Source organism: Amblyomma americanum, chromosome 11 (genome assembly GCF_052857255.1).
Source record: "Amblyomma americanum isolate KBUSLIRL-KWMA chromosome 11, ASM5285725v1, whole genome shotgun sequence".
NCBI lineage: Eukaryota > Metazoa > Arthropoda > Arachnida > Ixodida > Ixodidae > Amblyomma > Amblyomma americanum.
In genome coordinates, this window is record NC_135507.1 from 26,836,624 (window position 1) to 26,908,712 (window position 72,089).

Here is a 72,089-nt window from a genome sequence, read left to right on the forward strand (position 1 = left end):
TAAACTTCAATGCCTTTTCGTCGAATTTAGCAGAACCAAAACTTTTGCTGCCCCACGAGTAATATCCCACTCGAACTGCGAGCGAGAGGAGGCAGCAAGCTTTATAAGTACGGTGCTGTGATGCGAACTATCCAGAAGATTTCAAGGAGAGGATTAGAATCAGCATTCCAGGGTCGGGTATAGTGATGTGGTAGGTACTTTCGGATGTAAGAAGGCTAGTCTCAGGGAACCGAAGCGTGTGAAACAGTTCATGTTTGTTATAATTAATGAGATTCAATGAGCACTAAACATATAGAACAACACTTACAAAACGGATTGATAATAGGTCTCACCCATTCACGATGATTATCATTACGAATCGCACTTAAACAGAGAACAATAAGAGTTCAACTGAAGGAACAAGTAACAAACTCTAGTGCATAACAATTTCGGATTTTGTTCAAAGCTCCAGTTTTTTTTCAATATGTTTTAACAGACTATAAAAGTAAAGGTCTAGTAAAATCAGGTGATTGTAGTACAGAAGCACACCAATGCATTTTATTACATCATTCTCGTATTTATATATCGCATTCCTAGCCCAAAAATATTAAAAAGCCACTGCGGCGCTTTGCATCATATTATGAAACGCAAAGCTCTGTTTCACTGATAAAGTTATCAACCTATCTCGAGATATGCGTCCAGCTCTTGTATGAAAATCTGCCGCGCGCAAGACATTTGTGCATCCCTCTTCTACCCGCCGAGACTAGCGTCCGCAATCCCCCCTCACCTACACCGCGCTCTGGTGCTCTTTGCAGTCTTGCGTGCGCGGCATTTGCAGGCGATTAGGAAGACAGTTTCGAAACACCATGTTTCCTAGGAAAGCACGACTGTTTCTTGCTGCTAAGTTAAGCTACGCCTCAGTAACGCTGTATGCGCGGCAAAGCACGCTTTACAGGAAAAACTCGTTTCATCATCTAACTTGTGCTTCTGGAGAATCAAAGAAGAAACAAGCGAGCCTCCACATTTCTTGCAGTCCCCCACTGCGTAGAAAAAAAAAAAAGAGCGCCACGACTCCGTTCACGAGAGCACCCACTCCAACTATCCTGGTTCGGTGTTTGTTGCGGGCCAAGCTCAACTGAACGATATTCTCATTAGCTATCAGGTGAACTCGGTGTATCGTGAGTGAATCGGCTATCCCCGTAGAATAAAACCGACGGAAAATATCAAAATAGAAAATGCTAACTCATGCGAAAGAAGGCTCGGTCTGTGCAAGGAAACAAAACATTTGCTTGAGAATGTCTTGAAGCTAAGGATGGGTTGTAGGAAAGGTCAGAGAAAATCAAACTAGCAAAATATCGATTTTTTTAAAGCGATAGAATTAGAAGCCCCATGGGGCCGAAATGCGTCGTCGGTCATAAGGTTAGCCCATTGGATGGATGAAGGTGACGTCACAAGACGGGAGCCCTCCTACTGGCTAGATGGAAATGGCGTCAACAGTTGAGAGCACTCCCATTGGCTGCACAGAAGTGACGTCACCAGACCACAAAGAATGTCACTACTGATAATCGCATTAACCGCTGCTTATAGCATCACATTTCCAACAAAATGTTATTAGGTGTTCACGTGAATTCTTTTGAGTGCATATCGCATTCACTGACCGGCGTGAATATCAGCAACAAAACACTTTACTTCGAATCGCTCCACTGGTATTGCGAAGTGCAGTTATGCACATTTGTCGTAATGGCATAAGTGAAAGCATATTCCGGGCAAATGATACATTGGGAGCACTAGGCGGCGTTTAATGCGACATCTTGATAACGTTAACCTTTCGAAATTGTCCGCATATTGTAGAAAACTGAGAATTCGTGGTGTTCATTATTGTACGTGACAAGTAAGGATTCCAAACAAAAAGAAACAAACCAAAACAAACAAACCGGCTGCAACGACTACAAGAATGCAAAACCAGCCCGGCAAAATAGGTTCTTCAGTGAATTGCTGCAATCGCGGCACGCCGTACCAGTACTGCCATAGAAATAGTGGAGTGCAAAAATAACCGAACATTGATTGTAGAGGAAAAAAAACTCGCGCACGAAAGAAATAAAAAAAAGTCAGTTCTTGACTAAGCATTTTCCCTTGAGAATCCCAGTCGATATAAAAGCGACTTTGCAGTAGAGAGTCACTAATGTGGAAAGCAAAGCATTTCTCGCGAAGACGTTGAGGATAAATGAAAAAGAAATTCGCCAAACTCAAGAATATCAATAGCATAAAAAGGCGACCGGAGAGATGACGCCAAGAGACGAAGATGAAGTCGCCACGCAAGGCGGGCGCGAATCATCTCAGGCGCGACCTCGTTCACAAATCACCGAGGCGGCCCATAAACGGTTCCGGTCGAGGAAAGCGGAAGCAACTTCCGGACCCCGGTTCCGGCACCAACACCCGCGTCTAAATTCAGACGAAAAGAAGAAGACCTGCCACAGGAGGTGGGGGGAGGAGTTGCAAGGACGAGGGGGGTGGGGAGGAGAGGTGCAAAGTCAGTGCGCTATCACGGGGACTTAGGTGGTGAGGGAGACATACTCGGCTTTTTGCGAGGCGCGCTTCTTTTGCATCCTGAGCCTGCCGTCGTTGAGAACAACATATATCGTTCGTGCACTGGTCCTGAGAAACCTTTCACGCGAAAGAATTCGTTTCGGAAGCGTTCAGAGACAGAATCTTCAAATAAAAACAAAAACAAAAAAGTGTTAGTGGCGTCTTGTCTCGGGACCCATAATCGAAGGCTTTTCAAGACAGCTCACCATGACTTATTTACTCGACTGACGATGTCCCTGAGTGAATTGAAGCGGGACTGCTTAGACTCAGTGCTATTGTCATTACGATGATGAGCGGCGCGCACCTCAAGTTCTGGTCAAGGGGCAAATTTTCGCAGTTCCTAGTGCTTCCCTAATAGCTGGCTTGTCAGACGCTCGGCAAGTCAAGCTTATTCTAGCATTGCATGAGCCCTCACATAAAAAACATTCTTTTTAATCGTTCTCCACATAGAAGTAAACACAAAACAAGACAAACATCAGAGCGTAACCACGTATGGAAGCGCCAGTGTCTCTGGAAAAGTTTGTCCCTTCAAGAACTCCAGACAACCGCCGAGTTAAATGTTTGAAATGTTCTTCCAGCGTGAAAACTTATCGCGGCTAAGGGAACCTTGCCTTCTGGCTGTCTAGAACGAACATCTCAGCAGTCGAACTATAAAAGCCCTGCACGGCACAATCTTTTCTCTGTAAGCATTTTTCTGAACCTTTTCTCGGCGCTCGCAACTCAGGTTACGGCTGCTTGCTTCAAGACAGTTTAAGCTGATGGTCAGCAGCTGCCTCAGAAGCGCAGCGGCTCGGAAAATTTAAAGGAAAGTGACCGAGTACGGTGAACTAAACCGCCTGGCTTTGCGCTTTAAAATGAAAGACTCATGGTGGTTGCTTTATTAGATAAGAGAAAGGCTGCTTGAGAACATCAGTGCCAAATAATAGTGGGAGTGGGGGGCGGTTGCAATTACGAAGTGCTCAGCAATGTTGTGACTGCCTCTTCTCTAAAGCTGGCTGGATAACGAGAATTTCTGCCTATCTCGGCGTATTTAGTTCTTTTTCCTTCACAGAGGATATGCCGTTATGATCAAAATACGCAGTGTCGACATTAAAAAAAAAATAAGTAGAAAGCACGTCGACGGAAGGATGGTACACAAGCGCGAAACAAAAACCAACAATTCCGGAGTATTTAGTTTAATGCCCGGTAGCTACAAATGATTTTCGCGTACAGTTAAATATTTTAGTGACTTCTGTTAAATATTACCAAAAGAATACTAAATTTTGCCAGAATGCGAGTGTACGGTATCAGCAAATACCGGCTGATTGTTTAGAAAATTATTTAAGAGAGTTTTCGCAGCGTAAATTTCATGGGTTACAAGTTTTAATCAGGTCTGCACTCTTATTAACAATGGCTAATATTGTGTGTGTTATTTGTGAAGTAGTACATAACAATTGTTTTCTATATGTTACCGCAGTGTTGCCGTCTTTGGCACTCTTTCTTGCAGTGTGCGGTTGTGTTATGTTAGTTATTTTGTATTTATTACTCTTTTCAACGATTAGAGCAACGAATTCCGTTTCGTTTAATAATTTTTTGCCATGCGATGTACAGACAGTGATGCCATGCACAGAGAACCCAGGGTTTAGACAAACTGCTCAGCGAATACCATGGCTGGACCTCTTTGTTAGCCGACAAACTAGCACCGTTTTTGAAGCTTTAACATTGAAAATCACAGGAAAAATAAGAAAAGCAAAAGAAAAGAAAGCTCAGCAAAATAAATTATTTTTTTTTCTAAAAGAACGTTACCATCTGGGCGCTGTTCTTTGGGAAACGGTGCCAGTTCCTGTTAGTTCAGACAGCGAGTTAACGAAATCTCCGAAGTCGCAACCAGTGCCTCTCTGTCCGCTGTTACCTACCTTTACTGTGGCCCTTAGTACTTCGAATCACTAAACTACGTCACATACAAGTTCATACGCATTTAGTCCAGAGTTCGATGAAAACTCGTCTGGTGAGGAAACGAGGTCACTATGAAAAACCAAACACTCGCCAAGAAAAGAGAGAACAATAGGGAAAAAAAAAGACGTTTCGGGACCATTACGAGTCCCTTGTTCACATATGAAAACGAAAAACGGAACGGCCGTGTTTATACGAATGAAGGTCGCTGGCGCATGAGTGAAGGTCGCATGCTCATTACAGCGACCTTCACTCGTACAAACACAGCCGTTCGGTTTTTGGGTTTCATATGTGGACAAGGGACTCGTAATGGTCCTGAAACGTCATTTGTTTTACCCTATTGTTCTTACTTTTCTTGGCGACTGTTAGGTTTTTCATGATGACTTTACGAGTCAAATCACGAGTCAAATCAATTAAATTTCGGGTAACAGTTTGCGCGCTATACCAAAAAAAAAAAAAAACGCGAATGCTACGGCACGGGCAGAGCAAAAGCGAACAAGACTATTACGAATCCTTTCTTCCGGAAAACGATTTTTGAACGAAACTGGTTGCTTACTATTGCTACTGCAACTGTAAATAATAAGGTAAGCTCTCCTTATCAATATTCAAGCAGATATCTGCATACACTGCTGTTTTCAAACAATATTTTCAAGTGCCCCCTTACCCCCCCCCCTCCTCGCATCACTATTACGCCCTTCTCTCCTCCTTTGACACGGGTAAGACAACAATTAGAGACATTGCAGACTTTCACCATAGCGCGAGCTTATCGTGAACCGCGGACCACTGCAAATGCGCGGATGGTCCCAACAAGGCACGTGTACTTACAGCTGGCGGGTTCGTGGCGCCATCTGTCGACCTCGGCGCGATCTGCGCATGCGTACTCTCTGCTCGCGGTACGCGGTATTAGCGGTGGCGGTATACGCTATGCTAAAATTCTAATAGACCGAATAGCGTAGTCTTCGTGTTTTACCGAGAACTTATGTTCAATTACAGAAGCAATTAGGGGATTTCGCGATAGATGTTACGCACACATAGCAGCGAGATTTTATCGCCTTATGAGCCCCACGGATGCCCTCGACTTAGCAGCTGGAGCTAATCTGCGCCGCGCAAGAAGGTTATCGTTCCGAAGTGATCGGAGACGTTATCACCAACCACGAACGAAGTATAAAGAATGAAACTGACGTTTTGGAGCACATTTATTCTTTGATTCAATCCCATCAAAGACAGAACTGACCTTTACGAGCACATACGGGTTCTTTGAGCCCAACTTTCTACCTGGTCACTGACTGGAATCTTGTTTAAACTATAATACCACACCACGCGTATATTTGTCGAACTCTTGACTGGGACATTCGACAGAGAAGAATGCACTTAAGGTTTAATGCAGTCTCATATTGTAGTTCGGAACGTCATTGTTCACATCTGCCGACAAAGCGCAAGGTCAGAACACTGCCCTCAAGCCTCGACAGACAGGATCTACCTCTAAAGACCACGCGGGATTCGCCATCATAGTGCAGACATTCCAATATTTTTTTTGTCAATCAGTATCTAGCGCTCATTGTGACAGTCTCTTGCACAGCGGAAATCTCTGAAATGATTCATCGCTTGACAGCAAAACACTCTCTCATACTTATCCTGATCAGAAAGACGCTATTTTAAAGAAAGGAGCTTTGTTTTCGTGTAACGATCCAGACTCTATAGAAACAGTTGCTCTCGCCTTGATCTCTGAAAGGCTTAACCAAACTCGCTCAAGTCAAGGATTTGTTGCCAGGGAACACAGCCAACCAATGGCGCCTTCCTCTCGCTTCTAGCGAGTGAGCCACCCACCAAAAACGAACAGACAGAGAAACGGACGACGCACCAGCCGGCCAGCGAGCTGGACTGCAGGAACACCCCCCCCCCCTCCGAAAAAAAAAGAAAAAAATCCGCGAAACGACCCCAAGAAACCGATCGAGCGGCGGTTTTGTCTCATTGCAGCTTGGTCAGGATGAAAGAAGCCGGGTGGCTGCCCCCCTTCCCGCGCGAGGACGCCAGTGGCGGCGCCACTGTCAACTTCCGGTCTTCCAGCACACATCCGGTTGTGTGTATACATCCATGTGCTTTCTTTCCCCCTCGCCGCTTCCTCGAATTTCTCGCTGCTCTCTCTCCTCCCTGCTTTCCCGACTCGACTTTTTCCTAGGGGTTGCGGGAGAACTGTCACGGGTTTGAAATATTGTTCCGGTTTGCGTCAAAACTTCCGCTTAGAAGCAACGCTGGCGCCACCACCCGGCGCGCTGCAAGAGTGGATATAGATTCTGCAACACGCCCTTCAGCGCAGGCTTCGGAGAGGCAGCTATTGAGTGCTTCGCGTGTCCCGGAGTGATTTATAAAGCCAGCATTAATGCCGTCCCCCCCTCTCCTGTGGCGAGAGAGAAAGAAAAGGGAAATAAAACAAAGAAATAAAGGAAGACGCGACCGAGCCGGCGGGAGGCGACGCTGCAGAATGAATGACACGATGCTGCACAAAGATATATATGCCGCGGCACGCGGCCGCCCAATCGAACAAAATTAAATTAATCGACAACAAAAACAAGCGGCCGCACAGAACTGCGCGCAGCGGTTCATTCTTTAAGTGTACGTGTTTAGTTTTAAGCTCAAGAATCGTTAGACACAGCGAAGCGAGGCCGTAGCGAAGCGGGGATGGAGGGGGGACTGAACTGGTCGGGTGGTCAAGGAGGAGACATCAGGCAATTTCCTCGAAAACGTTCGAGACGACGCTAGCGAGGAAACAAGAACACCTCTACGCCAACATCGGCCGAGCCAAGAAGACAGCACCGATGGTCGTACGAGGCGGGCAGCGTCGTTATTAAATTCCACCCGTTTAGTCTTTCTCGGCTCTCCATCTTGTCTCAATCGTCTCGACGGGAAAGAGAGTGGGACGCGAGGGAGGGGGGGGGGGGGTAGCGAGGACGCCGCCTTCTCTATTAACGCAGTAAAACGCCCCCGCAGGTCCCCAATCGCACCGAGAAAAACTCCAGCGTGACGGTTTGGGTTTTACAGCCACCTCCACTGCGCCTGCTCCGTACCACCACTTACTTTACCGCGGGGGTGGGGGGGCGGGGGAGAGGAGAGAGGAGAACGGGAAAACACTCGGATCTCGTAAAAGCGCTTGTTCCGTTTACGAGCCGCGCTTCTGGCTCGTAAAAATGTCACATGCTTCCCTCTTTGGACGAAGACGATCACCACCGCCACCGGCGAAGCAAGGACAGCAGTTGAACGCGCTGGCCTTTATTTGCGTCGCTTACAGCGCGCGCCAGCCTCAACTTCATCGGCGGTGACGGCACTCCTTTCGTGCCTTCGTTGTTGCCCCGCGAATGTAGTTGTTGCCCCCCCCCCCCCTTTTCCTCCTTTACTATCACTCCTTCTCTTTCAACCTCCTTTATCCCCGTAGGTTCTTCGAGTTGATCAGTCTCAGTTTAACGCCACGCGCAGCAACTTCCGCTTTGACGAGTTGGGTACGTATTCTCGAAAAACTCCCCCCCCCCCCCTCTCTCCCTTCTATCGGCCTTTCCAGCTCTTAGGCAGAGCCCAAAACTCGGCCTGTGAGACGGCAGTGGTCGCCGCCGCCTCCGACGCAGACTCAGCGAAATTTTAACTCGCATCCCCCCCCCCCCCCCCCCCTGCCTCCTTTTGGATACGCGCGCGGTTTATGTTGTGCTAAGCGAGATTTCTTTTCGTGGCGTCAGCACGCGATTCGAGAGAAATGAGGCGGACGATCTAGACGGCGCTGGGAGTTTATAGGAGGCAGCCTGAGTCGACGAGATGAACGGATGAAGCATCTGGTGGCGTTGTTGTTGTTTGGGACAGTAGGAGAGGTAAGGAAAGACGGATGCTGAGTCGTATTCATTCTCACAACCCTGTTTGCAGGGTTCAGCGTCTTTTTCTTTTGCGATTTAGGAAACACGTTTCATTGGCCAAGATAGATCCATGACTACGTCACGTGGTCACTAGTGTCTAAAGTTTTTTTTATCTTACTTCTCTTTCACTGCCTGTGTCACTTTCTCTTGAGTAAAGCAGCCAACAGGGCGTTACGCCTAATTAACCTCTCTACTTTTTCCTTTCTTCTCTCTCTCCCTTTGTAGACAGCGTCTGCGTAGTTGGAGACACGTGGACATTTCCTGCACGTTCCCACTCTGCTTTTATAGAGCGTTAGCTATAAGGTCGGATGTTCCTAAGAAAGAGGTAGTAAGATTTTTTTTTTGTCGAAAAATTACCGCTGCGAACGACGGCGGCCCGCAAGCTTTCTCCTCCGCGGCGCTCGTGTTGTAGAGAAAAAAAAATGTAAAGGAACTGCGCGCAACTGCCAGAGTTAGGCCTCGTAAGTTAAAGGAACAACTCAAGAAAACGGCGAAGAAACGTGAATCAATGCCACAAAACAGCCGCCGCACTACGGGCGAAGAAACATCGACGAAAGCAATTTAATGACCAGCGACTCAGCAGGGAGGAACGCGTTTCGAAAGCTGCTCGCTCCGGAATAATTTCGACCAGCTGGGGATCTTTAACGTGCACTGACATCGCACAGCACACGAACGCTGCCCGTGTGCTGTGCGATGTCAGTGCACGTTAAAGATCCCCAGGTGGTCGAAATTATTCCGGAGCCCTCCACTACGGCACCTCTTTCTTCCTTTCTTCTTTCATTCCCTCCTTTATCCCTTCCCTTACGGCGCGGTTCAGGTGTCCAACGATATATGAGACAGATACTGCGCCATTTCCTTTCCTCAAAAACCAATTATTATTATTATTCGGAACGGCCGCCACCATGCAGCTGCCGGCGGGACCGCCTGTCGATCCCGCGTTGCGCAGTCCGGAAGTGTACACGTGGCCGGGTAACTGAGCGGTGGCTTCGAGGGCGAGGAAAGAGGGGGGGGGGGGTAGCGTTGAAAGAATAATAATAATAATTGGTTTTGGGGGGAAAGGAAATGGCGCAGTATCTGTCTCATAGATCGTTGGACACCTGAACCGCGCCGTCAAGGAAGGGATAAGGGAGGGAGTGAAAGAAGAAAGGAAGAATAGGTGCCGTAGTGGAGGGCTCCGGAATAATTTCGACCACCTGGGGATCTTTAACGTGCACTGACATCGCACAGCACACGGGCGCCTTAGCGTTTTTCCTCCATAAAAACGCAGCCGCCGCGGTCGGGTTCGAACCCGGGAACTCCAGATCAGTAGTCGAGCGCCCTAACCACTGAGCCACCGCGGCGGGTGCGTTGAAAGAAGGCGATCGAAATCTCTCCAGAACAGTAGCCGTTACCACGATATCTTCTTTCCGCGTGCTTCGGTTCTCGCGGAATTCGGATGCGCTGACGACGGGAAACCTGTAGGAGGTCCGAAGCAGCCTCCTTGTCTCCACAGTTAGGTCTCATTATCCTCATTATCATAATTTTTGTCGCTGCAACGCCTGTGAAGACCAAAAATGAACTGTATAATATTCATCATCAGCAACAGCATCGCTACCCCCATTTCGAGACAAGGGACTCTCCCATATCTCCCCAATTAACCGTGGCCGTATAATATTCGTTATCATATAAAGCCATCTCTGTGGCACACGGTAGCCTTTCCAGCGCAGCGCTCAGAGCTTAGCGATGCGCTCCGTTAGCGTGATAAGAGGGTTATCGCCGAACCAACTCTTCAGTTGTATGCGAAGCAAAACAAATTAGTAATGCGAGACGAAATAAAAACTACGTAAAATCGATCAGTTCTCTGAAATATAAAGCGCACCGAAGGAAACAATCCACAAATGTTGCCCGCTTCTGATCTACTCGGTCACCCGGTGTGGCAGTCCATGTATCGAACCAACATTCGGTTTTAACAAAGGAACATCAGGGTGCAAGCGTAGCAGGGTGCACCAGAGAGTTAGGTGGCTGTATGTGATTGGGAACTTTGCCGGAATAAGGTGGCCGCAACAAGCATAGGACAGGGTTAATTGCAGTGATATGGAGGAGACTTTTATTCTTCAGTGGACGTAGCCAGGCTAATGATGATGGTGTTTAATATTCCTCTAACGCAAGGCGCCTCTTCCCTAGTAGATTGCAACAAATCGCACTTTAATAATGCTATAGCATTAGAAGCTCCATGGAGATAAAATGCATTGTCGGTTATGAAATTCGCCCATCGCTTGGAAGTGGCTTCACCAACCGGAAGATTTCCCATTGGCTGCAAAGAAGTGACGTCACCAGACCAGATTCTTTCCCATTGGCTGGAAAAAAGTGACGTCACCAGACCGGAGGTTTTTCCATTGGCTGGAAAGAAGTGACGTCACCAGGCCGGATGATTTACCATTGGCTGGAAAGAAGTGACGTCACCAGACCAGAGTCTTTCCCATTGGCTCGAAAGACGTGACGTCACCAGACTGGAGCTTTACCACTGGCTGGACGTAAGTCATGACGCCAGACCGAAAGTGGCGTCACCAGACAGGAAGTGAAGTCACTTCCGGTAAAGGCAACAAATGCTAATGCTGTCGCATGGCCAGCACTAATGAAATTAGGTGTCCCTGCGAATATTGAGCTGCACTAAAGGAGTTTGCTGCCGAGTTAAGTTACATGCAGTCTCGGTAACGAAGAAAGGGTGAGAAGAGAGGCCGGGAGGATAATGAGGCGAAGGTTTAGTTTGATACCCTGCACTGAGGGAAAGAGAAAGTGGGGATTTAAAGGAAAACTAGAAAGAGAGCTGAATTAAAAATTAAATGCAGAAAAATCCGTAAACTACCTCTAAACGCATTAAGGAGCCTGAATCGTCTGAACGAAATGCCTACTCACTTGTAAAATCATACCTATAAGAACCTAGAGCGCCTGTGTAAGGTGCTACCAACTGCTGAAGAGCGGGAAACCGAAAAGCGTGACGTCATTATTTCTTTCTCCTCGGTCCTCAAAACCAGCGAGAAATTGCACTTATGCTGTTCAGAATTAACACAGAGCTGGCACAGCACGCGTAAAGAAGCATGCTTAAGTGCGTTGAAACTGGCTATGAAGAGAGTGCGCTACCGTCTATTCGATGTCTGTCTGTCTGTCTGTCTGTCTGTCTGTCTGTCTGTCTGTCTGTCTGTCTGTCTGTCTGTCTGTCTGTCTGTCTGTCTGTCTGTCTGTCTGTCTGTTGCCAGGAAGAAAGAAAAGGAAAGTGCACAGGCCTGCCCACTGGCTCAAGCCGAGCCATAATCGCTACCACGTGCGGATAGAAGGGGAGTTGAAAGATGGGATAGAAAGACAGGATAGTAAAGACGCGCTAAAGACAAGGCCGATCCCGGAGGCAGTGCAATACCGGGCAAGCTTGCCGTGAGTAGCTGTTTGCCTCACTGCTCCTGTGGCGACCCCAGCCGCCGATCGCTTTGGTAGACGTGCATGTGTTGAGACATGCAAATAATAGGGGAACGAAAACTAGAAAGCTCAGAGACCATGCAACATTCTATGCGCTGACGCCTGCGCCCCACGCTCCCCGCCCCTCCCCCCCCCCCACACACACACACGCACATCACCGCTCAACCTTTTCTCAGTTTCCACCGTTCTTTATTGATAAAACAAAAATTATTTCTAAGTTCATCGTATCAACTCATCTCAGAAAAAGGGGGCATTCTCGGTGCCGCACCTCCACACACACACACACACACACACACACACACACACACACACACACACACACACACACACACACACACACACACACACACACACACACACACACACACACACACACACACACACACACACACACACACACACACACACACACACACACACACACACACACACACACACACACATATATATATATATATATATATATATATATATATATATATATATATATATATATATATATATATATATATATATATATATATAGGCAGGAGCCCTGCAGTGAAACACTCGCTTAGACACGTATAGTCCAATAGCTCCCCCGCCTTTATCGCTGCCTGGAGCCCGTTCGATCAGCGATCCCCTTCATGGGCTTCGTTCTAAGGGTAGCTAGCCGTTACGACACCGAATGGGCGAGTTCTGCATTTCTCGTAAAGGCCCAAGGCTGCCGTTCAAGTGGAATGCAGACGCAATTTCCATACCGTTCACACTTGCCTCAGGCCCCATGATGACGTCTCATTTTCACTCAGCTGGGTAGCGAAACAGCCGTACGGGCCATCGATTCTACGAGGGAACTCGAGTCTCGCCAAACCGTGCACGGGATGAAAAAAAAATTAACAGAAAGGGGGGTGTTTTGTGCAAGGCACCCCTAGATGGCTGTGTTAAGAACGGGGGGACCTCGATCCTCAGGGAAGCAGGCATAACGGGTGCTCCTGTGGCCGTTGGGTATTGAACGAGAAGCATCAGCGTAGTCGAAAGATCATCTGTAGGTGAGCCCAACGCCTGGCAACACCCATTGTTCTGGCCATTTATTTCTTCAGTGATTGCCTTTAAGAAGGCATTCAGGCCCACAAAACCATCACTGGCGTCGCTGCGCGCATGTTACACGTTACGCTCAATTCAAAAAGCCTCCCCTAATCTAGAATATTCACCGTGTCAATTGCCTGGCTAACATCTCCAGTACTCATTGAAAAGCGTCTTTTCCTTCGCTAAAGAATTTCAACAGGGGATGAAACCTTCCTTTTTCTTATAGAGTGACTACGGCTGACAGCACTGAAATCAGCAGTCGTCTCCACATGTACATACAGTCGAACCTCGTTATAACGAAACGGTCTACAACTTAACAATGAATACAACGAAGGAATGACAATTCCCCTTGGAATCTCGGTCAAAACGGCCTATAACGAAGCTACGGCTATAATGAAGTAATCGCCGGGCTCCTTCAACTTCGTTACAACGAGGTTCAACTGCAGAACTTTACGAAATTTCAGCACAGGAATTAAAGTTTATTTCACCGATCACCATATTTTAAGCTTTGATTACATTGACCTTGCTTTATCAAGATCCTTATTACACGTGACCCTCGAAAGTGACTTGCACCCTGCTGCTAGGGAATCTCCACCGCGTCGCAAACACTTAGTTTTAGCATAAAGGGCAAATCTACGTCACTTCTCTCTGGTCATGGCTGGCGTAGTAGTACCACTACAAGGGAAACATATACAGCTTTCTAAAACGTCTTAGGAAAAGATATTTATCTTCTGACATTTTTTTCCTTCACTTTTTTTAATAAACCACTATTGCTACTTCAAACTCGCGTAAAGAGTTTATGCCGAAAAGTTTCTGTACCGATTCTGATAACCGGCATTCTAAGCATATGAAAGTGCTTTGCGGAACTGATTTTGGAACCCGAAGCGCACGTCTTGTTTGCTGTGTGTGGTTTGAGAGAAATTTACCATGTGGAACTGATTTCAGTTGCCACTGTGATTATGCCTGTCATTAAAACTTGGCGCATCTTTATGATTTTTAAAATCTTCAGTCATCAAGCAAAAGCAATGGAGCTGTAACTGATTACTCTATTGCCTTAGAGTCCAGCGTTTTCGAAATCGAATCTCATATTCAGCACTATTATGTTCAGCTGTAAGTTCAATGCACGATAGATGGCAAGATAACTCTACCGAAACATTACTGGCATCCTGTTTTATTCTTTGAAAAAAATTCAACGCAATTGCATTTACTGGCTAACTGGGGCATCTTTCAGCGAATAATCAACTGATTTCATGCAATATGACCGAAAAAAATACACGCTTTGCCACAGAGCCCAAATTTCAAGGCCGTCCTCTGTAGCTATTACAATATATCCACAGAAAAACACTGTATCGAATAAAATGAAAACCCCTAAAATTCACCGCGCATTTGTTCAGAAGGTGGAACGAATTCCAGCGATCGGAACGACGCGGTATTTCGTAGAGCTCGAGCTGTCTCCCAAAGATTAGACGGCAGGCTCAAGCAACAGGCAGCTGTCACGGGAAAGCTGAGGCGAGCGCAGGCTGGAATCGGAGAAAGAGTGCGCGCCTAGACCACACAATTTCACGGGAAGTCTCATCAAACGGGAAAGCTTATTGTGAGAACGGCGGAATAAGATTTACTGATTGGGAAAAAAAGCAACAAAAGAAAAACGGTACTTTCTAGCAACACTTGGAACACGTAAATTTCAACGCCTGCTTGTTCGATTCAGTTCAGATCATAGCAATAATAAACAAAATTCGCGGTCGACCAATCTGATTCAAGCGGCAGAGAAATCTTTAGCACTATAGTGTTTCCCCGGTCGGAGCACCCGCTGCTGCTGACGGGTTCACACCGTGCGTGTGGGCGACGTCGTCCAGTCCGTCGGTCATCACGTGACGTCCCGTAACTCCTCTCCACTTTCCCCAAATCTCGACTCTGATTGGCTACCGCATTGTCCCTCTCGCCATCCCCCCCTTCCCCCTTTGCCTTTCTCAGTCTTCCCACTCCGACTTTCCTTCTCCTTGTCTACGCTCACCATGGAGAGGGGAGGGAGACAAAAGTGGTGAGGAATAACCCCTCTCTTCACTTCGCCTGCTGCCTACAGAGGCTTCAAACGGCAACGTCAACTCCGGACTTGTTTTGCAATAATGGGCGTTCTAATGCTAACGCATTAAAAGGTCGTACAGTAGTACATGTCAAAGCAGGCATGCATCCAACCGAGCCGAAACGCCTTCAAGGTTATCCCTGTGAGCTCCTTGAACTGGGCACCCGTGGCGATCTCACGCAAGGCAGGCACACGTGGAGATTGTGATGTGAAAGCGTCAAGTGTCGGGGGAAGCGATGCAAGTGACGTGCAAGTGATATGGAAGTCGAAGACAAGCCAAGTTATTAATATGTGGGGCAGCTTCCACTACTGTGCCTTCTTGGGTGTGGAGAAATGGTAAAATTAGTGGGGCTTTTATGTACTCAGCATGGCTTATTCTATATCTGTAAGTCATTGCGAGATGCCGTATGTAGAACGATCGTGAATACCGTGATGCTTACCAAAGAGGTTTTTGGTGACGGCAGCTACCACTCCAACGACCATAAATACATAAAGAGTCCAAAACTTATCTAGGGCACTGCACCTTTCAAAGGATTGACCGAATGGGTATATGCAAGAGAATGAAACCTGAAATGCAAATATGAACCTTCCCATAAATGAACAAAACGAATATAACTGAAAAAAAGAATGGTAGGAATCATAAATAATAATAATAATAATAATAATTGGTTTTTGGGGAAAGGAAATGGCGCAGTATCTGTCTCATATATCGTTGGACACCTGAACCGCGCCGTAAGGGAAGGGATAAGGAAGGGAGTGAAAGAAGAAAGGAAGAAGGAGGTGCCGTAGTGGAGGGCTCCGGAATAATTTCGACCACCTGGGGATCTTTAACGTGTACTGACATCGCACAGCACACGGGCGCCTTAGCGTTTTTCCTCCATAAAAACGCAGCCGCCGCGGTCGGGTTCGAACAAAAAAGCTGTTTTCATTTTTCGAACGGCCTTCTCAATCGAGAAAACTTTCCGCCGAAAAGCGATACGAAAACGCTGCCGTTTGAAAGTTTCGAAAGTGACGCCGCGCATCAAAAGAGGACACTTCATCACCGAAACTGGCATATAGTATGGGGTGTCAGTATTTGAACATGCAAGCGCTACTGCGCAGCCACTATCGCAGCTAAGTGGTTTCTCCGTAGTCAATAGCATATCTTTCCCCATTGTCAGTTTAGGTTAATACATATGCCGTCGATTTCAACCGGTTCCAGCCAGTTTAAACTCGCCCACGCAGTTGCATTTCCAGGTTGAAGCGTCAGCTGCAACAGCGACGCGTCGTCATCGAGGAGCCATCGATGGCAGTGCGAGCGGTGGGCGCGTGCAAAGGCGGCGTGGAGCCAGGCAGATCGATGGCTCAATAATTAAGGAAGACCGATTGTACCAGCCCAGCGCGCGGTAAGCGGGCCGATTTGTCCGCCAAATTGGTGCCTCTCGCTGCGAGAGGCAACGCCGCGGAAACAGGTCGATGACGAAAGATGCCATCTCCGCGCACAGAGAACGAGACAAAAAGAACAGACGCGCCGCCGCAGTGGCTCATGCAGTCGCCAAGGGTAACGTACCTCCGGCTTGCTCCTCAGTCGAGAGGCAACCAACCTGCGCGGCTGTTTGTTTCGCATAATAATCTATAAACAGCATAGATGGAGTGTAGAGTATCTCTATAATCAGTATAGAGGGATCATGGAGTAGAGTATAAAAGAAAGTGCCCTTACTTTGGCCACGAGCGTTACAATGGAAGTGTTTTAGACGCCACTCAGTAACAAAATGGGGACAAAGACGAGAACGGAAGCTACTGGACGGGCCGAACAAATCAACCGTCCGCGCTTTTTCACGTCTTCATATTTATTTTCTTTTGTTCAGTTTCATATCTCGCCGTCCGTAATTGCATTCGGTGCAGTCAGTCATCGACTGGCCCCGTTGCTTGCGCGGAATATTCGTCTGTTAGTATAAGAGTCGCCGCTATTGAACGTTACAACTTTATCACTACAGCTACTAATGCATCAAATGTATTTTGCAATCATATACTTATCTGGATAAAAGATGGGCACATACGGTGTACTCGATTACGGTAGCATAGATAGGAGGCTAGACTGTTCATGTCAACAAGGTGAGCTTGGAACAGGAAAAACAATTAGTAGTAGTAGATGATGAGAAATAATACATGGGCCTCATTGAACGCTCCCGTAATGGTAATAATAATTGGTTTTGGGGGAAAGGAAATGGCGCAGTATCTGTCTCATATATAGTTGGACATCTGAACCGCGCCGTAAGGGAAGGGATAAAGGAGGGAGTGAAAGAATAAAGGAAGAAAGAGGTGCCGTAGTGGAGGGCTCCGGAATAATTTCAAGCAACTGGGAATCTTTAACGGGCACTGACATCGCGCAGCACACGGGCGCCTTAGCGTTTTGCCCCCATAAAAACGCTCCCGTGAGAATTGAAAAAAAGAGCCTCTGCCTTACTGTACACAACTGGATACAATGCTGAATTTTATGCAGTACGACCACCACGGATTACCACGGAATAACCGCGGGACTACCACGGACTAACCGCGCAGTTTCTCTTGAATTCACTTCTATATAAAACCACTTCACGTCTTTGTACATCACCAGAAACATGGACGCCTCAGCACGATATAGTGATATAAAACTCGAGAACGAATCAACACCCCTCAAAGGAGGTTCTTGAATTGTATCCGATCAAAGCAGAGTGCGCTGGCGAGGCAGCGGCAATTAACGCCAGACGGTGAAATTCTCCAGGGCGGACTTTCGCCCGCGTCGCAAACTGCGGAGGGAACAGCCGGTGACAGAGTGCAGCTCCCAAACCCACAACCTGAGCAGTGGGAGGCAGTGCTATCCAGCTCGAGCTTAGAGGAGCAGAGACAGCTGGTTCAGCCGGCGCAGCGAACGGCTAAGGCCGTAGGAGCCCTGGACTAAGGGCCCCTCGCAGTTCGGTGGGCGCAAAGCTCGTGGGGACGAGATACTGCTGAGGGCTGAGCCGGAGGTTGCGAGGCTTTCGCGATCGCAGCACCAACTCAGTCGCCCCAGCCCCGGCCCTCCGCACTCGTTTGGAGGTTGTAGGTAAGGGTTGCCTGGGTTGTAAGGTAAGGGTTGTAAGGGTTGCCTGGGCCTCGTCAAGCTGTTTGGTTACAGAGGTGACCCACCAGCGTTTCTGGTAAATAAAGATCAAGTTCAGTTCAGGTCGCTCGTCGGCTAACTTTGACTGCAAGCGGCGAAGCGAACCTCGCTCGGTGAGTCCGGACTTTGATCAATGTATTGCCATTTTCTTAAAGCGTGGGCTGCATCAAATGGTTATATCTTCGCTCCTTAATATCCGTATTAACAGCGAGAGCTGTTAATGGCTGTTCCCCGAGATCTCGTCGCCATCGTCGTAAAGGGTGTCCACATAGAGTGCGAGAAAAGTGGAAAGGGGAAGAAGCGCACTGATTGGAGAGGAAGAAAGGGGCGAGGACTGAACGAGATTGAAGAGGTAGAGGAGTGAAAGATAGTGAAGAAAAGAAAAAAAAAATGCGCGCTCAGTGGAGAGGAAGAAAGTGGGCAAGGCATGACGGATCGCATTTACCGAGTGCATGATTTCTCTATTGATATGGTAATCGGTCCTGGATTAAAACCTAACTTGCCTGTTACTTCCCTTCTATTGAGAGTAGAAGTAAATACAAATCCCCTTGTTTCCTCGTTCTGATTTTTCCCATAGTCAACCAGATACCTCCGCCCACAGACGAATGCCGCTCCTTGTGAAACCTTGCAGAGAAACCTTTCAGAGAACTGATCTCTAAAAGGCTTAACCTTACACATTTTTATCTTGTTCATGGATGGCTGAATGGACAGGCCACGGCTTGTACGCTGTTGGCGCTACAAGTGTTCGTGCAACCATAGTGTCAGGAAACACAAGAGCGTACGTAATGTGACATGACGTATAATAGAACATGACACGACGCGAAATGGAGTGACACGATTTAGCAAACATAACACATCTTCGTGGGAGTTATATGTGTCACGTTTCACTTTAATGACTAACTCAGATTCAGCGCTGTAATGAGAGATAATAAAACAGAGTGTTAAAACATCTCAAGAGGGCTTGACTGGACAGCGCCGAAATCAGCCAGAACTTCCATCGCTGCGACCAAGTTTCTGTTCACTGCCCCGAAGGCACAGCTGCGAAACAAGGCACTTTACACGTCGTGAGGTGTTCGGCGAGCGAACCGAGTCGAGAGCGGTCTCTACGGTGGAAAGAGCGGGGTACTTCACAGTTACACGTAATTAGTGTAGACACCACTCGTCGCCATTTTCCTTCTCTTGATCCGCATTATTATGTCTTATTTATCCACGAACCAGTACCCCCTATGCTTACCCAATTTCGTCTCTTTTTTATTCTGACGAAGTTGGCTGTTTTTTTATCAATTAAATACATAGCTAGTCGCTTATTGATCGCGGGCTGCCCAGTTTCCCAAGTCTGATATCTATTTTTTTAAATTATTGTTGGAAGTACCCATACCCAATAGAAGCAGCTCGAAACACGTACGTAATTCAATAGACTGCTATTCTGATAGCCGGTGATTTGCACGTCTCTTCAGCGTGAGTGGCAATATTCTTTGTCCAGTCATCTTAGATATCTCATTCTCGATGTCAGGTTCCAGCAGCTTCTCACTGGTTTCAGCTAAAAAAAGTTGGGCTGAGGCTTAGCTAAAGTGTTAAGCCTGGATATGTCGAAGCGAAAAGCTTCGTGGCGATGCTCGTGATTTAGCTTAAGGTTTCATACATAGGGTTACAATTTGGGTATACCTTTGTAGCTTTTCCAAAACGTGTTGTCTTAGGTGTGCAAAGCTTGTACAATCGTCTAAGATCCCGCAAATGCCATAGTGTTTCACAAACGTCACACACGTGGCCGAACGGGTTGTCCACAAAGTCTGTCGTAAAGACCTTGGCCGCTCTGGCACTTTCACTGAGTTTCAGCATGTAGTCTGCGTAGCGGCGAGTCTTTACCTCTTCTTCCATAGCGTCGTCGTCTTCGCTCTGTTGGCTGCTAACACAGGTAGCAGACGCGGCTAAGAGCCGCTTTTGAGCGTCTTGTCGTCGTCGCTTAGCGAGACGCTCCTCTCGTTGCTCGGGCGTTTCGGTTGCTCGTTTAGCTCTGGACTTTTCATTCTTTCTTCGAAACTGCTCGACGTCTCCCGAAGTACAGTCTTCGCTCACCTGGCCACTCTCAAGTGACGCAGCCAAACGGTGCAGTTCAGCGTCCTTTTGCCGCCGTTTAGCAAGGCGTGCCCCTCGTGATTCTGGCGTTTCTGCCGCTTGTCTAGCCTTGCACTTTTCATATCTTCGCTGCTTTTGAGCCAACTCCCACGATACCACTTCTGGGTCTTCTTCTCCTTCCATGGCGAAAGGCCAGACGACGGAGGCAGCGCGCGGTGGCTACGACGGCTGCGGCAGCAGCGGCCACCTGCGCTCCGCGTGACGTCACTCGGTTTCGCGCATGCGCAGCTGTGGAAAATCTGTAGTGTGGCTCACGCGAAGCCCGGTGTTGACGAGCCTAGTGAAGCTTTTCGCTTCAACCCCCCCCCCCCCTTCTTATATTGCCAAATTAGGGCTGTTGACGCATGCGTCCTTTGACCAAGAGGTTTTCTGCGGTTTCAATAATTTCCCGCGTCAGCATATCTCTGTGCTTGCTTATCACTTTTGTTTGCTTGAAGCACGGCTGGAAAGTTATTATTTTCACAGCCTCCGCAATCTCTTCCCCGTTGAGCACGCGTTGTTCATCACAAAACAGTATACCAACTTTCCCAATCATCTCTTATAACACGCCTCCACCGGACGTTGCTGGACTTCCTTCGGGATTAAGGCGTGAATCTATATGCGTAGGATACTACTTTATGCCAGAAGGCACACGGTGCCAATGAAAAAAATTCGGTCTCACATTATGCGTTTTCCTTGCGAACAGAAGCAACGAACGGAAGCGTATACTACCACCATCATTAGTATCAGCGTCCTCATCAAGGTTGATTCCAAATCGAGACGGAGGCCCTGCCACATGATAATCTATTTGCAAATAATAAAAACAAAAACATTTGTCTTTAAAAAGAAGAACATTGCACATTTCCAGTCTAGCAAGCAATACCGTTGCTCTTGCTTTAATCGCTGCTACGTTAACGGAATACAGGGTGGATAGGCAAGCGACCAGTTCTCTTCCGACGGAACAACTGGCGAGTGCATGATTCATTCAGCCCTATCTGTCGCGGAGCGACTGACTGATCGAAACGAGAGCCTTGATCGATCGTTTTGCTTGACGGAGTGGCGAACACGTCGATCACGAGGCCACTCTGTTTACTGTGTACCGACGCGGACGGACCGTGCACTCCACGGGAAGAGTTGAATGTGGAGGTTTGGCGCCGTTGTGAGGGGTCACCCCTACAACTTCCGCGGAACAGACGCACGCTACACCAGCGTGAGAAATGAGGAGAATAGGAGAAAAAAAAAAGCACCGAGACAAACATCTAACAACTTCCAGGGTTGTAATTATGTCAGCCAACGCTAACTAACAATACCTCAGCCAGTCGTCGGCACAGAGGCCGTGTCCCCAACCTTTCCTTCCTTTTTGTCCGTAGCTGCGTTCGCGGGTCTCTTGACAATGGTCGAAGACAGCTCCGCCCACTGTCTTCGAGCGGCCCTGATGGCGCCCCGTCAGGGCGCTGCCCGTCTACCCCCCCCCCCCCCCCCTTTCCTAGCACCCAGGACCAACGACGAACTGCTGAGCGGCAGATTTCGTCTTCCCCGTGTCATGCGTGCCATGCTGTGGCGACAGCAGCAGTGGCAGGACAAGAAAGAAGCGCCAGCAGCAGCGGCATCGCCATCGACGGGCCCGCTGCTTCCCCTTCTCTACCCTCCTTTCGCTCCTCTCCTAGCATACGCTGGAGTATCTGGGGGTGGACGCGCTATCAGGCGCCCTTTCGCCCCTCCCCCCTACCCTTCCTCCTACTCCCCGCCGCTCGTTCGATATATCGGCGGCTCTCCAAGCCTGATCGCTTATGGATGCGGCGCCCAGCGCTCAACTCAAGCGCGTCGCCCTACGCACGCGTGCCCGTGTGTCCACTGCCTGAGCCGCGACGCCGCCGCTTTGTCGTATTGTAATGGTCCCGCCGAACCAGAGAGAGAGAAGAGGAGGAGGAGAAAGGGAAGAGGAGGGTGTTCTTTCAGAATTGCCGCGGCAGGGCAGGCTCGGATGATGAGGGGGACCCTCCTGTTTGCGCCGACGTCTCAATTGGGCACCGCCTTGCCTTCTCCGCATTCTACCTCCCTCCCTCCCTGTTCTCATAGCGGCCTGTCGAGTGCACGGCAGGGCACGCGAAGAAAAACGCTGAACCTGCACCCTCCCCCTCCCCATTTTTTTCTTCTCCCTGGTTCGTTTTGTTCCACTGTTTGTTCATCATTCTTCTTGTTTTGACGCAGCGCCCACGCGAGGTCCAGGCACATCTGCATGAATCTGATAAGCGCCATGCCTAAACTGGCTCTGGCAAGGAAGAGTCCTAACGGTGTACGGCAAACGCAATTTGCGTGCCGTACTCACATAGTTGTTAGTTTTTCCGTGTCAGGCGCCCGGGTGTTTGCTGGTAAGAAGCAAAAAAAAAAAAAAGCCTCGCAGGTATTCGGTAAGGAAGCGTACGTTACGAGCGCGCTGAGGTCAACAGAAACATTGACGGTACCGTATTAATATAGTCACTTAGTGCGCGACAATATGGAAGACACATGCAATGATGAGAATGTTTACCGATGCAACGCGCTCGATTATGTATCCACTAGCCACTATCACTCGTTAAAACTATCCAGGCCAGTGTGCATTCTCCTGAGCTAAGTGAACACGGTCCTTGTAGCATTTGTGGCGCTCCTATGCTACGAGACGGTAATTATGTGAGAGTCTCAACCCCTCGATATTTGGAAGAGATGGGTGGGGAAAGGAAGCCATTATTAATGGCTGAGAAAGAAACGTGGTGGCCTTGAATAATTTGAACCAAAGGTGTACACACTGGTACGAAGTTGCTACGAGAGAAACGGTTTATCCGATCAATCGGTCGATCAATCAATCAATCAATCAATCAATGAATCAATCAATCAATCATTCAATCAATCAATCAATCATTCAATCATCCATTCAATCATTCAATCATCCATTCAATCAATAGCTTTATTCCCACTGCAGTTCAGTGCAGCATGTGTTATATAACGGCTATTAACAGGTGTGGGTAAGTTCAGCAGCCAATGACGCCTATGCAACACATAATACAGTAAAAAATTACGAAACGATCAGGCATCTCATGCAAAAATTCTGCGAAAACAGATTTACTCTCGATGATTGTTTCGATGATTTTACTCCAAGCCAAGTCTTCACACACGTGACTGAATTTTTCTGGAGGGTGCAGGTGCGTCGAGGGTGGGCAGTCCTTAGCTAGGAGAGGTGGCTGGTGGGTAGTGCTTCTGGAGAATGCATGTCCCTCGCTTGAGCTGCAGCCTTCACTTCAACATATTTCCGAAGGGGGTGGTACATTCGCGGTAATAATTCGCGTTTTAATAGTACATCTTCATGATGAGACAGGTGGCATAAAGCTTATGTAGCAATAATGTAGGAACACTCAGTTCATAAAGACCTGTCAGACTGTACTCTCAGCTGTTTCATTTCCGCATAAAGATTCTCTAGTGGCCCAGAAGGCATATAGTCTTAGGAGGCATGAGACGCTCTCGTATATTTGCGACGACGTCTTGATTATTCCCGCGTTTCAACCGAGTCGGATTAGCATTTCACTTCTGCAGTTCTTCGCCAATTTCCAGCACTCACGCTCGAAGCAAATGCCGTTCGCCCTACGGTCTTTCAGTTCTGCCAGGCGCCGAGTAGCAGCTTTCGACAGCGATGACTCGTGCACCCCTGTTTCTCGTCGTGCGCACCTCACTGCCTCGACGCCGGCACATCCTTTCAAACTGGCTTGACGGAGGCCTCGCGTATTCTATACACAAAACGCTTCGACAGGCCTAATTATTCGGTGCATGCAATCATGCCAGGCGTTGCATCACGAACCGGTTTTGTCTGCATAGAACGTCGGCGTCCCAGTCCCGCATCTGTGTCCAAACCGCAATAAAATGCATCACTCTGAGTTTACCAATATTCGCAGTCGTTGTTGTTGTTGTTAGCCTATCAAAAGATGGCACATACCCACACTGGGGGATCGGCCAAGAATCGGGTGGCTATTAACCTGAACGCAGTTAATAAAAAGGAAAAGCACGTGGGAGCGCAACACCGGTGAATTTTTCGTCATGAACAGAAAAGGGATGAGTCGATTTTTGTGTTCATCATCATCCTCATTGTTGTCAGCCTGACAACGCCCACTTCAGGACATGTGAATCTCCCATATCCCTCCAATTAACCTTGTCCTGTGCCAGCTGCGGCCACCTTATCCATGAAAAACTTCTTAATTTCTTCCGTCCACCAAACTTTAGGCCACCCCCTGCTACGCTTGCCATCGCTTGGTATCCATTTTAGCGTCGCTACAGTCGGACAGAGCTTAAGTCAAGAGTGAAGCTCAGCCGACATTAAGGACCGCAGCACAGAATCCCTCCGCGACAAAATAGTAGTCCGTTGGTCAAACTTTTCGTGTTACCAAAACAAGACGCTAATCCTAAGAAAAAAATTTTAAGCTTCAGAATTTTGATGCCTGGCTTGTTTAATACACCCAAACATCAAAAGTTGATTTCATTTAGTGTTGTGATCACATACAAGACTCCGCGGATCATGAAGCAGTGTTACCAACCGCTGTTTTTTTTTTTAAATTGTGTCCTATAACGGTAGCGAATTTAGAGGCAACTATCAAAGAGAGTAGTTGTGGGAAGGGGGAGGGGGCTATATTATTGCAGAGTTAATTTCTTTTTTTTTATTCGTCCAGAAGAAGGGGGCAATGCAGTTTTTCACAAAAATATCTCCTGAATGCTACTGCAAGCAATATCGACCTGTTGATTAGCCTAGCGCTTGCCATTCCAGACTGGTTGCAGAGCGTGCCTCTGAGTTGACCTCATAGAGACAATTGGTGCCGGAAAATCTGTGTTTTGCTTTCACTCCCTCCTTTATCCCTTCCCTTACGGCGCGGTTCAGGTGTCCAAAGATATGAGACAAATACTGCGCCATTTCCTTTCCCCAAAAACCAATTATTATTATTATTATTATTATTATTAACCGGCCAGTCACCGCAGAAATGTACAGAGTTCAAGAACAATGTCAAGCATGTCAAGCACGATAGCGTGCATATTACACACACACACACACACACACACACACACACACACACACACACACACACACACACACACACACACACACACACACACACACACACACACACACACACACACACACACACACACACACACACACACACACACATACACACATACATACACACACACATACATACATACATACACACATACATACATACATACATACATACATACATACATACATACATACATACATACATACATACATACATACATACATACATACATACATACATACATACATACATACATACATACATACATACATACATACATACATACATACATACATACATACATACATACATACATACATACATACATACATACATACATACATACATACATACATACATACATACATACATACATACATACATACATACATACATACATACATACATACATACATACATACATACATACATACATACATACATACATACATACATACATACATACATACATACATACATACATACATACATACATACATACATACATACATACATACATACATACATACATACATACATACATACATACATACATACATACATACATACATACATACATACATACATACATACATACATACATACATACATACATACATACATACATACATACATACATACATACATACATACATACATACATACATACATACATACATATATATATATATATATATATATATATATATATATATATATATATATATATATATATATATAGCTCATACTGCTGGAGACCTCTTCGCATACAGTTGCGGCCAGTGTTACGCGGAGTCTGCTTATGCAGCCAAACACGTCTCCTGCACAACTGATTAGAAATAAGTGTGTCTGATTGTTATGCACGTAAGCGCCCCTTGTGCGCTTGAATATAGATGTAGCAATACCTCTTCTTATTTACATGAACAGTAACGGAGAGGCTGGTGCTGGATAGCAGCTCCGGCTACTCCTTTTCACTAATTCATAGCAACCACTTCCTATTTCCCTTACGAAACGCGAAGAAAAGCGTTCTCTACGTAATTCTGTCTGCGAGTGTTGAGTGCGCGGTATTCAGGTCATACCTCGTCTTATTGGCTGGAGGGTCGTCAGATGGACCCATCTACGCATGCATAAATAGGTCTAAGGCTCGTTTTAGAGACCAACCCAGCATAACATGGTGGTCTTAAGCATGCTGGATAAATATCTCCTGGTCAGTAAAAAGCCTCTTCCTCACTCAGTCTCTATCTCGAGCGCGAACCGTGTTTGCCGCTGTCCTACAGTTTCCTGCGCCACGGTTTTTCCCGTGTCGCCACCGACTAAGCATGAAAACGATCTCCCGTTCAGTTATAAGAGCCACCCGTAAGCGGCAACCTTTCTGTATTTTTGTTCCTCAAAGAGACCAAGCCCGCAGGAGCCTCGTTATGGGTTCAGACCTGCCGCTGGGTCGTCGGAGCCCTCTTTCCGAGTTCATTGAGGCGTGTCATGGTGCGCGGTAGACCCGTGCACAGAAGCGTCCCGCGTTCTACGCTTTTACCAAGTTCGAGAACTCGAGCGTGATCGACTCGTCGTGCGCCCTCATTTATGCCGAAGAAGCTATAAACGGTTGTGATAGAGTTATGTCACGAGTGACGCCCCTGGCTTCATTAAAAATGCGGGAATTACCAGTTGCTTATAGAAAAAGCTTCTTGCAGCAAAGTTACGGAAGAGTTTACCAACTGCTTAGAGAAAAACTTCTTATAGGAAGAGAGAGAAAGTAATTTAATTAAAGGAAAGGCGGAGAGGTCGGCTTGCGGCAATGTGACCCTGGCCTGCTACTTCACACTGGGGAAGGGGGAAAGGGAAAGCAGAAGAGTGAGGGTGCGAATGGAGGGTGATGATGTCATAATAGAAAGTTACAGCAGAGCTTGCAAGCTGCTTATAGAAAAAAATTCCTGCAGGAATGTTACGGCAGAGATTACCAGCTGCTTATAGAAAAGAAACTTCTTTACAGGAAAGTTAAGCCAGAACTTACTAGATGCTTACAGAAAAAAAAACTTTTTTTAGGACAGTTACGGCGAAACTTGAATAGCACTGCCTGAATGCCTGAACTTGATGGTAACATAGTACATGTAATTCTTGCGCCCTGCCGTTTATTATTTTTAGCTTATGTGGTAGTTAAAACAGACCTGGTCTGCGTGGTATGCTTGTTTGCGTGGTATGCTTACTTTTATGCTTACTGTTATTATTTGCTCATAATTTCGTGTTAAATGACTGTTAATTTGTTTGATTGTATTTGCTGTAACCTACTGATTTGCGCAAGCCATATTCTTGTTCACATTTTTGTGTTACTTGTTACTGCTGTTCCTTTGTTATTTTGTCTATTGTACCCCACTCCCCTCTGTAATGCCCTCGGGCCCTGAGGGTACTGAATTAATTAAATAAATAAATAAATAAATAAATAAATAAATAAATAAATAAATAAATAAATAAATAAATAAATGTGAACAGGCGAGGCGCTTGTAGGGATACGTACCGTCTGTTGCAAAAGTTTGCAATCCACCGCGCCGTTCATTTCAATGACGCGGTGTAATGTGAAATTTCGCAACAGACGGCACACGAAAGCAGCCGACGGTCACTGAAGGCAAGAAAATAATTGCTCAATGTCTCTTAACGCGACTGAATGAAAAAACATTAATGCGACAAAGGCGAAAACTTCCGACGGCTTCGGAGTCTTTGTAAAGCCTTCACCTGCTAGTGGTACCCGCCGCGGTGGCTCAGTGGTCAGGGCGCTCGGCTACTGATCCGGAGTTCCCGGGCTCGACCCCGACCGCGGCGGCTGCGTTTTTATGGAGGCAAAACGCTAAAGCGCCCGTGTGCTGTGCGATGTCAGTGCACGTTAAAGATCCCCAGGTGGTCGAAATTAATCCGAAGCCCCCCACTATGGCACCTCTTTCTCCCTTTCTCCTTTCACTCCCTCCTTTAACCCTTCCCTTACGGCGCGGTTCAGATGTCCAACGATATACGAGACAGATACTGCCCCATTTGCTTTCCCCCAAAACCAATTATAACTTTCGTGCACCGACGTTCTGACACAATCTTAGCTTACCTAATAAATACAGCCCCTTTTTGTGCCTGAACAGTATTATTTGTTTTCTGTGCGCAAGCGAAGCCTGGTTTTATGTCAGGTTTGTTGCTCCGCCGTGATCACGTTCCATGCAATGTGTGAGCCTCCTTCTCTTTGCTTTGTTCAGTAAAACGTTGAATGTTTGCTTGATTTGTACATGTACAATTTTTTTTTACCTCTGCACTGTACTACAAACTGTGCAAGAAAGCTGAGACCTCATCAGGCGCTACAGGCCTCTAGCCTAAGCTTTCTTTTTCTCCGTAAAGAAGAAATGAAGTCTTTGAAGTTTGAAGTTTGCAAAGAACCTAAAATGAATAAGAATAAAATGCCTCCGACAACGGCAGGCCGACCGTGCAAAATATAAAGGCCCCAGAAAAACTATGCCTGTGCATAAATAAAGCTTGCAGGTCCTCCTAGCATTGCTCGCGAAGAGAAACCCGGGTTTTAGCAAGTCCCACCGGTAGCTGTGTTTTAAACAGCCACCCGCATGTGCAGTGGTGCATCGCTTAACCGCTGCGCCACTGCGCTGTTAGCCGTATGAGGACTCGACCTGATCTAACAATGTGACATTTCGCCTAGTCACGTAGTCGAAATTCGAAGAGAATCAGAGATGGAATAGACTGACGAGTGAAAGACGAGAAACTCTGAATTAGAATAGGATCAGAATTGGAATTGACTGCCTAGAGAAAGAAACCTGCTATCACATTTCCTCCGCACCAGTCAAGTTGATCGCCCCCAATTTTTTCTTGACCACGTGCTTTGTGTTGATTAGTATTGAAAATGAAATGCGTAATCATTTAAATAGCAAAAAATTTATAGAAAGGATAGAAAGGAGAAGAAAGTGGTAGGGTTTTAATATAGTTAAACCGAGTAGACCAACAAACGCACCCCTCGCTAGAAAGGTGCGAAAGCAAGGGACCTTGAAGGTGTCAACGCCACTCTCAGGGTCACCCTGCCATTGGCTACAGATGGCATGACGCTCCTTCGAATTAGTGCTTTTGCACTAAAAAAGGACCTCATCGCCGGCAGGATACGAACTCACGACCTCCGAGTGTCACCTACAGTGCCGTGTTATACATATTAAAAATCAATTTTCAAAGCAAACGCTTGACTCATACACAATTCTGTCTTCAGAATACAAATGTGGCAGCGGGACAAACTCATGAACGAAACGTTTCCTCTAAAGACAGCAACGAATGGGACTTAAACATATATAGCTGCTTTCGTCAAATGCAACACATATTCTCCAGTAACTGCTCTCAGGAACGTCCCACATATATAGCGTTAGTGCAGCTTTAGTCGGATACAACTCAGGAAAAAAGAGCACATCCCTCAAAGGAGACCTTCCAGCCAATGGCATTGAGCGATCTTCATGACGCCGCGGTCACTCCGATTAAGTTGTGGTTGGTCCCCTTTCATGTGCCACCCGTCGCGATTTCACGCTAGCAGGTCAATGGGGATTAACCATGACGTCATGAGAACCGGTCGGCGCTATTGGCTGGAGGGCCAATTTCGAGGGACATCTCCCTTTTCGTTCTTGAGTTGTATCCGGTTATAGTACATAGATCAACTTTTCATGACTCTTACAGGAAAATTGCAACGCAAGCAGTCGCCAAATGGCACCAATTCCAGGGAAGGTAGCGTGAACAGTTAAGCGAATTTTTTTTTCCCGCGACAGCTGTTGACACGTTTACTGGTTTTGTGGTATTGGCGTTTCCGCAGCAGCCAGCCACGTTGGTTAGTCACAATGCACTGACGAAACACATGACGCGACTAACGCGCCACGTTAGTGGTCCAAACACAGGGACGTCGCGAGTGGCAGCAGAATTACATCACGCGCACTTTACGGGGGAAGAAGGCATACAGTAATAGATAGGCAATATTACTTTCACCATCGCAAAAAAGATGTCGCAGAATCTCGCGTTACACATTAGCAATCATCCTGTAGGTTTTTACAGCGCAGCTGTTAATGGCTGGTTTGCCGATCCAGCAGCGTCGACAGTAATGACGGTGTAACCAGATCACGTGAGCATGCGTGCGATCCCGTAACTATGGTCTGATCACGCGACTCATACAACGCTTCTGATTGCTTACCAGAGTACAGACGTCTTCACTCACGTCAGTATTACAATGCTTTGATTCGCTTTAACAATCGTTACGTCATCACTCACGTGACTTCTCCGACGCTTCTGATTGGTTGTCAGAACTCGCGGCGTTACCATCAAGGAAGAACTGGGGCTCTTCGATTATCCGCCTCTGGCAGCCCCCAGCGGGCTGCCAGAGCGCGCAGCCAGGCGCTCGATTTTTTCGGGCTGCTCCGCGCACTTCCGGTGGCTGCCCAGAACGCGTTCGTTTTTCTCTGGCTGGGCGGTTTCGGGTTGCCAGCGGGCAGCCAGACTCGCCATGACGATTTTGTGCTGGCAGCCCTCGGGCAACTAGCAGACGACGGAGAGGTTGTATGGTAGCGGGAAGCGCGCGCGGCCATTTTTTAATAGACTAGAAGGACCGCGGTTCTCCATGCGATGTTTTGCGCGATGCAGGCGCTTGTTTCGTATCGTCTGTGTCGCCTGCAATGACGCCTTTTGCGATAGTTTTCGCTGTTTATCTGTTTCTTTTGCGTACGTGTGTGTGATCGCAGTTTGATCGTCTCACCACCTGGCTTCATATTACGATCGCTAGTTCTGATTCACAAAATATTTTGGCTATTAGTTTCAAGCGCACGGCTGATATTGCGATGGCGTTAGAGGCCTTTCACGAGAGCAACCGCAGATTCCAGCTCCGAGTACGCGCTCAGACTCGCACATATATGCATGTGCTGAACGTGTTTGGCGAGGTGTTGAGCGCGATACAAGAGCGTATGGTCTTCATTGCGTTCTGCGCAATGCGAAGGCGGATATGGTTCGAGAAACGCTTGACTGATTGAAACATGCCCTTTATTAAAAGCCTTCACGAGCAGACTTCTCGATGCATCTCTGCGCACGCATATATGTGGCCACAGTTTTCACTTTTGGCAGCCGATCTAGGCGAGTGCAGATTCTGTCGTCGCCAACTGTCGTACGGCTTGATGCTCGGGCCTTCTGCCACAAATGCTTAAAATATCTGAGAAGAACCGTACACATAAATCTCCTCACGTTTGGCTCATTAAAGAGATGAAAAGAATTTCCCAGCGCGGATCAGCATCTATACACACGCGGTACGTGAGGCGCCGAGACGCAGGGCCGGATTGTAGCGCCTTTCATTCGAGTGCCAGTCCACAGCGGTGAAGCTGTAGCACGTTCAATCAGCTGATCGCTTTTGTCGAGATTACGCGCGCATTCCCTGCCGGCAGCAAAAGCCGGCGGCCGACAGACTACAGTTGAACGGAACGTATCCCGATTCTGTTCTGATTACAGTCCTCAGGAGCTTACGAACGTAGAATTCGCAATGACCACACCGCATGGTCAATCACCATGCAGGGTCGATCGTCTGCGGTCATACTATTATATTTACTGCGTAGTAAACAAACATGCGATAATCCGAGAGTGCGGCGTCTCGTCCGATGAGCAACGCACGGGCAGTTTTTCCCCTCCGATGTGGTGTCAACTGAAAGACGTTAGATTGTGATTGCTCATCGCATGCTTTTCAGGATTTCTCGAAGCTTACATAGCATACTGTGCACCGAAGGGCCACGCTAGCGTTGTCGTCGCTGATGTGTACGGGCGCGAGCACGATCAGCTGTTTGTTCAGCAGTCTGCGGCAGCCCTCAATAACTCCAGGTCGTTGTTTTCGGTCTCAAGCATCCTATTTGTGCCGAAAGCGTGTGTAGCAATGAGACGCAGCAGAATGCGAAGCTATGGAGAGCATCTGCCCTCCTTGATCCGTGTATACATTGCCGCCGTGATTGCCGGAAAGCTGGTTCCGGTGGCCGCTGTTGTAGGCAGTAGCCGCATGCAGTGGCTAGGCCGTCTACGTGGCTTGGCTTGGCTGCGCGGTTGTGCTCCCGCGTGAGGCTCGCGGCGGCTGGCACGCGTCTCGCGCACGTGCCGGCATTCACTGGGCTGGTATAAAGCTGTCCGGTTGGCGTCTCAAAGCTCTCGTTTTCCTCAACCCAACAGCCGCCAGCCCATGTGACCATGACGCACTTTCCTGTCAGGGGCGAACTTCCTGGCAGCCAGCGGGCTGCCCGAGCGTGGTAAATCGAAGAGGCCCACTGGAGATTTGCGCAATACAAAATAATACGAATCATTTGCGCAGGCGGGAGCCTGCCGTGGAAGCCGCTTTGGCAAAGGCACAACTCCGACGCCGCAGACTCCGTCCATCGATGCAGAAACACAGCACGTGCTGTGGGCGTCTATGGAAAAAGCTATGTCCGTGTATGACCTTTTATGAACGTCTATAAGCATCCATAGAGGTGCTTATTGCCAGCTATTGAAAAATCTATGCCACTAAAGCTATAGCTTTGGAACCATACAATTCTCTTAAGCTCTCTATAGAAAAGTATATCAGCCTGTATAGACAGCTATAGACAGAAATAGGAAAGGTCTATAGCTATTTGGGCCAAAATTCTATAGCCGGCCATAGGACAGTTTTGTATGGGTACCGGCATCGCGCAGATCGAAGAAGTGAGAAAATATTTAGAAGAACTATCAAAATAGCTGTGCTGTAGTTATGCTTTACCGAGTATCATAATAATCATGCGAGTTTAATTTTTTTCAGAAATACCATTTTTTACGACGGTACTAGAGATACTGCGAATCGTACCTGAAGCAGGTATAATTGGAGCGATACCTCTCTCCTTAGCCCGGGAAGCATCGATGGCGTTTCGAAACGCGCACGTCCAGAAGACGGACTGCGGCGTTCCGCCAAATCGCCTCCGGTGCCCCGAAGCCAACTCGCTGTCAGAGATAAAAAAAAAAAGCGAGCGTCGGCTGCGGTGCGCACGCGGGCAGCGGTGCGAAGACGAAGTCGACGATGGTGAAGGCCGATGCTCGGACCGGCTCCCGAGGGCTCCGTCCAGCCGAACGTGAGTCGGCCACGCGGGGGGGATCAACTTCTTTTCCGGGTCTCCCGAGGTGGTGTGCTGTCCGGCGGCGGAGCCACCGTCGCCATTCGCGTCACGTCCCAACGGTCCGGGGTCAATCCGGCGTGAAATGAGCGGGGTTTAGGTATTTCCGGCTCGACTCATTAGGGCTCTTTATCTGCTCTTCGCTCTTTGGGTGCACCCCCCCTCACCCGGTTCGGGTGTGACAGGTGGAGCACGCTTGTAAAGAGCCCAAGAGTTTTCGGGAGATGAAAGTGAGCCGTGGTTCGGAAGTCGCCTCCGGTCCATTGCCCGATGGACAGTTCATTGCGTCCACCGACAACTAAGCTGCCCGGAGAAGAACGATCGCAGATCTCAGGAAAGGGAAAGTTGGTCGTCTTTCGAGAAGCGAGGACTAATAACAGGGGGACTTTCAAAACATCTAACTCGAGAGTCCAACCCAAGGTTCAGGTGAACAAATGGGCCTGAATCGGCGGAAAATGACTATTTACGAGAGCGGCGGCACTCGCGCTGTTCGCATGCTCGATCGTTGCCGTACGCTGGCGGTAGTCCAGCTGAGATTGAAGTTGTTGATAAGGGCTCATCTTCCGGCCACGAAAAAAACGCATGTTTTTGAGAACTCGCGTGGAGCTGCCAGGCTACTCAGACCTCTCAGATGGTGTTTTTGTGCGCACAGGTTTACACTAGCTGTCGACTCCCATCGCCCCACCTCGCTGTAAGAGGACGTGCCGATCACTAATAGCTTTCAAAGGTGGAGAGAGATGAGAAATGATGCAGTGCTAAGCAGTCTGATACAGATGTAGGGTTTTTGCGCGTTGAGGGTAATACGTTAAGGGTAGGACTCGACAATGGCGACAGACAGACTTATTGATCACATCAACCTGCCTTGTTTTAAAAGCTGTTACGGATAAAAGGGGTGACCCATCGTTTTTTAATAAAACAAGGTGTGTTTAGCAATCGTCGCATTCAGGTACAAGGTAATTGATGGAAAATTTTACTCCCGAATACAGAGCTGATCTGGGTCAACTTTTTCTGCTCTTTTAAGAGCAAAGTTATTACTGTGGCAGATCGGAATTGTGGTTGAGTATTCTAGTGGCGAACCGGGAGCGGTTGCCGAGCCAAGGTCCCTACGTAGAGCAGCGCTTACTGTTTCACCGATATTGATGGTTAAGACCGGAAGTCTGCGTTACGTATTTCCTTTGGCGGCATGCTCACTTCCGGTACCTCGCCGTTTCCCGTTCCAGACGAGACGATGAGAGCGCAAGCAAACAGGAAGCTAGGTACTTTTTCTGAAAGTACCTTGCAAAGAGGGAACATATGCCGCGGATCTGCGATTGAAATCTACCGTGAACCGCGGTAATGAACACTCATGAGTATGAGCCGCCATACTCGTGGAGGCGAAAACGTCGCGACGGATTCGCAAACTATCATTCAGACACTCTCTTCACTAGAGATGGAGATTATCGTCCAGATTAGGATCAGATTTTCCTCCCTTTTCAAAATTGAATCGACTACGAATAGACTAGTTTTGATAGCAAATTCAATAGATTCGAATATTGACCGTTGGTTTGGTTTATCGGGTTTAACGTACCGAATTGACTCAAACTATGAGTGACGCCGTAGTGGAGAGTTCTGGGTAATAACGACCACCAGAGGTTGTTTAGCGTGCACTGACATGGCCAGTACACGGGTCTCTAGCACTTCGCCTGCAACGCAATTCGAGCCCCACGACTAGGATCGAACCACAGTATTTCAGGACAGCAGTCGAGCACCATAACCACTGAGCCACCAAGGCTGCGAATAGTGAATTTACTTAATCAAATACGAACATCATACTTTTGTGATCATTCGCTGATTGGTCAATACAATACGTACAGAGCGAATATTCATGCGAAACAACGAAGCGTTAGCGGTGGTGCTATAGGTCGTGCAGTTAAAGCTCATCACCATCATCATCATCAGCCTGACTACACCCACTGCAGGGCAAAGGACTCTCCCATGTCTCTCGGATTAACCCTGTCCTTTGCCAGCTGCAACCACCGCATTACCGCAGACTTCTTAATCTCATCCGCCACCTGCTACGCTTATCTTCTCTTGGAATCTACTACGTTACCCTTAAGGCCCAGCGGTTATCTTGCCTTCGCATTACATGCCCTGCCCTGATCTCCACTAAGGGACGCACAACATAAATTCCGTATACTAATTCCGTGCCCGTCGTGTCATCCTTATAGGGATATGATCTTTTTGTCACTAATGACGACAGCGAACAAATTATAGCGCCAAATCTTAGATGGTGAGGGGGGACGAGAGTTTGAGTCTTGACCTCCTATACGGACATGAAGGCAGGATTTGCTAAACCTGTCTGAACCAGGGTGCGTATCCCAATCTTTGAAGTCTATATACCAAGTGTTACAGAGAGAACTGAGTAATCTTCAAAAATAGAATTTTTGACGTAAAATTATGGCTTTTGCAGCGTGGTATTACCGGAGTTGGCGGACACCAGAAAACCGGTGAATCACATTAACTGGCAAGCTGTTTAACTAATTTCTACTAATTAACTTTTTAACTATTAGAGTTAGGCGCCTAGTTACAACTAGAGATCTGTAGCCGGTTTCTAGTAACCACCACACCAGTTTTAGAATTTCAAAAACGAAGTCACCCTAGCCGCTGTAACTCGACAAAATTTGGCTATTTAGACTAGTTACGTGCACTTGAGGGGTTGCTTTGCCTGCATGCTCTTCAAATGCTTATTTATTTTGGCACTATGTGGCGAAAATTTGTCGGGCCACAGCGCCGAGGGTAATTTCGTTTGCTAAATTCTAAAATCTGTGATGCCGGTTGCTAACTACCGGCTACAAATCTGCAATTGCAACCGGGCGCCTAATTCTGATTGTAATAATAATTAAATAATTGGTTTTTTGGGGAAAGGAAATGGCGCAGTATCTGTCTCATATATCGTTGGACACCTGAACCGCGCCGTAAGGGAAGGGATAAATGAGGGAGTGAAAGAAGAAAGGAAGAAATAGGTGCCGTAGTGGAGGGCTCCGGAATAATTTTGACCACCTGGGGATCTTTAACGTGCACTGACATCGCACAGCACACAGGCGCCTTGGCGTTTACCCTCCATAAAAACGCAGCCGCCGCGGTCGGGTTCCAACCAGGGAACTCCGGATCAGTAGTCGAGCGCCCTAACCACTGAGCCAAAGCGGCGGGGAAAATTCTGATTGCAAAAAAGTGAATTATTCAAAATTAGTCAACCACCTCACTAGTCAAAATGATTCACCGGTTTTCCCGTGTCCGCCAAGCCTGGCAATACCATGCCGCAAAAGCCATATTTTTACCCAGAAAATCTTTTTCAAAATTACTTGGTCTTCTCTGCAAGACCAGGTATATGTATGAGCATTATGATCGCCGCCACACAAATGGAACGCGTCCCGGCGCTGAACCCTGCTTTCCGCACAGGCCGATACAGCAGCACGCTGTGTGGTGTCAAACAAAAATTACGGCGCACCCTATTCGAACTTTGTGCCAATTATCCGAATGTTATTCAAAAAGTTAGTAACGGATTCGATTCGTTTGGAGTAATTTTGAACATGCACTATTTGAATATTCAGCAAATCGAACAGGAACACAGAAATAAACTCGCTTTTCGAAAATTTCAGGCATTCTTAGTCCTGTCATAATGCTTGATGACCCCCTGGGTGTTCGCCTTCTTCGGGGACGACCATATGGATAGCTGCACCAGAGCCCACCACCGAGTTCCCGTCTTGAATCTCACGTTCATCTTGGGAATTCCGAGAGTGTTTGCCGATTCTGAGTACGGACAGTTGAGCTAGTTGTTAATGCATGGCAAAAAATTACAGCGGACAAGGACGAAAGAGGAAGCAAAGAAACATAACCCAGTCGAAAAATAAAAACAGAACCGCGCGGAAAATCCGACAAAACTTTTTGTCGCCGTTTTGTCGTTACGAGAGCTTTGTCTGCTATGCAGCAGTGAATAATTTTTAAGAAACATCGCTACGAAAACCATGCCAGGGTTACTTTTATTTCTTCAGAATTTTGTCTGTGACCTGTCTTTTTAAAAATGCATAAATAATATGAACATGTGCATTTGTAAACCCATTCTTCCTTTTCGCGCTTTATTACAATGTTATTCAAACAGCTACAATTTGCTGTTAACACTATCATGTTGCCAAACCTGGCTCATTACAATGTGTTATACGTACTTGACAACCTTAAATGTGCCCTTCCTGCCATAATCGCGGAAGGGATTGGGAGTATCTAAATAAATAAATAACTACACAAAGATGTTGTAACTACAAAATTTTGTAGTAACAAGTTCATGCGCAACAATATTACAAAAAATTACTCTTGTATTACTCATGCAACTTGTTTCTGACTGGGAAGCGGTGACTCCCAACTGATATTTTAATAAGAAAACGCACAGTGCCGCAACATTTGCGCAGAAAAAAAGACTGGCGCTTCCAGACATGCCAACTATTTTTCATGCGGTACGATCGATGGGTCACAAGGCACGTGTGCTTGATTTAACAGATATGGCAGGTCTCCGAAACCTCGCGATCAAACTGATTATTTTGCCTGAACAAAACAAAACTGTTTTGTTGACCAGGTATTCGAATCACGTCGGCCAGGAAGTTTCGGAGACCTGACAAATGTGTTACATTAAGCACACGTGCGTTAATGACCCAACGATCGCCCTGCATGAAAAAGAACTGGCATATCCAGAGGAGCCTGTTCGATGTGTTCTGTCTTGCTGTTCCTTTCTGTGCACTTTTTCCGGCGTTATGTACAGTCGTGAGCAAAAGTGGCATACAACACGTAGCCGGCGGCGGAGCTCTGGAAAACTGCACTGAAACGCCATCTAGCAATAGCTATCTGGGATCGAGACAATCGTGGCGGTGCCCCATTTTTTCTACAAGCATGTCAGTTAGCTCGGCTCGATTCGTCGAGCTCCTTCCCTCCTAAACGCTCCGACGCGATAAAAGTCGCGTGGGTGGCGTTTTTTTCCTCGTATTTTTGTTTTCACTGCATGGTCGAGATACGGCAAAGGCATCAACGGCACTCGCCGCGTTGCGATATCGCTAGCGTAATGGTCTTTCGCGTGACGCTAAGTCGACGAACAAAAGGCCATGTTTGTGGCGCGCAATTTTAACTCCACATTAGTAGGTACGGTACTGCAGCGGCAGCGCTCGGCATTTCACCGAACAGTAGCGCGACACAGCGAAAGGAGCCAACTGACAAGCCTGCAGATAAGACGGGTCCCTCTTGAGCTATCCTGACCCCTTTAGCTGTCGGTAGATGGCGTTTCGATGCAGTTTCCCCGAGCTCCACAACGGGCTGCGTGTTGTATACCACTTTTGCTCGCGACTGTACATATTATGCATTTTCTTATTGAACCCTCAGTTGCAGGTCAGCGCTTGTGGTGTCCGTTCTTTGTTTCGTCTTTCGTCTCTTCGCGCTGTTATTTTCCCTGGTGTCTGTTAAAAAGAACCACAGAAGACCAACTCTAGAAACTTCCCACTTCCAGGGCGCCTATTTGAAATCTTAGCAAGTACGGTGTCTGTTAAAAAGAACCACAGAAGACCAACTCTAGAAACTTCCCACTTCCAGGGCGCCTATTTGAAATCTTAGCAAGTACGGTGTCTGTTAAAAAGAACCACAGAAGACCAACTCTAGAAACTTCCCACTTCCAGGGCGCCTATTTGAAATCTTAGCAAGTACGGTGTCTGTTAAAAAGAACCACAGAAGACCAACTCTAGAAACTTCCCACTTCCAGGGCGCCTATTTGAAATCTTAGCAAGTACGGTGTCTGTTAAAAAGAACCACAGAAGACCAACTCTAGAAACTTCCCACTTCTAGGGCGCCTATTTGAAATCTTAGCAAGTACAGCACGTGACTGCTGCCCCACACGTGGCAGCGATAAGGGCGGGGCACCACTACACACGGCAAAGCGCTCAAGACCCGTCGGTATACTGTGGAATAGTGCCGTATTGCAGTTGCCAGAAGCTGCAAATTTATGTATAGTTATAGCCCCAGCTGCTTCGTGTTGCACGATTTTTTTCACGCGGTCCTATATTTCATATTTTCTTTATTTAAAAGAATTCACAACGCTTAACTTCTCAGATTTAAAAAGTTTTCTTAACCCTAGCTAAACTCCAAAAGACAGTTTAAAAGAAGTCCACATGACGTACTGGCCAGCATTTTAAATTGCTGTTGCTGGCCTCATTATCATCATCATCAACCCGGCTGGTCCACCGCGGGACCATGATATCTTCCGTTTACGTGAACTCCAATGACAACCAGATCATCTGCCAGCTGCAGCCAACATGCCCCTGCTAATATCCTAAACTCATCCGTCATCATGGCTGTCTGCCGCCCTCTTCTGCGTTTGTCTTGTCTTGGAATCCAGCTTGTTACCCTTACCTACCAACGGTTATCTCGTCTTCGCATTACATGCCCTGCCCAAGCCCACTTCCTCATGAACGCATTAGGTCTACAAGTATCTTGCGGTTCTGAGCCACCTGGGCGTCACCAACGCAAATGGCAGACATACAAAATTGATTCCGTCAATGTCCACATACCCATTGTAGCTCAGGACTACCTGGATGACATTATCCCTGGTCAGCAGATGAACACTGAACTTTTGAGTCGTGACACTGAACGGCTACCATGTTTACTGCAAGGAAAGCTTCCCATAATGTCGAGCTGAAGTCTAGCTTTAGTACTGTTTATTGGTTACTATTTGTCTTCTCGGAGTGAGCGTGAAACCCCTTTGCTGTCACCCTTGGCTGGCTGCGTTCGGACCACTCACCGTGGCGCTTTTCAGTGACGTCATGAGTGGCGCCACTGCTCCTTGACCAATCAGCGTGGCGTGTTACACCAACGCCGCAGAACCGAGAAACCTGCCCTTAACAGATGTCGCTGCATGTGAAAAACTGGTGTACCAGCACCATTACCACCAACCGCTGGCAACTGAAAATGTTATCGCTGGCACACTTCAAGAGTACCAGGCCATTGCTTCTTAGTCGTAGTCATCAGAGACATTTAGCATACCGGAGCCGTACTAGCGGAGACGTGTACAGGTTTTACGTACGCCTGTCGCGCATGGGCGCAGGGGTCCTACCCGGCCACGCCCTTGCCACCGCGCATGCGCAGCTCTCGAACTCAAAACCGGCCTACGGTTCTGCTAGTGCGCCTCCGGTATGCTATATCTCTCGACTCAACTGTTGCACGCAGGACAGCCGCAGGGCACGCAAAACGTCCACTGAGCCGTTGTCGCAGCAACCGGAGCAGCAGAGGACGCGCGAGCCCCTGCGCAAGGCCCTCAGCCCCATCTTCATCACAGTGGTGATCGCGCTGGTGGTGGCGATCGCCATGGCCATCATGTACCGCAGGCGGCTCTTCCAGGCCATGCACAGGAGGTCGCTGAGCTTTGCGCCGGAGAACGCCTCGGAGACGGCCGACAGGCACTCCTGACGTCACGAAGAGGACTGCCGTCACCCGGTCACTTCCTCGACACTTTCTGGACGGTGGCGTTTAGGAGGGCCGTGTTCCGAAGCCGGGCGGCCTCGAACACATGCTGCTTCGAACCTGCTGGCTGGCTATCCCGTGACGTAATGAAGATTACAGTTCTGGCATTGTAGAAGTCGGGGTTCCTTCGCTTTTTTTTTGCGTCGCAGAAATATGAATAAGCCTATATGGGAGTTTAAAGGGGCTCTGAAACACCTTCCGAGGAGAGCACATTAACTCACTTAATCACTGCACTGTGTTGCCATGAAAACCAGAGCCAAATAATACTCTTCTACACGCAGCAGACGACCCACAATCACTAGTCAAAGTTGACGAGCCCTTCCTGGCGACTTTTTCATGCTCGCACCCTCCTCCGCCCCCCGCATCTGCGTAGACAAGGTGAGAGGTGGCCATTGGCTAGATTCTTGCAGACGTCAGGCAGCTACCGTGGCCGCGGCCAATAAGCCGCTTAGCTCCGGCGGGTCGGGAAGCTCCGCTTCCTGAGGGGGGTCGGCGAAGGAGCGCCTACCTTCCAGCGTGCAAAAAGTGACGAGAGGAGAGGGAAAGGCGCGAAGACGCTGAAATCCAAATTTCAACTACAGATAACTCAGCTTCTACAAAGTGCATTTAAAAAACCCTTGCTGAACACTATTCGTGAAGCCACGTGCATAAATATCCCATGCATGCCATAACTTTATTACAGCCCCCTTCACAGCCCCCTTAAAGGAAGTCATTTGTCCTCAACCGCACTCCCTTTCAGGGGCAGGGGGTACTGCCCAATTCTTGGGCAGAATATGAAGATTGTAAGGCTAAAGAAGAAGATGCGTCTGATGATTTGAAAAGACGAAGACGAGGTGACAGTGTTCTCGAGAGTTTTTGCCAGCGCTACGCTTGTGTGTCTTTTGACGATCTGATCCCAGACTGCTGCCGTTGCCGTTCCCGTCGCCCCAGTACCTCGTAACAAACCCCTCGTTACATTTGGTGGAGGTGCGGGGTAAAAACATCGGCCCTGGAGCTCCGTAGTCGTGCTCTCCCGGCGCGCACGATGCCTGAGGACGTCCAACACCAGGCCGTACAAGTGGGCCAGGCTGTCATCTGTGCCGGCTCTCTTCGTCAACGGGACCCGACCATTTTCAGCGGGACTGACGAGAACGATGTGGAAGATTGGCTCACATCGTACGAGCGGGTGAGCGTATACAACAAATGGGACGATGTGACGAAGCTAAACAACGTCATCTTTTATCTCGCCGGTGTGGCTAACCTCTGGTATCGCAACCATGAGGCAGATATTCAAACCTGGTCCATTTTTAAGACTAAATTTGCAGACGTATTTGGTCGACCGGCTGTCAGGCAACTCCGAGCCGAACAGCAATTGCGTGAACGATCTCAGCAGGCTAGTGAAAGCTTCACTAGCTACATTGAAGATGTCGTCGACTTGTGCAAGCGGGTCAACGCTCGTATGTCGGAAGCCGACAAGATCCAACACATCTTGAAAGGCATCGATGACGGACGCTTTTCAGATGCTTCTAGCGCGCGACTTGCGTACCGTTGCTGAAGTCGTCACGCTGTGTCAAAGCTTTGAGCAGTTGCGCAAGCAGCGGATTCTGACACGCCAGCGGCCACAGCAGGTTGAGTCGCTCGCTGGGCTCACGCCTGCTCCTGACCCCTCGCTGCTACAGCAGATTAAAGACTTCGTGCAGGAAGAAGTGGCACGTCAACTTTCCTTTCTGCCGAGCGCTCACGACCGACCATCATATCTGACTCCAGCGCTCCGACATACAATTCAAGAGCAAGTTGCTGAGGCTCTTCCACCGGCTCATCCGTCACCACCTGTCACGGTTCCGCTGACATACGCTGACGTTGTCGCCAGACCACAACCTGTGGCGGCTCCGCTCACATATGCCGAAGCCGTCGCGAGACCGCCTCCTGTCGCGGCTCCAGTGACATATGCCGATGTCGTAACAAGACCGCAGCCGCCAATCTATAGTGCGCCTCCGGCGCATTTGCGAGGGCCAGTGGCTTACCGACGACCTACTCCAAGGGTCAGCGATTCCTGGCGCACAACGGACAATCGGCCGATTTGCTTCTTTTGTGGTCTCCCAGGTCATGTAGCTCGGCATTGCCGCCGTCGTCTCCCGGACGCGGAAATTCCTCCCCAAGCTCCTGGGTACTGGCCCCCACCGAGTCAGTACTCTGTACCAGCTGCGCCGCCGCAAAGTCGTACTTCCTCGCCGGACCGTTCTACCCTCTCCAGCCGCCGGCCCTCTTCTCCACGACGCCGGTCTATTTCGCCTATGCGACGTCGCCCCACCGCTAACCAGGAGGAAAACTAGGCGCCGCAGTTCCTGAGGCGAGAACTGCGTCCACAACGAACTTCGAAAGGCCTCATCCGTCAGCCGCTAACCTCATTGAAATTTCCGTCGACGGCGTTTCTGTCATGGCGCTTGTCGACACTGGTGCTGCCGTTTCCGTCATGGACGCAAAGCTGTGTAGTTCTTTAAGAAAAGTAAGGACGCCAATTGCTGGACTCTCACTGCGCACCGCCAGCGCTCAGAACATCCAGCCGTCAGCAGCATGTACCGCTCGCGTTGTAATCCAGGGGACCATTTATGCCGTCGAATTCGTCGTACTGCCCTGCTGTTCTCATGCTGTTATCCTGGGCTGGGATTTCCTATCGCGCCATGCTGCTATCATCGATTGTGCTCGAGCTGAAGTCGAGTTCTCTCACCTGCCCGAAGCTGTCTTGGACACTGCCCCTCCTGGTGCCTGTGTTAAGGCCCTAGTTGCCGAAGACATTGACCTGCCTCCCTGCTCTTCAGTCCTCGTACCCCTCTCTTGCGGCCCTCTTCGCGACGACACTGTCCTCTTCACTCTGTCCCCTATCTTTCTGCACCGCAAGTGTCTGCCTCTGCCATACGCTGTACTGACTATATCCGCTGGCCTCTCCGTACTGTTCGTGTCTAACCCATTCTCGTTCCCCAACGCCTTGCGCCTAGGTGAATGTCTCGGCACGGTACAACCATTCGCGTCTCTGCTCATCCGCGAAGAGACGGACGACGCGCCGCACCTCTCCATAGCCGCACTCAGCCCACCTACTGCTGCGCCCGATCCCTCCTCAACCGAAGCATTCCTTCGCTCCATCGACGACAACCTTCCAGCGCCGCAAAGGGCACAGCTTCTCACTTTACTTAATCAGTTTAGCTCATCATTTGACTCACATCAAAGTTCCTTGGGCCAAACTTCCACTGTCACCCATGCCATCGACACAGGTGACCACGCACCGCTGCGACAACGTCCCTATCGTGTGTCTGTCGCCGAGCGCCAAGTTATTGAAGACCAAGTCGACAAGATGCTCCAGAGCGGCGTCATTCAGCCCTCAAGCAGCCCATGGGCGTCGCCTGTGGTGCTCGTCAAAAAGAAGGATGGCTCCATACGCTTCTGTGTAGATTACCGCCGCCTTAATAAGATTACGCGCAAAGATGTCTATCCCCTCCCGCGCATAGACGACGCTCTGGACTCTTTGCAAGGTGCCGAACTCTTTTCATCTCTTGATTTGCGTTCCGGGTACTGGCAAGTTCCTATGAAAGAAGCCGATCGCCCCAAAACCGCCTTTGTGACACCGGATGGCTTGTATGAATTTACGGTGATGCCCTTCGGGCTTTGTAACGCCCCCGCGACTTTTGAGAGGATGATGGACACCATTTTGCGTGGACTTAAGTGGAAGACATGCCTTTGCTACCTCGACGACATTGTGGTCTTTTCCCCGGACTTTGACACCCACCTCTCCCGTTTGAAGCACGTCTTGACCTGCCTCTCTGACGCCGGCCTGCAGCTGAACTTAAAAAAATGCCGTTTTGCCGCTCGTCAATTAACCATCTTAGGTCATGTTGTCTCTAAGCAGGGCGTCAGTCCCGACCCAGCGAAACTTCGTGCTGTGGTTGACTTTCCCAAACCTACCTCCATCAAAGACCTGCGCAGCTTCCTGGGTTTGTGCTCATATTTCCGCCGGTTCATTCGCAACTTTGCGTCCATTGCTGCGCCTTTGACTCAACTGCTGTCTGGAAGTGCGGATTTATCACTGTGGTCTCCAGCGTGCGACGACGCATACACCACCTTGCGCCGTCTCCTCACGGCGCCGCCCATTCTGCGCCATTTCGACTCGGCCGCTCCTACCGAAGTTCACACGGACGCCAGCGGTGTTGGCCTCGGCGCTGTCCTCGCCCAACGAAAACCTGGCTTTGACGAATACGTCGTTGCTTATGCTAGCCGCACACTCACACCAGCAGAACGCAACTACTCCGTAACTGAAAAAGAGTGTTTGGCGATTGTATGGGCCCTCGCGAAGTTTCGACCGTACATTTATGGGCGCCCTTTTGACGTTGTGACCGACCACCATGCGCTCTGTTGGCTTTCCAACCTGTAAGACCCCTCCGGCCGCCTCGCTAGGTGGGCCCTTCGCTTGCAAGAATATGATATCCGCGTCGTGTATCGCACCGGCCGCAAGCATCAAGACGCCGATGCACTGTCACGCTGCCCCCTTCCAGCCGAGATCGCCAGCCTTTCCACCTCCGACGCTTCTCTGCCCTTGCTTCGCCTCAGCGACATGCCTTCAGCGCAACGCATGGATCCCTGGATCGCTTCCCTTCTCGAGTTTCTCGCCAATCCGACGGCTGCTTCACCGTCACGTGCGCTCCGCCGCCAAGCTGCCCATTTTGCGATCCGTGACACCCTACTTTATCGCCGTAACTACAACTCCGAAGGTCGCAAGTGGCTGCTCGTTATTCCACGTCACTTACGCTCGGAGATATGCGCATACTTCCATGCTGCCCCCCACAGCGGTCACGCGGGCGTTTTCAAGACCTACACCCGCATACGGCTGCGCTACTACTGGCGCGGAATGTACACCTTTATCATGAAGTACGTGCGCGCATGCATTCCCTGCCAACGTCGCAAGACACCTCCCCATCGTTCTGCTGCTGAGCTGCAGCCGTTACCATGCCCTCCACGCCCGTTCGACCGCGTTGGCATTGATTTATACGGTCCGCTTCCATACACTGCAGACGGCAACCGTTGGGCTATAGTAGCGGTGGATCACCTTACACGATATGCCGAAACTGCTGCCCTTCCGGCTGCCACAGCGACGGACGTCGCCTCCTTCATTTTGCACCGATTCATCCTTCGCCACGGTGCACCTCGTGAACTGCTCAGTGACCGAGGCCGCGTGTTCTTATCTGAGGTGGTGTAGCCCCGCCGCGGTGGCTCAGTGGTTAGGGCGCTCGACTACTGATCCGGAGTTCCCGGGTTCGAACCCGACCGCGGCGGCTGCGTTTTTATGGAGGAAAAACGCTAAAGGCGCCCGTGTGCTGTGCGATGTCAGTGCACGTTAAAGATCCCCAGGTGGTCGAAATTATTCCGGAGCCCTCCACTACGGCACCTCTCTCTTCCTTTCTTCTTTCACTCCCTCCTTTACCCTTCCCTTACGGCGCGGTTCAGGTGTCCAACGATATATGAGACAGATACTGCGCCATTTCCTTTCCCCCCTAAAACCAATTATTATTATATTAAGGCGCTTCTCAAAGAGTGCAACACGATTCACCGAACTACCACCGCCTATCATCCGCAGACCAATGGCCTCACTGAGCGATTTAACCGCACACTCGGAGACATGCTCTCCAAGTACGTCGCTTCTGACCACACGAATTGGGATCTCGTCCTTCCGTACGTTACTTATGCGTACAATACCGCTACGCAGTCTACCACCGGATTCTCTCCTTTCTTCCTACTTTACGGCCGCCAACCCTCTGCTACTATCGACACTATCCTCCCTTACCGCCCTGATGAATCCGAATATCGGCCTGTTTCCGAAGCCGCGCAACACGCCGAAGCCTGCCGCCCAATTGCCCGGTCACTCACCACTGACACCCAGCATCGCCAGCGCTCCCGCCTCGACCAAGACCAAACCCCACCGAACTACACTTCTGGTGCACTTGTGTGGCTCTGGATCCCTTCAGGAACTCCCGGTCTCTCCTCAAAATTTCTTGCGAAGTACCATGGTCCCTACCGTGTGCTGGAGCGCACCTCTCCGGTTAATTATATCGTGGAACCCCTCACGCCGTCTCCTGATCTCCGCCGCCGAGGACGGGAGACCGTTCATGTCCAGCGCCTCAAGCCCTACTACGACCCCGCCGTCTTGCCATCATCCTAAGTCGCCAGGATGGCTCCTCTTGTCCCCGGGGTGATTGTAAGGCTAAAGAAGAAGATGCGTCTGATGATTTGAAAAGACGAAGACGAGGTGACAGTGTTCTCGAGAGTTTTTGCCAGCGCTACGCTTGTGTGTCTTTTGCCGATCTGATCCCAGACTGCTGCCGTTGCCGTTCCCGTCGCCCCAGTACCTCGTAACAAACCCCTCGTTACAATATTATTAATATGAACATGAATAAGCATACTTCAATAAAATGTAGCACAGAGGAGACGTCCGTGTTTGTGGCGTCTCCCTCCCGTGCTCGTCTCTTCTGCGCTACATTTTATTCAAGTATGTGCCACCAACTAGCGCAGCAACAAGTTTTAATGAATAAGCCTATATATGAATATGAGTAAGCTATATACGAAATATGAATATGCCTATATGGGAACTAAAAGAGTAATTTGTCCTCAAGCGCACCTCCTTTCAGGGGCAGAGGATGCTGCCCAATTTCTTGGGGTAGATTTTGATCGCTAAATATACGGAATGCTTAATCTATGCATCGTAACTCGTAGCTTATCCCCAAGCAGCACAGGTAATTGGTTCAATAGAAAGGGGTGGTTTCACACTGGTCATGCGTAGGATCAGCGTTTGCCAATGCGTCTCCAATATTGGACCTTCGCTGCTTGGGTTTGATCGCACAGAGAGCTTTCCGTGAATCTCCATGCCTTAAACACTTGTCCACGGTAGTACAGATAGCATTGCGAATATATGTAACGACGTATGTGTGAGCAGTACAACTGGATTCCCGAGGAAGTTACTGTTGGAGTAATTCAAGCATCCAGTGGCACTTATCCACACTGATGGATCGGGCAAAAATGGGGAAGCATAGCGTATTATGTTGACGCTAGGCTATGTCTCCTGGCCCTATATATGGCGGGAAGTTAAACTCCCCGGCCTTTACTTTTCTCCCGCAAGTGACAACTACAACTGTGTTCAATCACTGACGCCCCTCCAATCTTGCTACAACACCCACTAAGAAGACTACTTGAACCACATGATGACACATTCTGAATGGTTGTTACCCCCCGGCCTGCATACCGGTTACGATGAGTCAGACCACCCAGCCCATATGACATCAAACGACACCTTCAGGACTGTGCCCACTCAGCTGTCCTGATGGTCCGCGCCTCCCCTGATAACAATGTCAATGACCAGCAGATAAACTCATCAGTTTCTGACTGCAATGTACCGCATCGCAAACGACCTTCATGCCATGACTACGGTGTGGCCACAAGCCCGCACAGGCGCCTCGAGCAGGGTGGACATAAAATGCACAGAATTAAGAACGTCAATCATCTGAAGAGGAACTAGAGCGCACAGAGCTAAAAGACGAAACGCACAGCACAGCGCCGATGAATACGTACCAACCAGCCCAGATAGCCATTTTTTTCAATGAATCAATCGATTAAACAAACTATCAAACAATCAAACAAACAATCAATCAAACAATCAAACAAACAATCAATCAATCAAACAATCAAACAAACAATCAAACAATCAAACAATCAAACAATCAAACAAACAAACAAACAATCAAACAATCAATCAATCAATCAATCAATCAATCAATCAATCAAACGACCAGTCAGTCCAGTCTAGTCAGTCCAGTCCAGTCTAGTCAGTCCAGTCCAGTCCAGTTCAGTCAGTCAGTCTAGTCAGTCCAGTCTAGTCAGTCCAGTCTAGTCAGTCCAGTCTAGTCAGTCTAGTCTAGTCAGTCTAGTCAGTCTGTCAGTCCAGTCCAGTCTGTCAGTCCAGTCCAGTCTGTCAGTCCAGTCCAGTCTGTCAGTCCAGTCCAGTCTGTCCAGTCCAGTTCAGTCCAGTAAGTACAGTCTGTTAGTAAGTCCAGTCTGTCAGTTCAGCCCAGTCTGTCAGTCCCGTCAGTCAGTAAGTCAAAATGTAATGTTCCAGTATTCCGTGTTGGGAGAGGAGACAATGAGGAGGACGAAGGGCAACACAACGAATAGGTGCAAGGAAGACAAGTTTAGCTCTCTAGTCGCGATAAAAGGACGAAGTGAGACGAAGCCAAATAGACAGCGCTCTGGATCTTGTTACAGGTACTGCCTCAGAGATAAGATCCCTGGTTCTTTCGTGCGCACCGTGCACAAGCCACAACATTTTGAGAATCGCATCGCAGTAACTACTGCGCGACGTGTTCTCATTTCATGTCTGATCGTCGCTGCTCTCAGTCGACGTGGTCACCAACCGAAAACGCACGAGTTTCCGATCAAGACGCACTTCGAATGCGAAGGCGGACACCCATATATTGCCATGAAGAGCAGCCTAAGTTGAGTTCACCCTCCAAACTGCATCTACCAAACCAGTCCAGCCATTTATACTGATTAAAAACGTTTCACAACCACAAAAACAGCATCCTACTTCAAAATCAGGGACAAGCGGACAAGATAAGCTCCCCCCCCTCCCCGTCGCCCATAAAAAAATAAAATTGCCCGCACACCACTGACCTACGTTTAACCGCACGTCGCAAAAGCATAGTCGGCACTGCAATGGCGGTTTTCGCAAACCTCTGGACTTCCGCGCGGAGCACGTGCGCGCGGTCAGCACTGAGTGACCAGCACAACTCGCCTGCGCACAGCGCGCCATCTAGCCGAACGTAATGAAATGTTCAACGAGTGCGCTGCAAGCGCAGGCCTACTTCGCGCAGTAGACGTGGCTCCGCAAAAAAAGAAGAAAAAAAAGGTCACCACGCGACTGACGTATCGCTTCACTGGACGATGCAGGGCTGCAGGCGCCACCGTAAGGAGTTTGCGTGAGGAAAAATGAAAACAAGAACAAAGAAAAAGAAGCCAGAAGAAAAAATGCAAGCGATATCCGCTAGGGGGCGAGTGAATCGAAAGCATGAGTTTCCGGGGGTACTTTCGGGTCCGCCCGGAGCCGTGAATTCCGAGGGGACCCTAGGCTCAGACCGCGTGGGGGCCTGGTCCGGGTAAGGGGGACGGGGAACGGTTGATGCGGGGAGGAAAGCTGTCTGGCAGGTCGCTCGCTGGTTTTGCTTTGCTTTCACGACGCGTGCACTTGAAGCTGGCGGCATCCCTCCCTCTCTTGCGGTCGCTTGTTTTTCGGAGCAGCAGCAGGCGAAACCCCGACGGACACTCCCCTCCCCCCCCCCCCCTTTTTTCTCCGCAACTGCTGCTGCTGCTCCTCGGCTACCTGAGACGCCATTTTGCGCCTCGCCAGAAAATAAACTGGCTCGGAGGGAAGAAACAACGCAGAGCGAAAACAGAAAAGAGATAGACGCAGTGTCACGACTTGATTGGAAAGGGTTTCAGTATCCGCTGGTTGCCAGAGCGCTCCGGTGCAGTGAAGGAGAACGCTCTAGACTTCTCGGAAAAAAAAACAGGACGAAAAAAAAAAGGAACCGAAACGAAAGGTTCGCTGCAGTCAGGAGTTCACTTTTTTTGTTGTACCGTTTTTCATGCTTGGCTACTAAACTTCTGACCTTGTCCTTTTTTTTCTAGCGTTGCTAGAAAATTCTACTCAGGTTAATAATATGCATGTTTAACTCCTTTCATAGCGACTGTACTGACGTTGATATTGCCGCCTTTACTCCAAATGCTGCGTCTACTTCATCCTCATTACGAGATGCGTGCAATGTAGGATGAAGGGCCTATTTCCTCGCCCTCCTGTAATAGGTTGGTTTTTTTGGGGAAGGAAATGGCGCAGTATCTGTCTCATATATCGTTGGACACCTGAACCGCGCCGTAAGGGAAGGGATAAAGGAGGGAGGGAAAGAAGAAAGGAAGAAGTGCCGTAGTGGAGGGCTCCGGAATAATTTCGACCACCTGAGGATCTTTAACATGCACTGACATCGCACAGCACACGGGCGCCTTAGCGTTTTGCCTCCATAAAAACGCAGCCGCCGCGGTCGGGTTCGAACCCGGGAACTCCGGATCAGTAGTCGAGCGCCCTAACCACTGAGCCACCGCGGCGGGTCCCCTCCTGCAAGGAAAATGAAAATTTGAAAATTGGTTTTTGGGGAAAGGAAATGACCTGCCGCGGTGGCTCAGTGGTTATGGCGCTCGGCGACTGATCCGGAGTTCCAGGGTTCGAACCCGACCGCGGCGGCTGCATTTTTATGGAGGCAAAACACTAAGGCGCCCGTGTGCTGTGCGATCCCAGTGCACGTTAAAGATCCCCAGGTGGTCGAAATTATTCCGGAGCCCGCCACTACGGCACCTCTTTCTTCCTTTCTTCTTTCACTCCTTCCTTTATACCTTCCCTTACGGCGCGGTTCAGGTCTCCAACGATATATGGGACAGATACTGCGCCATTTCCTTTCCCCAAAAAGACCCAATAAAAAATTAAAGGAAATGGCTCAGTAGCTGTCTCACATCTAGGCGGACACCTGAACCGCGCCGTAAGGGAAGGGAGGAAGGCGGGAGTGAAAGAAGAGAGGGGGAAAGTGGTGCTGTAGTGGAGGGCTCCGGAATAATTTCGACCACCTGGGGATCTTAAACGTGCACTGACATCGCACAGCAGACGGGCGCCTTTGCGTTTCTCCTCCTTCGAAACGCGGCCGCTGCGGTCGGGTTCGAGCCCGGAACCTCCGGATCAGTAGCCGAGCGCCCTAAGAACTGAGCCGCTGCGGCGGGTAACCTCTTTATAAGGCCCGAACCCTCACTTTGGGAAGCAGAAATGGGAGAAACGAAGAAAACAAACTTCCACAACCAAGCTCCTCAACGCACTACTGTACGGCGCTAAGTACTTTTCCTCCTTCCATCATAGTCGTTGTAGGCGATGCTCGGCCGCCCGATCACGTGACCCGGCTCTCGGAGGCTTCATATTTCTTGTGTGTGTAGGAACGCCTAGCGTGCGTTGTGCCTAACAGCATCTTGTCGGAGGCGATAGGGAGTGTGCACTGACGTCACAGTGGCCGCCATTTTGTTGCCTTTTTAGCTCTGCGAAAGGGCGCCGGCGTGTTTAACGGGATCATTGCCACCTGCTCCGGCCGGCACTGCTAAAGCTACGCCCTGTACAACGATATGGCGCCCGTGACGTCACGTGAATACCTGATGTCGTTCACTGCGGCCTTCGAACTTGAAGCGATTGGCTGCGCCCAGCCATCGGGCATCAAGAAAAGCTCGTCAGTCGCATTTGCGGCACCAGGAGTAGTGGCTCATCATCATCATCAGCCTGACACGCCTACTGCAGGGCAAGGGCCTCTCCAATTAAACGTGTCCTTTGCATAGTAACGGCTACACGGTGTCAACTGAGACCGTACGTATGAGAGTACACGGCTATCGCTCGCCGCCTGAACATCACGTCAGCGGACTTCAAGGCAAGTCGAGAATGGATTCATCCATTTATAAACCGGCACCAACTGTCCATGCTTGGTCGAACGGCATTGTGCCAATTACTGTGCCAGCCGATTATAAGAATAAGCTATTGAAGTTTCACCATTTTGTCAGCGCGCGTCGGAGAGAACAAGGGTACGCAATCTGTCACAGATCCCGAATGCGGATCGGACCCCCCCCCCCCCCCCCCCTCCCCGCCGCGGTGGCTCAGTGGTTAGGGCGCTCGACTACTGATCCGGAGTTCCCGGGTTCGAACCCGACCGCGGCGGCTGCGTTTTTATGGAGGAAAAACGCTAAGGCTCCCGTGTGCTGTGCGATGTCAGTGCACGTTAAAGATCCCCAGGTGGTCGAAATTATTCCGGAGCCCTCCACTACGGACCTATTTGTTCCTCTCTTCTTTCACTCCCTACTTTATCCCTTCCCTTACGGCGCGGTTCAGGTGTCCAACTATATATGAGACAGATACTGCGCCATTTCCTTTCCACCAAAAACCAATTATTATTATCGGACCCCTGTCTTGGTCCATGTGCCAAAGGGCTCCGCTGTGGACTTCAATGGTGCCGAAAGCGTCGCTATGCGCACGACAGCTGCCGGACGACAAAAATGAATACGGTGATGCTCTGCATCGGCGCTGACGGTAGGAAACATTCCCTACATCGTGGTGTTCAAGAGAAAGGCTCTCTCTAATGAGAAGTTTCCCGAAGCCACTGTGGTCCGCGGTGAAGAAAAGGGCTTTATGTCGGACGGACTGGTCCTTGACTCGATAAAGACAGTGCGGCAGAAAATACTGGGAGGTCTACCTCGTCGCAGGGTTCTTCCTGCCCTCGACAGTTTTCAAAAACACAACTAATTAATAATAATAATAATAATAATAATAATAATTGGTTTTTGATGAAAGGAAATGGCCCAGTATCTGTCTCATATCGTTGGACACCTGAACCGCGCCGTAAGGAAAGGGATAAATGAGGGAGTGAAAGAAGAAAGGAAGAAAGAGGTTCCGCAGTGGAGGGCTCCGGAATAATTTCGACCACCTGGGGATCTTTAACGTGCACTGACATCGTACAGCGCATAACTAATTGGGTTAAGGCTCGATTTCCCGATGTGCCCGCACGGGCTTAGCTATAATCCCTATAGAAGCACGGCGAGCAAACTGCAGCCGCTTGACGTGAGCGTCAATCGCCTAATCGAAGTGGAGTTTCGACGCTTCCACGCCGAGTGGATGGCCGAGGGAATGGAGTCGGCATTAAATGATGCCGACTGGAGTACCGAAGAGGGCATCTCTTCATTTTTAAAATAGCTCGAACAAGACAATAACGCACGAGGGTTGGTTATTGACGGGAGCTAGTAAAATACTCTGAGGATTACTTTTAAGCAAAAACACTTAAGTTAGACTGCCCTTTTCGTGTTATTATACCCGAAAACGGTATGTGACAAAAATCGGTTTCTCTGTTTCTCAAGGCCCATTAAGAAATGCTTAAAATGGATGACCCGTTCCTGATCAAAAGTTCATGTGAGGTTATTTTTTCTTAAAGCACACGAAACGCGAGGAACTTATGGCTTTCCCCGTAGACATTAAGGGTGTTTATTATTCAATTCCGCAGGACAAATTACTTTCGTGCTCCGAATAAAGCATAGAGCTCCACGGTGGCTATGCTTTCCAGAATGCTTCGGGCATATTGTATAAGGCTTCCTTGAACTACTGAGAATGTACAGTCACAGACAAAAGTTTGAGGGATGCTGATCCGTGAAAAAAAAAAAAACATTGCGGAGCGGTTAGGCACAATAGGTCAATGAAAAACATAGAATGCGCGTTCCGTCTGGTGAAAGAATACCATCTGACTGGCTAGTGAGGCAACGCAGAAATTATTATTTTTTGCTCTGAGAATCAGCAACCCGCGAAACTTTTGTCCCGGACTGTAGCTCTTACTCAAAGTTTTGCACCTGGGAAGAACATGTTCCCATTCTTCCTAGCTCCTCAGTGATGAAGACGCTTTTGTACGTCGACGACTATTTAGTTCTCATAAATGATGAAGACGCTTTTGTACGTCGACGACTATTTGGTTGTCATAAATGATGAAGACGCTTTTTTACGTCGACGACTATTTGGTTCTCATAAATGATGAAGACGTTTTTGTACGTCGACGACTATTTGGTTGTCATAAATAATCGCAGCTAATCCTTTCACTGAGCTTTACAGGCGGTTCTGAAGGATTTTAGCTCGGCTATATTTCCTCCGGTTCTGACACTTGAGCTGTCCGAAGATCGGTCTATCCGATTCCTTGACATCAAGCTGCAATTCCGGGCACAACAAACCTCTTGGACCTATGAACCCCGCAATCAGAAGCCCGTTCTTTTCTATCACTCAGCACGTTCAAAATTGGTGAAGCGAGTCATAGCCAGCCTATGCTTTTCACACGCTCTAAAAAAAATATCTCCACACAGTGTGCAATTAAGCTTTAAAAAGAACATAATCAGTTATCAGAAGCAGGCTACCGTTCATACCTTCTAATATCATTCGCCCAAAAGCTGCACAATCAGTAGAAAATTGAAGTAGGTCAGAATGATCAGACTAAGAAAAAAACAACAACGAAAGTAGCAGTCATCCCGAATTGCGCCGTACTTTCTCACACAATCTCTAAAAGATTACGAATGCAGTCATGTCAACCCTCGTCCCAAGACAGCAAGAATTTGTGAAACGAGTCATCGACAGCGCTCGTGTGTACTGTCGGGGAGAAAAGTCTCTGGACCGCGCCATCCGTCAGCAAAGCCGATATCTCTGTCATTAAACCTCTAACTGAAGACCACACTTGTGGAGGTTAAAGAACAAAATTTTAACTTTCACATTCAGAAGTGTGGTCTCCAGCCGCCAGCTAACAGCAGAGGTAACGGCTTCGTGTGCGAAACACGTAGTACAGAGACTTTTGTTCCCGACTGTACGTCTCTTGCCTGCGTCCATGTATAACCTGTCACGAACTCGCCCGCGCTTCTACATTAGTGTCTCTTACATAATTCTGCACGTGGATTTTGAATGCGTGACATCCATTGTCGGACGACATGGCCTCCGAGAGCTTTTAGATATAGATAGATAAAGAGGAGGAGGCAAAGACAGGGATGTTAACCAGAAAGGGGTTCCGGATGGCTACCCTGCACTGGGGAAGAGGGATTAGGGGACTAAAAGGAGGAAGAGAGAAGGGAAAAAAGGCATAACACACACACGCACAACGCTGTCACAATTTGTCACTCAATCCAGTCGCTCTCAAGTAGGCAAAGAGTGCCTTGTATGCCTTGAGGGCAGTCGACTGCTGTGGCCACGGACCGAGGATCTTTTGCTCTGTTAATGGGCGAGGATCGAGGCGGTCCAGGGCACAGCACAGTGTATGTCTTGCACTCGCAAATGCAGGGCACTCACAGAGAAGATGAGCGATGGTCTCCTCACAACCGCAGCTTTCACAGGCAGGACTGTCGGCCATCCCCATCCGGAAAGCGTAGCGCTTGGTAAAAGCAACACCGATCCATAAACGCCATAACAATGTTGCGTCGCGACGTGCTAAGTTACGTGGAAGACGAAGGCGCAGTCCAGGGTCCAGTGCCTTGAGGCGGAGGTTGCAAAACTCTCCCGTGTTCCACGCTAAAAGTGTGAGCTCCAGCGCCAAAGGGCGAAGCCCACACGCAGCGTCAGGTCTTGAGATTGGGATCCTCACTGGAAGTCCGTCGTTGTGAGCCGAACGCGCAGCCGCATCGACCTGGTGATTACCGTTAATACCGCAGTGTCCTGGCAGCCGAGAGTTTTTAAGTGACCGATGTTCCAACGCCGCGGACGGCACGCAAGAGCACCACCTCCGGGAGAGTTCCGAAGAGCTGAGGTCATCGGACAGCAAAGAAATTGAAATCGGCGAGGAACAGCGAATAACAGTGCTTGTAACTTGTCGCTAGCTGTCGCACTATTCGTTGGAGAAGTCGCAGCAACGCTACATTATTTCTACGGCTATTCAGCGAGGCATGAAGGCGCGACTCGTGTAAGGCCCACGCCGGGGCAAAATTCGTAAAAGAAAAAAAAAAGCGCTGCCAATAAGGCATTGCCCAAACTGCGAACTCAGGTATCACCTTTAGTTCATCTTGGGATGGAGTGCAAAAGAACAGAGAGCCGGAAAGTGATAAACAAGGGCACACTAAAGGGACACAAAGGTCAATTTAAAGTACGCCATGTGTCACTATAATCGGCATTCTCAAGAGAAAGGTACCGCGTTCACTAAAAAAAATGGACATTGTAAAGGACGGTAATAAAAAAGACAAGAAAACAGAGGCTACCTTGAACTACGCTACTTCACTGCTATCCTACAGGCCAAACCCTATAGACCAAACTAAACAGCCAGCCATAACCGCAAAGACCCATGCTGTCGAGGTATAGTAAGAAATAAACTTTGCTGGAGCTTTCCTCAGTGTCCCTTTAACTTCTATCCCACGTGGCACCGAATCGAAGACCATACAACGGCGAAGCTGCTACTAAAGTTCGTGAGTCGGGAAAAAAAGACTCAATTTTTGATTATGTGCCTTTGATTTCTTTAACTTCTTTCGCACTCTGGAGGGCGCATATAGAACCAGCTTTTGTGCGTGCAAGCTTCCAACCAGAGAGCGCTCGTGCCCTCACTTACCGGGGCGGAGACCAGTACCAGAAAAATACAGTGTGGCAAAGCTTTCGAAATCGATTCCGGCGACCTCTAGTTCTCCAAGCCACGCGTTCCTGCGTTAGTCAGAGTTTCTTTCTAAACGCCACCTAACTGACATCAGCGTCGAATCTACAATCGAAGCCGCCGCGGTGGCTGAGTGGTTATGGCGCTCGGCTGCTGGCCCGAAAGACGCGGGTTCGATCCCGGCCGCGGTGGTCGAATTTCGATGGAGGCGAAATTCTAGAGGCCCGTGTACCGTGCGATGTCAGTGCCCGTTAAAGAACTCGTAGGAGAGCAGAAAGTTGGGCTAATTGGTTGATATGCACACTGAAGAACTCTTAACTCAGCCATTTCCTATTTCTTAAATGTCAATAAATGCTCAATAAACGAAAAGAAATCCGTGTACTGTGCGATGTCAGTGCACGTTAAAGAACCCCAGGTGGTCGAAAGTCCCGGAGCCCTTCACTACGGCGTCTCTCATAGCCCGAGTCGCTTTGGGACGCTAAACCCCCATAAACCAAACCAATCTACAATCGGCGCAGTTACTCACCTTGCACACAGCGTTCATTAACGAAGTTAAAGGAATTGGTTAACGGCGACCAAAACTAAGCTACTTGCCCTAATCGATTCCGGGGAAACCAAAACCAAATGTGACATGTCGAGGCGGCTTTCTTTACCTCTTTACGCGATAACACGAGGAAACACTTTGCGGTGGGGTCAGCGTGATGAAATGCAAAGTGCCATCCCCGCCCAGCGGCACCGGTGAGCGCGCCAGCTTGCGATAAGGATACTTTTCGAGGAAGTCATTTTTGTTTTTATCTTTGCGGCGCGGGTGCGGCAGATGTCGACAGAGTAGCCGAGAACAAGACGGCAGCGCTCGGGTCCCGGCGCATTTTTCAATCGCCGCACAGCGTCCGGACCGGGCGGCGACGTGGAAGCAGGACAACTCAAAATTATGCTAATCATCTTTAGACGACTTCCCGCATTCGATCGCACGCCGCCGCTGCCGGTCTCTCGAGTGTTTTTTCCCCTCGCTGCTTTCACGTATTTTTTTTTACCCGCAACCACTACCACCTCCGTGTGTCTCAGCTTTCTTAGGAGAGCAGAGCTCCTTGAAAGTTACGCTCAACGGAGCGACCAAGGAGTCCCCCCCCACCCCCCGTAGTATGCTAATCTACGTCACGCGCTGCTCTCCAGTGTAGACAGTGTTCACGACTCAGTATGGAAATCAGAGAGGGCCGCCCGTGCCGCAGAGTATGCAAATCACGGCGCAGGGTCATAAATTATGCTAATCACCCAAAGGATGTGATGAAGGAACACGAGATATTTTTTTTTTTTGTCCCGAGCGCACGCGGGCGCGTCTTGAGAGAGGTTGGTTCGTCGGGTGGCTGAGGAGGTAAGGGGCGCAAGTTGCGCCAGTTTGCATCTACAGCGGCCGTAATGCCGCCTCGCCACTCTTTGGCGACCCGAGACACGGACGGGAAACCCAGAAGAGTCCAGAGGAGGACCACTCTCGCTACCACGCGGAGATGACGGTGTTTCGTGTTGACACAGCAGACCCGGACCCGAAGGCTGGCGGGCTTAATTAACACGGGCGGGGATTTCAATTGACACAGCGCCCGAAAAGAAGGGGGAAGCGCACAATTCGCTGTCAACATAACTCCGACCGCCACCAACGCCACGCCGTGGCCGGCGTTCCAACTGCGGCAGTGGCACTGGCGGCGTCGCTAGCTGTTCGTGTTGAAACACGCGTAGCGGCGCTGATTGCGTTGCATCCGGGGGCCTTGTCACGCGTGGGATGAAGCATGCGGGCAGAAGTAGGGGGCGCTGCAAGCGTCCAAAGGGGGGAGGACAAAGCGGGCCCTCCGTGGCAGCTTCGCTGTTTCTACCACGCGGGGGCGAGGTTTGCATCTAAACTCTCCGCTGCCCCAGGCAGAACGCGTGCTGGCGAGATTAGCAGGGGCCGCTTGGGCCGGTTCGTTTAACATTGCGGAACGTGTGGTTGAGAGAGTCAGGGTGCACAAGGATAACGAGCTAGAGAAATGTGCCGCCATCATTTTCGCGCAACAATCGAAGTTTGGAGGATTTTGCGAGCGGTAAATGACCTCGTAACTGTTGTACGTGTTTGCCGAAACCTGGCGTTCACACACTGCATTGTAAAGTCAGCAAGACCAGACTGAGTCATAAGAGCAATGTCAGCCATGAGCAGGTGCTTTCTGCGGCATGCCATCCGTGGTCACCAATCACGTTCAAGTCGCCATGGCTGGGGTGCCGCCCGCCATCTTTGGACTTAAGGAAAGCTTCGGGGTGCGGTGTAGAAAGAAAACTTCTGAATTTCATCCTGAAACAAGACTTCGACGCCGCGTAACAATACTGCGCGGAATCTGGGCCTACAGACCAAAAAAACTGCGTTCTCTGCGCATGGCGGCACTGCTATAAGATTATGACTAGTAACCCTCTCGTTTTCTTCATTAACTGTAAGAAAGCGTTTCCGCAGATGTTTTCACAGTGATGACATCTTGTTGGTGTTGCCATACCCACGTCAACTGTCCGCTACCATTTTCGGATGCCTCATGTTTCTAAAGTACCTGCTGTTTTAAGCCTGTGACGTGGAATCAAACCCACGCCCTCCTTTGCAAGTTTTGAGCGAAGTGTGAAAGATTGCTACTGATGTTATTGCCATCAAAAATGAGAAAAAGGTCACTCACGAGTCATTAGAAGCGATCCACAACAAACTGGACACATTACCTCTTCTAGAATCGATAATCACACTGCCGAGGAAAGAATTTCTTGCCTAGACACCAGCATGAACAAATTGCTGCTTCACGTTGACGATCTAGAAAATAGGAGTAGGAGGCCGAACATGTCTGCGCAATAAAAACATCAAAAGAAGAAGCTATGCAGGACCCTGAGGCTGAAGTAATCGAAGGCGCTATAGCTACCACCCTTGGGGTAGAGTAGATACTTTTGGAGTTTAAAGAATTCATCGCCTATAGTCCGTTTCATACATCAGGTGCAGCGCTGTCAAAGCTGGCGCGCTTGTTTGCGCTGCCTGCATCCACGAAAGTAGTGCGTTCCTTGTAGTGAGTGAAACATGTTAAATGATATGCCTGCAGGCTTACTAAATGACACATTTGTATTGAGCTTGACTAAATGCACTCTTATTGCTGACGACATGCTGTGCCTTTCTCGTGCCTTAGACCACTCGGCCACAGAGCAAGCGCGGAGTAACACGCCTCCCTTCATTTTCCCGCGCGGACTGCTTCCGTACCTTTCACAGCGTTGCACATGATGTATGAAACGGAGTATAGTCGCAGCAAAGGCAAACAAAACCCGACTAGCTGTTATTCTTATGTTAGATTTTCGCGACAAGAAAAAAAATCTTCAAAAACTGCCAGAAATCGTTTGCCGCGTTGCTGTAATTTTATGCTCGTGTTTGTTTGTATCAAATCATACTGCAATGCATTGTCTGTGAGTATTTTTTCTCTTCTTTTCCTGCCACTATGTCGTATGATTGTCTTGCAACTCTCTCACCCTCCCCCCCTTCCCCCAATGTAGTGCCGAAAAGGCCTAGGCGAGGTGGGTAATGTGATAAATAAATAAATAAAACTGATGGATACTGAAGCATCAGTCAGCGAATACTTTTCGCCACGAGTGCGTAACATCCAAAACAAAGAAAGCTTTGGGACAGCTGTAAGCCAAACAAGGATAGGGGCAACAATGTTTCGTTGATATTTGACAAGATCAAGGTACACCTGGGAGGATGAAAAAGAATCCAAAGTACATGTAGGAAAGAAACGTGCAGCAAGAAAAAAAACCTGAACAAAAATAACACGCCCTACTTCTTAACAAAAGCCAACATAAATGCCAGACTTAAGATTTCTCTACCATAACCCCGACATTGTATCCATATGCTAGCACATCAAGTGCGGGTATTTTGCCACCTGTCTATACTGTCAAACGTAATGATAGAGTTACAGGGGACGGTGGAGTAGCAATTTTGATCAAAGATAGCATACACGCAACTACAATGCCAGCTATCAATGACGCGGAAGCGTTTTGGTGCAAAGTCACCATAGGCCAATGCTTGTTTTATTTAGGCATGATGTACCGGCTGCCTGATGACACCGACAAAACCTTATGATTGATGGCAGGCTACATGGAACGTCACTTAAGCGAATCGAAAAAATTGTTCTTACAGAGGATTCTAGCCTGCTTTGTATCATTTGGGAATCGCTTGATCTTGACAACATATATAGGCATCTTCAGTAAAACACTCTCCAGGGCATGTTGGTTCATAGCTAACAAGAATAAAAGCGCAACAACACGACACAAAGAAGGAGGAAACCGACAGGACAGGCGCTAACTTGCAACACTTTACTGTCTTCATAAACCGCCGCGTATATATCAACCACAGGGGGGGGGGGGGGGTAAAGACAGATAGGGGGGAACACAGTTGAAAGCACGTGCGTAGAAAACTCGAATATGGCACAACAAGAACAGGTGATTCCGCAGATACTATGCCATATCTAAAAACTGACATTCTTTTTTTATACATCACGATCGACGGGGTGCTAACACATGCACTCCCACTCTTACATATTCTGTGCGCTTCTATTAATTCGCGTGCGATCGTGTCTTTACTTTTGCAGATCACACTTGTTTCCAGAAGTTTCGCTCCACATGCCTTCTTTCTTCCTTCTTCTTCTTTCCAGCAATCCTTACAGTGAATCGGTAGATTTGACCCGGTCCCATTCTTTAATGACAGACTGTGTTCTCTCAAACGGTCATTAATACATCGCTCCGTTTGGCCGATGTAAGTTTTACCACACGTCAGTGGGATGCTATACACAACTCCAACCGCACAATCTACAAAAGGATTAGCATGTTTAGTTTGGCACACTTTATTCTTGTCCTTATCCGGGTTAGTCATTCGGCACAATGCGGCGAGTTTCCTGGGAGAAAAAAAAGCCACTGGCACCTTGTACTTGGAAGCAACATGCTTAAGATTATGTGCAACTTTATGGAAATACGGGATCACAACTGGTCTAATTTTCTCTTCTGAGGTTCCACTTTCGTCTCTTTTTTCTTTTCGTACTTTCTTCACCTTTTTTAGTAAAGCTTCGCTGACTGAGCTCAAGACCGAAGGTGGAAAGCCCGCCTGCTTTAGCTTCTGAATCTGGGCGTAAAAGCTTTCCTGCGCTTTGTGGCAACACGACTTCTTTAGAGAGGATTCCAGGCACATCATGGCGACAGCGCGCTTTACCGTTTTCGAATGCGTAGAGCCGTACGGCAACAGTTCCTTGCGGGCACGGGGGCAATACTTCCAGCATGCGCTTTCGTCAGTAATGGTGATGTCAATATCTAAAAACTGCAAGCTATTTCCCTTCGGGAGCTCATAGGTAAAATCTAAGCATCCAGCGTGATTTTTAAAATCAGCTAAAACTTCTTCCACGACCCGCTGGTAGGACAAAGATGATTGTTTCCTTAATACAATTAAAAAGTCATCAACGTACCTAAAACTCTTCAAAACACTGCCGTCAACAAAAGCACCTGCCAAGGCTTTGTCAATACCCGCAAGAAAAACGTTCCGATCCTGGAACGAGACAGTCGTGGAACCCAAGTAAAATTCTAAATGTGTCAGGAAGTTATCTACTGAAATGCCCGCGGAAGTTTGGAAGGCAATTGGGCCATTTTCCTCAATGCAGAACGAAACAGCCGCCAGCAACTCTGGTTGTGGAACGGAGTAAAAAAGATCAACAACGTCAACTGAAAAGATATATCCGACGAACTCGTTGTTACTCAAAAATTCACTAATATCAAGGCTGTTCCTTACAAAGAACGGATCATCTACTACCAAGGTTTTGAGCTGTTTCAAAAGATAGCGGCTAACCAGGTTTTGCCAGGTGCCTCTTTCACTGACTATGCACCTAAAAGGGACAAGTTCTTTATGGGTTTTGGCGGTAAAAAATGCATCCAAATTATTACTCTTGCAGTCACGAACACCGTTTGCGAGCTTAATCAAACCCAGCTCCTGACATAAAGAAAAGGCTTGACTTTTTACCTTCCCTGGTTTTAGTTTTGTCGCCTTGAAATTTCGGCGAATGGCCTCATTCGCTTTTTCACCGAACATGCCCGCCGGCATGGCGACGAACCCTCCTTCTTTGTCGGCCTGCATGAGCCGAAGGTCATTGTTCCGGAAAAAATTCACAACACGCTTCGTTGGCGATCGAGGACGGCGTCCGGCGTTGGGAACGGTCTTGATGAGGCTATCAACCCCATCCAAGAGGCATCTTTCTTTGTCCTCTTCATCGGCTTTGTTGGCCAAACTTCGATTCACGGAGAGGACCTCATGCTGCGAGATCTTGGGCTCTAGGCTGTACATTGGACCTTTCTTGAGTATCCCAGCGATGTCTTCCGGCAGGCAGGTTCCTCCTAGAACTTGATGAAGCGCCGTGCCGGCACCTTGCGTTTTCTTGCTTCTCTTTGGTAAAGCAAGAAGCGTCCTTCGCCTACGCATTCGAAAACGGTAAAGCGCGCTGTCGCCATGATGTGCCTGGAATCCTCTCTAAAGAAGTCGTGTTGCCACAAAGCGCAGGAAAGCTTTTACGCCCAGATTCAGAAGCTAAAGCAGGCGGGCTTTCCACCTTCGGTCTTGAGCTCAGTCAGCGAAGCTTTACTAAAAAAGGTGAAGAAAGTACGAAAAGAAAAAAGAGACGAAAGTGGAACCTCAGAAGAGAAAATTAGACCAGTTGTGATCCCGTATTCGCATAAAGTTGCACATAATCTTAAGCATGTTGCTTCCAAGTACAAGGTGCCAGTGGCTTTTTTTTCTCCCAGGAAACTCGCCGCATTGTGCCGAATGACTAACCCGGATAAGGACAAGAATAAAGTGTGCCAAACTAAACATGCTAATCCTTTTGTAGATTGTGCGGTTGGAGTTGTGTATAGCATCCCACTGACGTGTGGTAAAACTTACATCGGCCAAACGGAGCGATGTATTAATGACCGTTTGAGAGAACACAGTCTGTCATTAAAGAATGGGACCGGGTCAAATCTACCGATTCACTGTAAGGATTGCTGGAAAGAAGAAGAAGGAAGAAAGAAGGCATGTGGAGCGAAACTTCTGGAAACAAGTGTGATCTGCAAAAGTAAAGACACGATCGCACGCGAATTGATAGAAGCGCACAGAATATGTAAGAGTGGGAGTGCATGTGTTAGCACCCCGTCGATCGTGATGTATAAAAAAAGAATGTCAGTTTTTAGATATGGCATAGTATCTGCGGAATCACCTGTTCTTGTTGTGCCATATTCGAGTTTTCTACGCACGTGCTTTCAACTGTGTTCCCCCCTATCTGTCTTTAGCCCCCCCCCCCCCCCCCCCCTCCTGTGGTTGATATATACGCGGCGGTTTATGAAGACAGTAAAGTGTTGCAAGTTAGCGCCTGTCCTGTCGGTTTCCTCCTTCTTTGTGTCGTGTTGTTGCGCTTTTATTCTTGTTATATATAGGCATACTTTGCTCAAAAGCGCTGCTTGATATATCTTTTAACTGCGGCCTTAATCAATCAATGCGTTACCCAACGCGTGTGACGGAAAAAAACTAGCAGTAGTTTCGACCTCATGGTTATTAGCGGCATAGTTTAATTTACTAATTATCCATGTGGTATAGTACATGCTGTTTCAGATCACGAGGCTACGTTATGCGCCCTCCCATGCATTAGGACTACCGACTTCTGTTCAAAAACGCAAAGCATGTATTTATGACTGGTCCAAAGCAGATGATGTAAACACTCTTGACCATCTAGGACTGTTATACCGAAACTAAGGTTCTTGCTCTAAAAATGCCACAATGTCTGTCAATCAGTTATGGCTGACGTGTTCAGGATTGCCTATCTATGTATGTATCTATGTATATACAGGAAACCATGTCGGTTCACCGAACGAACCCACGGATAACAAGAGGCATTCTTAAGCGCAAAACATCTTCGTTAAGAAAGCTGAAAAATAGACTTCGGTTACAAAATTACGCCGCGAAAATCCGCAGCCATTTCCATGCACCAGAACAAGCTGTGAAAGCGACCAAGCAGGAATACATGAATGTCACCTTATCTAATTTTATCAAGACGCCTCCTCATAAATTATGGAGATATTTGAACTAAAAAACTAGGAATAGTAAACCTCCTCCGAACGTAGCAGTAACAGCGCAAACTCTTTTATTGAGTGCTTTAAATCTGTGTTCACGCTTGATGATGGCACCATTCGTATGATGAATCTCCGATTAGCGGCAACGGTAATAAACTATGAAAAATAGCAACTGAAGCAGGAATATTTGACTTACTACTCAATATAGATACGAAGAAATTGACGGGATCTGACAATATGCTAAATACAATTCTTGAACGATACGCAGAATGGATTTCAAAATTCTTGTTCGTTATTTAGAACAAATCGCTGGAGACTGCATAATTACCGGAATTACGTAAAATAGAGAAGGTAATTCCGATACATAAATCTTGAGACTCTGCCAATGCTTCTATCGCCCTATTCCACTTACTTGTACTGTTTGTAAAATCCTTGAACATTTAATGCTGAAGCATATTACAGTGTTTTTGTTGTGTTGTGTTGGGTTTTATGGCACACAGGCAGCCAAGGCCATCATGCGCCAGGCTCAAGGTATAGAAAAATTGTTTTGTGCAGAAGTTTACGATACTGAGATTAACCAATGGTGGTTCATTAGAATGTTTGTTGAATACGACAATTATTCCTAATCAACACGGCTTCAGAAAAGGATTCCCCACTACAATGCAATTACTAGAAACTGTCCATGACCTACCTATGAATGCAGAAAAAGGTGGGCGAACAGATATGATATTCCCCGATTCATCAAACGTCTCTGACCCGGTGTCTCATTCGAAACTGCACTGTAAGTTACTTCACTTTCCTAGTAGTGGGACAGTCCCCAACTATTTGAAAGCCTACTCAAATGGTCGACGTCAGTATGTCTATTCCGCAAACAGCCAGTCGGATTTGACAGAGCTTGAGCCAATTCTTTCCCTTCTTTTTATCAGTGATCTCGGCCAGAACATCAACGCAACAGTACGCATGTTCGAGGACGGCTGCGTTATCTACAAATAAATTAATAGCGCCGCTGACCAAACAGCGTTAAACAATTCACCGGAGTACGTATCAAAATGGTGCGACAAATGGCAGATGGCCCTGGACCTGGAAAAGTCTCTCTGCACGACTGTCACCCGAAAGAAAACCCCATTAAATTTAACTTATCAAATTCCACAAAATACACTCGCCAAAGTAGAACAGATCAAGTATATTGGTGTGATCATTACTTCGGACTTACGATGGAACAAGCACGTGACACCCATTACCACAAAAGCAAGTTCAGCTTTTTGGCGACAAGACATTCGGTTCTACTTGCTTCACACAAAAAAAATAAACTTCTGGCTTACAGCTCACTTGTACTTTCTGTGATAAAATACGGTATAATTAGCTGGCTGCCCTACACCACACAATACACCGATAGATTAGGCAGTGTGCAGGGAAAAGCTGTCAGATTTATCTGCAATAAATGCAGTCATCATGAATCACCCACACTGCTTCTGCAAAAAGCCTGCCTCCGTATATGATCCAAACACCAGCCAGATTGCTGCGGCTTAAGTTTCTTTTCAGCTGTTCTTGAATGACAACACGAAACGTGATAAAACGAGATACCTGCTTGAGAAAAAAACTGGCGTCACAAGAACGAGACGTACAAAATATCTAACCGAATACAGATTGCACGGAGATACATTCAAATTTTCGTTTTCCGGCATGTGATCCGAGAGCGGAATTTGTTGGCTTCTGAAACTGTAAACCAGATTTCACTTGAAACATCTGAGTTGCACTTGACAAGATGCTTTGGAAATTCTAAACAACACTGTCACTCTGGGAGATCAACCATGTTGCTTCTTTTCTCTGTGCTGTTTCGATTTCATGAGAATTCGATCCTGTCGCGGCCTCAAAGTGTGGCCAACAGTACATATTAGATAAGGAAAACAGCAGAGCTATGTGAAACTGGGTCTCGGCACGAAAATGACGTTGGAGTGCTCATACTGAACAGTGACGACATGTTGCTTATCACGGCATTCCACAGGGGGCGCCGTCTTGGGTTTTGTAAAGGGTTCAGCCGTATCCATCCATCCATAATACAGCTGCTGTTATCCCTAATCTGCACTCGTTGCCACTTCCCTGTTTCTGTTTCCAACTCTTCTCTTTACAACAATACTGCTAAGGTCAGTCCATCTTCTCCCACCCAAGCGAAACTGAAACTGTTCTGTTGTACCATTCCATTTTGAAGTAAGACATTTTGGAAAGGCATTGGCGGTGTCAGCGCAAGACTGCCACTATTTGCATAAAAAAGTTTTGCATATGAGTCAAGAGTTGCCTGCTCGATGCCAGCTACTCGATGCCAGCGACGTACAAATGTTAAAAGAAAAATTTTTCTACGCATTGGAACAATGGACTGTTACCTTCAACGTTTCCATAACAGTACGTTACAATATTCCACAGCTGCCTCAGATTTAAAATTAAAGCTGAAAAAGCTTTTCATCACACAAAAGACGAGGATCCCCAGAAATGTGTAAACATAACGGCTCTTCAGCACGGTGAAGGGAGCCTTATATTCAAAGCACCGCTAACTTTACGACTTCAGTTCTGAACCTCAGCTTCTCCTGCGATGCGTTAAATTGGGTTATCTGAATTACTCGTAAGAACTGCATCCGTAGTAATTTTGTACGCGTCAGAATTAGAAACAATGTAACAATAACGCTAATAACTTTCCGTAAGTTTTTGTAATGCAATTGCATTACTTTTTTTCGCAATGATTGGTTACGTGATTTAATTACATTTTAGAAGATATCATGGAAGTAAAAGTAACAGAATTTAATTACTTTTCAAAAGTAATTTCAATATTTACAGTGGCAGTAATATTGGCGATGCAGGCGGACAGGTGGTTTCATTCTTCCGTCGTTTATGCAATTGAAAACAAAACTTTAAAACATGATTGTTTTGCAAAAAGGGGGCACTGCTAATTCGCTCCCCCTAGAAGCACCTCGAAGGTTCTATGTCTTGAAATCGCAGGCCAACTAGATTGACTGGCCGTGCGCTCATACTTTAAGGCATCTGTTAAATGGCCTTGCAGGGCATTAGTTACACGTGCTGAACATGCTGCGACCAAGCGCATCCAATAAAACAAGCAACCAGACAACCAGTGCTCGAACACTAACCCCTGCCAAGGAGAATATGGCGGATATGACAAGGTAAGAGAAACCGCCGCCTACAGGTGTGTGCAGGAAGCTCTACAAAGAATAAAGCAGCGCTCGCAAAAGGGGCATTGTTTGAGGAAGCCTGAACGGTTTTCTAGTCCCAAATGCCGGCTCGCTTGATGAAGACGGGGGTAAACTACCGCTCCCCATGAGGTCTCTTCGAAGCAACGAGTGAGAAACAGAAAGTGGATTGAGTGAACGTATGTTTAGTTATGAGCACCTACGTAGTGAGGGGTGGCTGACGGCACAAGGCCTTGTAAACTTGTTCAATGTAACCAACACTGCATATTCCGCTTGAAGTACTCCCCTAAGCGCCGGCCTCATCTCAATTATACATTTCTGCCAGCAAGTATTATGCAAAATAAACGCTGATGCAATAGCATCAGTAACGCATTTGATAATGCGACTCTATATTCCCCTGGAATATCAACCATTCGCCCAGCGGGAGCGTAACCCTTCCAGTCACAGCCGCAGCAATGGCTCTGCGCACCTGTCTTCTATCAAGGAAGGCATTACACAAAGACCCGCGGACGAAAAAAATTACAAAACTTCTCGCTGGAGGTATAGCACGCGGATTCTCGGTGCCAGGTGGCTTCATAAGAATTGATCACTGAACCATGGAAACTAAGAAAAGATCGATTTCGCATCAACCACGCCAAAATTCCCCTCCTATTTTCCCCCCTTCCCCCTCCACGTGTATCCCGCGCGCGCGCAGAAAGAAACGTCGCGGGCGTGCAAGATCCCCCCCCCCCCTCCCCCCTCCTTCCCCGTCTCCTGCTGATTCGTTTTAAACGAAGTTTCTCGCTCAAGCGAAGTGTTCGCTTCGCTCGCTGGCGCGCTCACTTACGGAGTCGTGTCACGAGTGGCAGCCACCCGCCTCCTCATCCGTGCCAGGGTCCTTGTCGGGAGTCGTGAGGCCCCTGGCCTCCGCGCGCTCCGCAACCCTTCTCTGTCTCCCCCCCCCCCCCCCCTCACCCCGGTATACCGGCAGCGCCCATACGCGGTGCCAACTTTCCGGTCACGTCTGTGTGCGCGCACGCGCTCGCGCGCCAAAAATTCGGGGGACACACAAGAGCACAAGAAAAAAAAACCCCACGCGCAGCGTGCACGATGGGCGGAGAGTCACGCGAGGAGAGACAGCGCGCCAAAAAAGAAAGCGCGCGAAACAAGAAAGCGCGCGAAACAAGAAAGCGTGCGAAACAAGAAAGCGCGCGAAACAAGAAAGCGCGCGAAACAAGAAAGCGCGCGAAACAAGAGAGCGCGCGAAACAAGAGAGCGCGCGAAACAAGAAAGCGCGCGAAACAAGAAAGCCCGCGAAACGAGAAGTCGCGGGAAACAAGAAGTCGCGGGAAACAAGAAAGCGCGCGAAACAAGAAAGCGCGCGAAACGAGAAATGGCGGGAAACGAGAAAGCGCGCAAAGCAAGAACGCGCGGGAAACAAGAAAGTGCGCGCGCGGTGGACGCGCGAACCGAGAACGTTTTTCCCCCCTTTTTACCCGACGCGGCGGGTCCGAGCATGAGGGAATGGCGATGCTCGAGAGCCGCTGTAATCCAACCGCGCCGGTTGACGGCGACAGCCAAACACAGACGTCAGGTTCGCCCAGGGGAAAGTTGAAACGAAGTGACGCCGCGCGTCAACCTTGTTCGCCCCGCTGCTCCCATTTTCTGCCGCTTCTAGTCAGCGACCTTCTGCTGTTCTCTGCCGTGGTCGCACACGTGTGCTGCATCCGCGAATTCGCCACGAAAGCATCCCGACCACGTCAACCACCCCGGGATCAGCGTTACGCTGGTTTTCGACGACGAGGTCCGAGAAAGACGAGTTGAGAATGGTTAAGTGTCGGTTTTGCGCAACTCTGGGTCCTCCTTGAGCCTCGCAGAGACAAAAATAGACAAAACTGCCATATTAGAGAGAACAGAAGTCGACTCATTTATAGGCTTGAACATGCGTGTCTGTAGACGTCTTTTCTGTGTGCGGTTCCGTAGTAAGCGAAGGATTTGTCCGTTAATCCCGGCGGACAACGAGGCGTTCTGAACAGTCTTGCACACCGTACGTGAATGAATTAGAAATATGCGTCTGCTACGCCTTGACTTTCCGTATATGATCAGAAGGGGGCGTGCGACGGCTAACGCGATGTCCAAGTAGTTGATGCGTCTCAGATTAACAGTTCCGAGCGTATGAGCCTGGTGCGTATAGGTCTTGGTAGACGGTATGTTTTCGCGTGTTGCGTCAAGTATTCTGCCGCTGGTTGATTACGCTGACAATGGCGTCGTATGGGCGCATCTATAGTGAAGCAAGGAGGCTACGCGATCGAATCAAGGTATCGCCACGTTGAGTCGTTCCGCAGGAGCTTTCTGAAAGCGTACAATCCAATTATCGGCTACGCGTAACCCTTTTTTACAGCTCATGCTCCCATTTCCCGCGGGTGTTGAACTAATTACGAACTATCTCACTGCTAGCACATTACCTACTCTGCGCACGTAACCAGGATACCCATCATACAACAGTCATACGACGGTCTTCATAAATGTACATAGTCGTTCAATATTAGGGTGAACACGCGAGCGCGCGGCCGCGCTCTTCGGAACGCCAGTGCGACCTACGAGGCTTGTATCTAAGCGAAGTGGCAGACGACGCCAAACAGCGCACGCTTCCAGCTGTAGACCCCACCCCCAACCCCCTTTTCTTTTTTCTTTTTCTTTTCTGCAATGCATTATATTTTCTTCTTTTTTCTTTTCTAATTGATTTAAGCCGGTTGTGTCGCAAGACAGTGCGGGCAGGGCAATTTTTCTTTCTTTAGCCCAATCTAACCTCTGTTGATGCTAAAAGCATCAACAGCTGCTGAGATATCGAATTACCAACACATCAACTAGGCGTACTTGCGAATTTTTTGCGCGTTGCAATGTCGTCTACAACGTGTGAGCTGCGGCGAAGAACACTTCCTGCCGACGTGTGCTACATTTCTTCGCGTGTAAGGGGTAGGAAGGCGCAAACAGCTTTAAACACAAATCTGCGAATAGAAATCGACGAGAACGCCGCGCAGCGTCTCACTGCAGAAACAAAATTTACCCGACGCTTTCCTCACAAAGGAATTTTTGATTCGATTCTATTTAGATTGTCCCGCAGTTTCTGGTTTCATCATCATCATCATCAGCCTATCTACACCCACTTCAGGGCAAAGGCCTCTCCCATGTCTCCCCAATTAACCCTATCCTTTATCCCCCTATCCTGGTTTAGCCGTAGTGAAATTACCTGACTGGTCGAGAGTAGTCACACAGTCTCGTGACGTCATCACAACCTGCCCTGATGGGACATCCTGATTGGTTGAGAAAGGTCACGCGACTCTGATGTAATCATCACCTGCCCACCCTGGCAGTTGGCACCTGTCCACTGGATTGTGAGCAACCTGCCCACTGTGGCATGTGGACATAGGAAGTTTGGAAGTTGGATCACCCCCCCCCCCAAAAAAAAAAAAAAACCAGTGAAGCTGAAGTTTCGGAAATATGCCCACCTCAGAAAATGGATTAAGGTGAATTAATGGGTTGGATCAGTATAATCACACATGATAGTCTAATAGAAGGCAGTCTAATATTCT